The sequence below is a fragment of the Apodemus sylvaticus genome, chromosome 13 (genome assembly GCF_947179515.1).
Source record: "Apodemus sylvaticus chromosome 13, mApoSyl1.1, whole genome shotgun sequence".
NCBI classification, from domain to species: Eukaryota; Metazoa; Chordata; class Mammalia; order Rodentia; family Muridae; genus Apodemus; species Apodemus sylvaticus.
This window is the reverse complement of record NC_067484.1, coordinates 10602083-10674171: the sequence shown is the minus strand read 5'-3', so window position 1 is coordinate 10674171 and position 72089 is coordinate 10602083.

Sequence of the window (72089 nt, the reverse complement as noted above, 5' to 3'; positions counted from 1 at the left end):
ATAGGAGAATGGATGGAGAGAAGAGGACTTATGGGACATATGGGGGGGGGGGAACTGGGAAAGGGGAAAGCTTTTGGATTGTAAACAAAGAATATAGAAAATAAAAATATATATAAAAATAAAAAAAGAAATAATTTATGAGCAGTTTCCTCAGTCTATAATTTATTATTATATGAATGATACATTATAGCTGATTCAGATATGAACATCATTGGAATAAAATGTTGAAGAAAAATTTTCCTTGTTGAGAATTAAAATGGCTCCTAAAAAAGATGAGATTCTATTAATTTTCTGGGACATAAGATAGGTCTGCAAATGATTTGTCCACAAAAAGTACAAATCAGAAGATAAAAATTATTAATAATTTTCAAAAATTGTTGGGAGATATTAGTTGGCTATGGTCCATAATTAGATTGACTAATCAAGACTTAAGTAATTTACTTCAAACTTTACAAGGCGATAAGGACTTAAATAGTCCAAGAAAATATCAGCTGAATGTGAATTCGCTCTAGTAGAAAAAAATATTCAGAATGCAAACATAGACAGGTATGGCTTATGTTTTGATTCTTTTGCCTTCTATACATTCTCCCATGGGAATTCTTATGCAGGTGAAGATAATATCTTAAAATGAATATTTTTAGCACACAGGGTAGAAAAACAATGAAGATCTACATAAGAAAGAATTTTGAATTGATTCAGAAATTAAAAATGAGTCTTTGTTAATTAGCAGGGAAAAAACAAGCAGAAATTATAGTACCTTTTACTAATGGATAGATAGCCTCATTATGGACAGAAAATGAACATTGGCAAGGAGCTCACAGTAATTTTTTCAGGGATAAATTAACAACAAATGCCCCGAAAGCAAATGACATCAGTTTATTAAAATAAATAATTGAATTCTCCCTCATGTACTAAATGGGACACCAATTTCTGAAGCTCCTACATGATATATGCATACATACATATTATATATATATGCAAATAAATCAGGAAAGGCAGGTTATAAGCCAGAAAACAATGAGTTAGGTGCCCCAGAGTCCTTATAATGTAATTCAGAAATCAGAACTTTATGTCATTCTTAGGGTATTATTAGATTTTGCAGAATCTATTTACATAGTAACTGATTCTCAATATGCAGAAGGTATTTTGTTTTTTGCATGTAGAAATTGCTGCACTTATTCAGTATAATTCAGAATTAACTTCATTATTTATTCAGCTAAACTAAGTCATCAGAAATAGAAATTATCCATTGTATATAACATATATCAGATCCCATATAGGTCTACCAGTCCTGCTGGTACAAGGTAACGCTGAAAATGATCAGCTATTAGTAGGAAATGTGCTAGAAGTTTCAGAATTCCTTGCATGTTAACAGCAAAGGTTTGAAGAAAGATTTTTCTATGATTTGGTAACATGGCAAGGAAATTACGAGGAACTATCATATCTGTTCTTTGTATAACTATCACCTAAAGTGAGTGACAAAAAGGTACCAAAGATATGAAATTTGGCAAATTGAACATGTTTCATTTTGAAGTTTGGAAAATTAATTTATATGCACAATACCATAAATACATATTCAAAATTTCAATGGGCAATTGTTTTAAGTTCTGAAAAGGCTGATTCTGTAATTATACATTTATTAGAAGTTACACCTATTATAAGGATACATGTGCATATTAGGACTGAAAATGCTACAGTATAGATCTCTAGCAAAATGAAGCATTTTTTTATATTATAACACAAACAGTATTATAGATATACAACATAATCCTACAGGATAAAGAGTTATAGAAGAATCTAATCATATATTAATAGAGATGCTTAACAAACAAAAAGTATAACAGATAGATTACAGAGTACTTTATTGACTTTAAATTTTTAAATGCTAATGAAGAAAAAACAACTGCTGCTTAAGACATTGGATTATGGAAAGAATTCTCTATTAGAATAGCCTAACTAATATCCACTTATCAGAGATTGCATTGCATGTGTATTCTTTTGTGTTTGGGTTACCTCACTTAGGATGATAATTTCCAGATCCAACCATTTACCTAAAAATTTCGTGAAGTCATTGTTTTTAATTGCTGAGTAGTATTCCATTGTGTAAATATACCACATTTTCTGTATCCATTCCTCCATTGGAAGAAGTAAGGAGAAGGTTCTGATCCTGGAAAGGCTTGATCTAACACTGGAGGGGAGTATCAGGACAGAGAAAAAGGAGAGATGTGATTGGAGAATAGGTGGAGAAAAGAAGGTTTATGGGACATATGGGGAGGGGAGAACTGGAAAAGTGGAGATCATTTGGAATGTAAACAAAGAATATAGAAAATAAAAATATATAATAAAAAAAGAACAACCTAACTATTTTAAGGATGTCCTAACTCTGTAAGTCAGGAAATATGTTACATTTGGGGAAGAGGTTTTGTCTTTGTTTCAACAGGAGAAGAAAATGTGTAGATTGCATAAAAATTAATACAGATTAGATATGACCAGGGGATAGCATCTGAAGATCTAGGTTGCACACATAAAGGAAGAAAAAGAATAGAAAAACAAAACAGGTTAAAGTATATGCTGATTTCTTTATATGGGAACAGCTATGAAACTGGCTGAGATATAAATGTCTCCTCCTGGACTTCTGACAACATAGCTGACAAATATTGTTGGCTACAGAGTCCTGAGGAGTTATCAAGATATCCTTTCATGTAGCATGGATGAAAATTTATATTACAGTTTGGTTAAACTGTCCAAATTAATTATAAATAAAAATGAATATTTTACTGCTCAAATAGAACAGAGTATTATATATTGCTGAATTATTCATAGTACACATTCCATACAAATGTAAATGGCAAATATGTCTTACATCTGAAAACTTATATATTCATAGTGAAAAAGAACCAGATAAGCAGCCCTGGAGGATGCTGGGATGATGACACATGTTTATCACAGCATCCTGCCTGACCCTACTTCTGACTGTCTCAGAGCTGTTTCATCAAATTCTTATTCCAGAACAGCTTCAAAAAAAGCTGCCAGTTCTAACTGTTCCACCCTTTCAGACTGTTAGTCAGGTCTTCAATTAAGCCCTGAACTCTCAACATATAGACTGGACAATAAATGCTACACACCTAGCTTTCTTAAGACTAACCAATATTCCACTTGGCATGGGGAGCAAAAAAGAGAAAGAATGTCCTAAATCAACAGGAATCAATTTTAAGAAAACTATTCCCATTTCCAAGTGGTAGGGTGAATAGATTCTGTCATTTCTTGTGTTATGGATGTTTGCCATCATCTAAATGGGTGGTGCATATGATAAGAGTAATATAGGATGAGTTATTTAATCTGTCCTCTTCACATTGAATTTCTATGCTTGGCCTCCCAACTAACTCTGGCAATTTGTTCTAATCTTTTGGCTGCTCTTTATTCTCTGGCTTTGACTGCCTCTGCAGACCTGCACTGACCTACATGAACTCACAGACAAAATCAATTCCATTGCATTTCACTCATTCAACTGAACTTCACTGAACTGGCTGAACTGAACCTCCCCAACCTTCGTAGACTAAACTCAACTGACAGAACTGCCTGCACTCTTTCTGCATTGCTCTTAAGTAGAAGTGCTCTAAGAGTTGGGCATGTCCTATTTCTTATTCATTCTGTCAAATCTTTCTCTGATTCATCATTTGGTCTACCCCTCAATTAGACATCACTTTTTAGTTTTAAAGGTATGTACTAAAGGCATGTCTATATTCCAACCAGAGAGTTAAAGGTGTGTGTTTTGCCTGCATTCCAACAGATGTTTGAGCCAGAAGAGCTGGGATGATTCAGCCAACCAGAGTTCAGAAAGAACAAGAAAGTGTGAGCTTATTTATTCATCAGTATGGCTCATAGGCTGTAACATTCTAAGACTAAGTTAGCAGACAAAGGCTGGAAGCTAAAGCCTTCAAGGTCAAGGATTACAGAAGAGTAGATCATATAGAGGCTAGAAGCATCCAGTCCTAAGTCTAGGGATAGTGAGAACAAAGAAAGAAACACTCTAGGGTCAGCCCAAGCCATGTATTTGTATAGCTTAGTTAGGTACAATCTTCATCTCATCACTTCATTTGAGGAAATAAAAGCTACATTAATATTTTTTTAAAAAGAAAAAATATAGGAGTAATAGGTGAAAAAGGTATGTAACTTGATCTGCTTTTAGATTATAAAAGATTTGAGAGAATATTAATAAGCCCAAAATCTTAAATTGTTATGTATTTAGTTATATTTGTATACAGTTTTATATACTTATACGGAGTTAGGACTATATTTTGCTACAACAATGCTAAGTTATTGTACCTATGCAATTCCTAAAAATGCAATATTAAGTTCTAGTACTTTTCCTATACTGTGATTACAGTTTGGGATAATTAAGAAATACAAGTTAGTACTTAGCCGAACTCACACAATGCTGTTAGATACTTATCTAGTTAATTACAAAGTTATGTTTCCTAGATTAAACAAAATAAATAGCTAGAAACAAATAATTCAGATAGATTGTCTTCAATAACATCAAAAATCTAGAAAACATGGTAATTAAGGATATTTTATTAATTGAAGGCTTTTCGGACAATGAGACAGGTCTGCTACTGTCAGCATCCCCATTGCTCTTCAAAGGCATGATAACCCTCCATGTGGAGTTTGATTCATATGTGCCAAGCTAGCCACTGGTCAACAAAATGTTCTTGCTTCAACTACAGAAATAATACTATTCAAACTGGACAAACTGGATGAAGGGAAGTTAACTGTAAAACTTTGCGAGGACAAGGTAGACAAAATCTTCATAATTCCTTCTTCATAGAAAAGTCTGTCAAATATTCTTAATTAGAAAACTGAATATGGATGCACTAAGTCTACAAAGAAATTTTAGTGACTGACAGGTGGCAAACTGTCTCTGTCATTTCTATATTTTGGAAGCTGCTTGCTCTATATTTCCTGTATACTAAAGCAGTATTTCTCTTTCACAGGTCTCCAATGGGGTTGAAGACTAGATAGTTATAGTCTCACAATTAAGTTTAAGTTGTTTTAAGAAGATGTTTTTAGTCTAGGAATATATTTTTGGGTTGATAAAATGTAAGTTATAATAGAAAATTATTTAGGTAAAGAACCTCGGGAAAGACAGGATAGATAGCATAATACTTTCTCTATGGTTGCCAACTGCATATGGACTAGACATTGTGAATGTCATTCTTACCTGTTAGTTTTCATAATTGTACTTAGTGGATATAATCAATTGGTGTTAGATAAAGAATGTTTATTGGACTAAGAGGGTGGAGATATAGGGATAAACTCCTGTGTTCTCTGTAGAAGAATCATCTGTTAGAAAAAATCTAATGGCCAAGAAACTGAGGCAGGATTAAAAGGTAGGATTTCTGTGGAGAACTTCAGGCAAAGATAGTGGTAGGTGGGAGAGATTCAACCAAGATGCAAAGGAGATGTACGTGAGAAATGAAGAGAGAAAAATCAGCCACATAGCTAAATGTAGATTAGAGTAAAAGATATTATGTGTTAGGACTTAGTTGGATAACTAGCCTAGCTTATAAAGTATGTTTTTGTAAATAATAATAAGCATCTGGGTTTTTATTGGGTAGTTTTGGCTGCTGGTGGAAGAGCCCTAAGAAATACATTTTAAATCACAATGCTGCTCAGTTATTTATTTAATTAATTACTTTTACAGCACTGGACATTGAAGGTTGACCTTAGGGGCTCTGTTATGTTCTATAACCCTAGCTCATTCTAAAGTTCTTATTTTGAGGTAGCATCTTTCTAGATTGTCTACACTGACCTTAAATTCACAAAGTAGAAAAAGTTTACACTGTAACCTATGCTGACTTTGAATTTGTAGTACTTTCATGTCAGTTTTGTGACTGAGACTACAGGCCTGTATCACTGTGCCTGGCTCTTTAATTTTGTTGTTATAATTTTTACTGTTTTCTTTCTTTAACTTGTATTATATTACTTCACTGACTATTGAATAAGGTAAAGTTGATGTGCAAGAATTCACTTTTAAAATATTAATACTGGTTCATATTTTCATTCTCTTTTTTATGGGTAATCTATACCTCTAGATTCCCATTTTTTATTTCATTTTTGAGATCTGATATTTGTGCAAACTTATATATGATAATTTTATTTATGGATACAGTGTTCAATATTAAATAATTATCATATCAGCACTTCTCTCACACAATCTGTGTTGAGATACTTCATTCACTTTCAGCTGCTTATAGACAATGGTTGCTACCACACTGCAATGAAAGTCTAGAAGATGTTTCTCTGGTAAGTTTTATAATTTGGAATTAGTTAAGACAACTGATACTTTCCCCAAGAACACATATTTCCTGAAACTCTAGAAATTTTCATTGATGCTATTTGTTATTGCTTCCCTTCTTGCCAAACATGTTGAGATCTATGACTCTTCTGTATCATTGTATTATCTTCTGAATTGCCACATGCTGGTATGTACAACCCTAATCATTTCTCTTTGACGTTCCATCTTCTCAGTCCACATGAATCCTATGAGGAGAAATGGTTTTCTGTCTTGGTCAATATTATATTTTCATGTCTTGCAATGTGTGTGCAACATAACAGGCTTTACCAGATGCTTATTTACTGATTATGTCGCTGGGTGCTTAATAGTCGCTATACACAAAAGCAGTATTTACTGACTAATATGCATTTGTATCACTTAATGTTCAGAGCATATACTATCATTTATAATGTGACTTTAATCTTTTCTATGTTTAATAATTTGTTTAAAGTTCTAAGGCTTGTAGCAGACAACCATACCTGAAGGTCTCTTACACAGAAATGAAATCAGCATAAGGGTATGTTAGAAATAGTGTAAAAACATTAGTACTGGGTTCACATTTGCTTTGGACTATTCAGTTTATGAAGTGCTATATTTTCTCCTTGTCTTTTCATACTTTGTCCTACTGGCTCTGGACTAGACATGTTATGAAGCAGCAAACGTTTACGATGATTTCTAAGATAAATTGAAACTAGCACAAATATAACTAAAGATAGAAATTAAAATATTTCCATGAGTTATAATGGCTTTGCATAGCCATAGCTATATATTTTGTTTTATTCATAGCAAATGAAAGTCATTGTTTTTTTAGCTAATCTTTCTCAGTATATAGCTACAAATGTGGTTAAAATTGTTGTATGTCTGTCCCGACCAGCGGGACCTAGTAATTCGGGAAGCCGAGGGGAACCCAAGCCTGAAAGGGAGAAATGGGCGAGAAAGAAGAGGGAGGCCAAGCAATCAGGGTGTCTTTGTCAAGGCCTCTTTAATGAACCGCAAAACATCTGGTTATGAACCCTCAGTGAGAGGAAGTAGGGAGGGGCTGAGGGGGATACTAGAAGCACAGAAAGAGAAAAGGTCATCCAGGGTGGAAGTCGACTCTTCAGCTTTCCTGGAATTCTGGTTTCCGCCCAGACCATTCCAGGTGTTCAGCCAGGATGAGAACCAGTTGGTCAGCCTTGTGTGAAGAAGGGGGGGGGGAGGGTTGCTGTAAACTGCAAGGTCGGTGAACTTTCAAGGTGAGGGCTGTTGAAACTCTGGTTTTCTAGGGTTTGGTCTCTGACATATCCCCCTTTTTTCTTTCTTAAGTTGGGGGGTGGCTATGGAAAGAGGGTCTGTGGACAGCCTGTTTTAGGCTATGTGGTTTTGCCCCCACCTCCAGGACTTCAGTAACTAGGCCTTTTTAGATCTTGGTAGGGCAGGGCCTCTGCCTTAGGCTATGTAAGTTGCACCCACTCCAGGCATCACATCCCACTCCAATGGCTTAATCAGGCTTAATCAGGTTGTGATCGGCATCCAGGTAGCAGACTCACAATAATCCCATCATGGAGTCACCCTGCAGCCAATAGGCGGTGTGCATCTGGCTCGTGGCACCACAATATTTCCCATCATTGGCTATTCCACAGCTTATGGCCCTCAGCCACTATTAGGAGCCAGAGGTCACCCTTCCTGTCATTGAAGTTTCCACAGCCTATGGAACCAAGAAAGGTCTGTGCCTTCAGCAAGGGTGGAGAACTGAAAGCCAATGGTTGTTACCTTTGCTTTGGTGAAAGAGAGGTCTTTGGCTGAGCCTCAGATGTCAGTCAGATGGTAGTGAACTGCAACTGGTCTGTTTAAGGCAGAATTGATCTGTGATTTAAGGAAACTGGTTAATCTGTTAAAAGCCCAGGGGCCAAATAAGAAAAGCAACAAAAGACCCACGAGGGGCCCCAAAAGGCTAGGGAGGAAGGTGGAGAGCCAGGGAGAAGTCTCAGCATCAGCATACTCTGGCAGCTAGCATGTTCCTTTAGCATCCTGTAGAAAGAACACAAACATGCCCTCTTCTCTACACTCAGAGTTTCCTGGCATTAAAATTTTTAAATTTTGGGGCATATAGAGATGTGATTGTCCCTTCTTTTATTATAAAAATATTGTAAAGTTCTATGGTCCTGTTCAATAATATCTTCCCTCTGCAAATTATGAGGAATCTCAGTAATATGACTAATATTAAATTGTTAATAAAACATCTCAAATGACTGACTATAATAATCAGTGATAATATTTGTCTTAATCTGATTTGGAACATTCAATATAAAAAATATATGTAAAAACAGTTATAACTAGAAATCTTGAAAAGCTGTCAATACTCATATGTATATTTTGATTAATTTTTTAAAAATTGCATTTGTATAAATAATTGTAAAAGTTAAGAATTAGTAGCATTAAAAAAGAAACAATTTCAAGCAATTGTAAGCCATGAATTTATATATATATACATATATATGTATATATATGTATATATATATACATATATATATATATATATTATTAATATATAAATCAAAAGTTTGATTTTTAACATTTTAAAAAGAACAGCTACAGCACCCAATTCAATTATCTGTGCCGAAGGAAGGGGACACTCAAAAGAATAAACATGTGATCTAATTATATGAGCTTTACTCCCATAGTAGATGTATTTTTATAGGATGCATGTATAAATCTATAACAATATAAAATATGTATAGAGGCATATTTTTAACAATTTATCTTTTAGATAACAATTATTAATTTCACCTAAAAAGGGCTTGCCATGTAATAGATCAACCATCAATGTTTTGTAATAACCAATTTGATTGCTGTTTGAAACGAGGAACAAATGTTTTTTTACCTTGAAAACAGAGGTTTAAGTCTTCCACTGGCAAGCTTAAGATGAGGTTAATATAAGATAAAGCCAAATAATATATCCTAACAACCTTTAAAAATCATATACGTTAAAATTCTAAAAGTCCATAGTGTTAGGAGCAAAGGCCTGTAACAGCATTCCATGAACATTATACACTGAAAAATTTAAGATCCTAGCTTCTTGTATTGAAACAGAGACAAAACATCTTTTGTCACTTAAGGTAAGGTTATTAGCCATTCCTTGAGGAAAAAAAAAAAAAAAAACCTTCTAATGAAATTGCTTTATTGCTTTTTTAAAGTTAGAAGCAAATGCTTTTTATAATTATCAGAATGTAAAGCAAAAAGTAACCCTCTACATCTATAATAATTTTGTATGGAGTAGACAGGCCAAATTTCATAGCCTTATTGAGCTTTCATAGATTTGAACTGCATTTCAAACCACAACTGGATAAGTATTTCAAGAATGTTCTTTAAGCCAACAACTCCCTAGTTGAGGCCTGCAAGGCAAAAAGACAAGCTTCCTTACTAGCTTCCACTGAGGCAGCCCCAAGCCTTGCATTAATTCAAATGTAAATTTTTGTTGTTGTTGTTGCCCAAGGACCCACCTACAGTCCTTGGCAAGGACATTCATTTTATGTGGTTCCTCAAATGTAACCTTCTTCTAATCTGAGCCTTTTATGTAAGACCAGACCCAAACCAGCCTGTCCAGTCCAGCAAGGACATTTTGAGGATTGACTAAGAAAAAAGAGCCTGTAATTCCAGGGTTCCCAGAAATATCCTACTTGTTTCTTAGTAGTCAAAGGAGCCTGTTTGATATCAAATAAATTTCCACTGAGATCTGCTTTTTAATCTTGGAGGGTTAAATTTTGCTCCTACCATTGTAGCCTATACACTTGTGGAAAAGTGGCAATAGGCCTATAATGGCCACAGCTGTATCACTCTTAGAATTATCTTAATTACAAAATATGTTAAGAATTGTGAGCCTTTAACCAGACTGTAAACTTAAAACTGCAGCCAATAACACTCTGGCAATTTTTATTGTAACTCAATTTTTCCTTGCACAACTGCAATTTTGGAAGCAAATCCCAATTTTAAACAATCTATATTCTTTAAAGTCAATGACAAACACATTATCTTTACAGCACAAGTTTTGTCTGCCTGTTCTTATGTTCAAGTGTAACTTATTAAAGAGACATTATTTTAAATCATATTTCTTAGAAGTCCAATCTCCAGGCCAAGATCCGCACAAAACACCATGCCAATTTAGAAGCATCTTAGAGGCCTGTATTTCCTGGGTTGCATCATGCCACGTGTAGCTAGGTAAGATGGCTCCGACACTGAATCAGTTTTAAACTAACCTTTTCTTAATAACACTATACTTTTAAAATCATAACCAATTAATTAATAACTCTATAGTAAAACCTTATACCATTAAGACCAATTAAAAACAAGAATAAAGCAAATACATGAATTTCATAAGTTAAACCAAAGTTTCCCAAAACTTGAGACTTCCTTCTCTAAAGCGGCTTTTTTTCTCCAGCTGTATTTTGACTCTTTCTTAAGAATGAGAGGCACCTTGAATTAGCTTCCTCTGTGTAAATCACAGAATAGCAGGATTGCCGGCAGATAAACCTTTTTTACCATTTTTTTCTTTTTAACATAAAACATAAAACAACCAATCATTCAGCCAAACAAAACAATGGAAAACACAAATTGACACACATATGAACAAGTTTTGGTACACCAAAGACAAACAACAGACGGAGAGGAAACTTGATGTCCCAAAGAGATCCAAGTATCTTAACCTGAACTAACGAGATCTCCAGTAGCTTTCAGAGAAGAAATAGGACTATCTCCCATTTTCCTGTCCTCACCAGGAGAGTTTTGAAATAGCTTCCAACCATTTTTTTTTCTTTCTTTCTTTTTTTTTTTTTTGATACCACGTCCTACACATGGAAAAACTGCTTTTCTAAAACCTGCTTTTTCTCTTGTTTAAGATTTAACAAGGGTGAAAGGGGGTGCCTAGGTGAACACACACACACTTGTGCAGAGAGGTGGGAGGGGAGGAGAGCCCAGGAATTTCTCTGCAGTCCAGGTCTTACATGCTGCCCATGAGCAGTTTTTCTCCGGCCGCCTCAGCAGCAGTCTCTGACTTTCAAAGAACATTTTCTCCCTCAGAGAGCTCAGCTTGGGCCAGATGTTCCTGCACTAACTCCATGGCTGCGGACAATTTTTTAGCAGGGAGGGATCTTATCTGCTTGGCATTTATGAAAAATGGGTATTGTACCCTAGGCCTGCACGATCCATCTTGGGAGCAGTAGCTACCGGCATGGGTCTCCCATGCCCATTTTTGCCTAGTCCCTGTCCAGGGAGATAGCCCTGGGAAAGCATTTGTTGAGCAATAACCTCATTGGGACTACACATAAGGACTTTCATTTGAGAGAGAATGTCTTTTCCCCAGAGGTTAATAGGCAGACCAGGGACCACGAAGGGCTGAGTAGAGCCAGTATTTCCCTCACTATTCTCCCAAGTCAGCAACTGTGAGCTCTGGAGAGTAATTTTTGATTGTCCAATTCCCTGCAGATGGGTCAGAGAGGCTTGCAAAGGCCAAGCGGTGGCCAAGCACTTTGCAAGATCACAGTAGAATAGGCACCTGAGTCTAAGATGCCCTAAAAGCATTTACCATTTATTTTAAGGATGATCTCTGGTGATTGCCTGAACCCAGTAAAGGTCTGAGAGACCTTGCTGAGAGGGGCTGCGCTGTGTGCCTATCGCCAGGTATAGGTTGGCAGGCCACATGGAGGGGCTGGAGCAAGCGGACTTATGGTAAGGAGCCGCCTCCTCCTCCATGGCAGCTGAATTCTCAAGACCTAAAGGCTCCTTATCATGGGGTCTCTTAAAGACTGGATTAATTAGTGGCATATCAGAGGGGGATGGATCCTTTGGGAGCGGAGGATAAAGAAAAGTCACAGGAGTGGATGGTGGGGACTCAGACCTATCTATAATGACTGAGGAAGGTTTTGAAGAATTCATTTTAGGGGAAAGCAAGGTCACCTAAGCTGCCCAAGACAAAGGGTGGAGGCAATATTCAGAGACCGACAAAAGCTGCTGTCTATCAGGGTCCTCATTCACATTCTCTGTTACATCACGAATGAGCCCCCAGTAAGAAAAAGCGGTGGCAGGAACAGTGTCAGGGCTCTGCCTGGTCAATTTTTCATTTAGTTCTCAATCCACTTTTGCCATTTTTTTATAGTGAATCTATGGTCCATCTATGATGAACCATCTATGATCTATAAAAAATTTTATCAAATCTTTCATTTTAACTCAACTCCCCTTTCGCTGAGAGAAGCTTTCAGGTCTCTAATGAAGACTGCTTCTTTAGAAAATGGTCCATTTCTTATGGAACGGAAATGAAAACTTACCCAAGGAAACTTTCTCCCATGAGCGGTGAGAGTGCCTCCTCCCAATGACTTTTTTACTGCAGCAACCTTCTCCTTTTGGGATTTCTGTCTGAAGAAGATTTGTACCTGGAGCCCCACATTGGGGGCTACTTGTCCAGACTGGTGGGAGATAGTAATTTGGAAAGCCGAGGGGAACCTAAGCCTGAAAGAAAGAAACGGGTGAGAAAGAAGAGGGAGGCCAAGCAATCGGGGTGTCTTTGTCAAGACCTCTTTAATGAACCGCAAAACACCTGGTTATGAACCCTCAGTGAGAGGAAGTAGGGAGGGGCGGAGGGGGGTACTAGAAGCACAGAAAGAGAAAAGGTCATGCAGGGTGGAAGTTGACTATGGCTAGAGGCATCTGCAGCTTTCCTGGAGTGCTGGTTTCGCCCAGACCATCCCAGGTGTTCTGCCAGGATGAGAACCGGTTGATCAGCCTTGTATGAAGAGGGGAGGGGTTGCTGTAAACCGCAATGTCAGTGAACTTTCAAGGTGTGGGCTGTTGAAACTGGTTTTCTAGGATTTGGTCTCCAATATATGTCGAGATTGGCTAACTGAACTTAGCATAAATGCTCAAGAAGAATATTCTATAGTAAGTTATGCCACTTTGTCCATTGTTGATATGGTGTCATAAAAGCATATATAACATAATGTTGTATATATAACATGTATATGTTGTATATATGCGTATATATGTATATATGTATACAATATGTAATGTGTACATAACATCTATATCATAATGTATAACATAATAATATAACAGCATAATAACTTGTCTTAACAGGCATGGTGTCATACTGTCAATTATCAAGTTTCTCTATTTAATGATAAGTAATTATATCTAATATTTAATGTTTACTGTATATGGTTGGTCAGCTGCATAGCAATTCTGAACATTGAGAAAGATCTCCTTCATACAGATTATAGGTGGAGATAAGAATGTATCTTTTTATGTTGTCTGTCAGTCTATTTATCTGTCATATACCTGTCTATTTCTTTTTATTTGTGACCATATTTTATCTAGCTTACATTTGGTTACTTCATATTTGTTCCATGTTTCTTATATACTTTTTATATTTCTTTTAATTAAACATATTTCTACTGCCATACAGTACATTCCCACCACAGTTTCTTCTCCCTCCACTGCTCTCAACTTTCCTGTCCTCCATATCTACTCACTCTCCATTCCCTCTTTAGAAAAGGGCAAGCCTCCAAGGGACAATAGTCAAACAAGGGCAAAACAAAATATAATAAAACAAGTCAAAGCCTTAATGTTGATCCTGGGCAACAAACTGTAATATGAAGAAAAGAGTCCCAAGATCAGGCAAAAGAGTCAGAGATATACCTATTCCCAATCATAGTAATTCCACAAAAATACCACATTTTCTTAATCCATTCTTCAATTGAGGGATAACTACATTGTTTCCAGATTCTGGCTATTACAAATGAAGCTACAGTTAACATGATTGAGCAAGTGTCCTTGTGGTAGGATGGTGTGTCCTTAGGGTAGCTGGGCCTTGTTGTAGATTGATTCCTGTTGCTGCCTGCAACTACTGCAAACTGATTCCTGGAAGAGAAGTTGAGGGATGGATGAGGAAAAGGCAAAAAGAATGAGGGCCAGAGGGACAGACAGTTCCCAGAGATCGAACCTTTGATAAATGTTAATCAATATATATCTTGGGAAAAAACCCTCCCTTCAGAGTCCAGGCTGCGTTCCGGGAAGTCATCTGGGCAGCTGGGTGGGTCACCTGCTTAATTCAGGAATTCACAGACCAGGAGGAACAATGAACTTCATCTTCACTCTGAGCACTCCACTCTAGGTGGAGCAGGATCCTGAATAGCACAGGAATCTCTTCTCAACAAAGGCTGGGGGAAGAAGTTCACCTTGACCAACTAAAGTTTACTCTGAGCATTCCACCCTAGGATAAAAATTCCTGCTGTTACCTACTTCCCTATTATGTCCTAATGTCAGATTCCTACCCAAGCCCTTGTCCTTGGCCAATGTCAAGTTCCTACCATGTGGCATAACATCCCAGTATGGCTTTGTACAGATTCCCAATTCTCTGACTATGATATTTTACTGCAGTATTAATTTCCATAGTGGCTGTACAAATTTGTACTTCTGCCAGCAATGGAGGAGTATTTGCCTTCTCCACATCCTCTCCAGCATGAACTGCCAATTGTGTTAAAATAGCTAAGATCAATAATACAAATGTTACATTCTTTTAAACATAGTGCTAAAAGAATTTGGTTATAGTGATATAAGCAAAGCTTTCTATTAGTTGCAAGTTACAGAAAACTCTGTGGAGCAGAACTGTTTACATGCTCTCTTCAGATGTTTATCTCTTATCTTTTCTGTATCCCACAGTGCACTACAATGACCCCAAAGTCATGGAGATAACACAGGAATTCTACATTCATTCTAATTCCCATTATCTTTACATGATTCCTCTTTATTCTAATCTTTGTGACTATCTTAACCTACTGTATAATTGTACTAAGGGTTTACTTAAAGAGATTCTAGTCTTTGTTAAACAGTCAAGGGTATCTTTTACAGTGACATTAGGTATTGCATTTTGTAGCTGCCTGCTTGGATTTTTCAGCAGCAGGTACTGACAGGAGGGTTTATATTAGAAAGACTTATCCAGGATGTTCTCCTAGGTGAAGTTAATAAAAAACTGTGAGAAGATGAAAAGGAGTTCTGGAGATGTCTGAGAACGTCTAGCCATCTTTTTTTTTTTTTTTTAAGTTGACACAAACTAGAAAAATTTGGGAAGAAAAGCTCAACTGAGAAAATGTCTACATAAGACTGGCTTATCAGCAGACATTTTATTTTAATGATTAATGATTAATGTGGGAGGGCCCAGTCCATGGTGGATGGTATTACACTTGGGTAGGTGGTCCTGGGAAATATAAAAGACCAAACTGAGGAAGTCCTGAGGAGGAATGTAGTAAGTATCCATGGTCTCTGCTTCAGTACTTCCTGCTGTGACTTTCTTTCTTGAAAGATGACAACCAGAAACCAACATAAACAGAGAGGAACCAGAGAAAAGCATCCTTTTCTCTCTTCTTGATCATCATATCTACCTTTGTATCTGCAATGTGGATCCATGTAGAAATTCACTTTCAAAAAGGTTCAGAGAAGTCTGTGTTGGGGGTCTAACACTGGACTGGAACAAATTGAATGATTCTTACTAAAGACATGAATTCCTGCATACACAACACAAATGGAACATAAGATGGCAATCTAAATTAGGCATAATTTTCACACTGAAGTTAACATCACTTGATGGTATACATATAAACTCTAGCTTCTGCTTGATTATAACACTAGAAAAATAAAGAAATATTAGGTGCAATACGTTTGTATGTACATATTATCTTCTGAAATACTAACAAGTTTGAGAAATGTTACATTATTACAAACATTTATGAATATTCTGCTTCGATTTTTTTTAATTGGGTTGGGGGTTATAGTTTAAATGGTAGAATGCTTTCTGGGCATGCAGGAAGCTTGGAGTTGCATGAGACCTTGACTCCAAAAAGTAAAAGAGAAAGTAAACTTGAAAATTCTCTCTTAATTTATTATGTATTGCTTGTTAAGTATCTGCATAAGTCCCAAGTGTGTTGTGCATACTACTTTAACTACATAGACACTGTTGCCATTTTTACTTTGTAGAATAAGCTGAGATGCAACAAATACAAATTTTATTGTTGTATATCTTAGAGTTTGAGTTAAGCACAGGTCTGCCTCTGTGAAAGAATTCTGTTCCCTTGGATGTGACATTACATGAGATGACTGGACCCATGTAATAATTATAAACACATGGGAAGCTCTAAAGTACTGTGTGGCAAGAAGATCAGTTTTCATTGGCTCGGAGCTTCAGACACCTCTGTGCAGCCCTTGCTTAATTTCTATCTTTTCTTCACTAACTGAGATTGTGAAAGCTCATCTTCGATTATGGAAAAGCTTTGTCCTGGGGCTTTTGTAAGAAGCTCCTTTGATAGATATAATTAAAAGGAGAGAATACACATGGGAGACACAGATGATCCACGTTGGCCTACTACCATCACCTGGCAACTTCATTTGTTTGTGAGGAAAAAAAGTTTAGCAATTATAAAACTTGGATATGCAATTACTAGGTGTCACAGTCCTTGTAGTTGTTAACAAGGCCGTTTTCAAATGTAAATATTGCATGCAATATCTATTCACAAAGGACTTTTCATCTGCCTTTGTAAATGAGAACTGTAAAAGTCTCTGCTGTTTACTGGGGAAGGAAGGGCCCTGCTCCTTACAGTGTTGTGACAGGAAATGCCTCTTTAGAAGATGAATGACATGATTCCTTCAAAATGCCTCTCATGTTTGTCTTCACCTCCTGTACTTTCTCAAAGTCCCTTGTTCCTATTATGACCATTAACCTTAGTCTACTGGGGGCTTGCTTAATGAAAGGTTTGATTTTTCTGTGCTTCTTGTAAGGAATAACAAGAATTTAAGATATTTAGTATAAATGTTTCTGGCTATGTATAATTAGTAAAGTTATAATGGTAAAGACATTATTGGTGTGACCTTTGTTGGTTTATTTATTTATTTATTCAATTCATAACAGTAACTTTTCATTCCTTTTCTGTTTATCTTCCATGGTTAGGTACATGCAGTGAATAAAGAAAGAAAATATACAAAAGAATATATTTATCTCCCAGCTAATTGTAGCCACCAACTTACCAGCAAGCATGTTCACCTTTTTGACCATAGACCATATGCACACCAGGACAACTATTAATATAGCACAGTAAAAAAAAAATCATAAAATTCCTCAAAACACTGAGTTTTATCTTATGTTGTTTTGTTTGTGATTATAAATTGTGGCTTTTGAATATTAACTTTGTGGCTAACAGCATGTGTCATGATGATGTCATTGGATAGTGTTGAGAACACCAGGAAGCACATTTCTACTCACCCACTGAGAGGAAGAGTCATTTCCCCAGGCCCAGGTGTCCAGTTTGGCTGGTCAGCCAGCAGAATACAGGAAAAGTGATCCACTAGGGTCAATTTGAGATGTTTAAGGTAAATCATATTTTCTGCTTTCTGTTTCATATACATCTCAGGATTACAGATGACAAGATATGTCATGCTAAGAAGAAGGCCAGCGTCACCACGTTGGTGAACCTTAAAAGGTAACTAGCTGGTGCCCTAATCCTTCAGCTATTTTAGACATGATGTCAACAGATGAGGGGAAAATGTGAAAATTGATACACATTCATGGCTGATATAATGCATAAACTTACATAGTTAGAGAATCCAGGTGTTTACCAAATGTTACACTAAATGACATATGTATATATACACACACTCTTTCTCTCTCACACACACATACACATACAAACAAGCACACTCATACAGTTGGTGAGTTGGTGAGATTAATAATTAAATCACTACATGAAGCCAAATAATTTACCTCCATAATGTAGATGGCCTTATTCAATCTGGTAAAGGCCTTAATGAAAACAACAAGCAGCCAGACACTGACTACTGGGGGAAGCACAATCCTTCCTACTCCTTCACACTGAGCATCCTTCTGACTTCTGGCCTGCCAGGCTATATGGCAGGTTTTGAACTTACTAGCTTTGACACCCCGTGAGTCAAATATTACATATACTCTACGGTTTTCTTTCTCTGAAGGACATTAATGAACAGAGATTAAAAGTCATTTTTAAAAGTCACTGGAAAAAAGGTCATCATTTAAAAGTCTTTGGAAATAATAGATACAATAGAGAAAACTGGAGACATATTCGTTCCAGATCATCCACTGGATATTTAGGGTTTGGACAGATTCCTGTTTGCTCCCTCTATCCCCAATTATAACAGGAAGCTGTCTTCCAAGTGGATGCAGACAAACATACAATGGCACAGCTTACTGCAGCTCTCAGCTTACTGGTATACTGCAACCCCAGGTTTCAGGCAGCATGCACTTATCACACTAAGCTATGCACACCACAAACCCCACAATGGGAGAAGTTGCTAAATGGTATCCTTTTATAATATGCCATGGAAATATAGCAGGTGTAGGAAACTGAGTCCCTCATACATTTCCCAACTTGTTTGTACAAGTGAAGGTGCAGGTTGGAAGAGTCAAGAGAATCAGAAATGATCGTCCCTGTCCTCACGTGGCTGATAGATCAGAATAGTTTTTGGATATTGACCTTGTATCCAACTCTGCAGCAGAGATGAAAGAGAGGAGATGCCATAGCAAAACCTTTGTGTGTCATAAAGACTGATGTCGTCAAGGAACCACTCCACCCAGTCTTTGGACATCTTGTGAGACATAACACCTGAAATGTCTTTTGTATGTTTTTAAAACATAACTTGCTACATTCTATGCATTAGCCTATGCACTTGCATCTGTGAGGAAATTTAATTACTAGATGAAGCAATGTAAGTGATTAATAATAATTGGTAATAAAATAGAAAATTTTTATTAACATATGGCTATGAAAGTTAGATTACTATTACTTTTTTAAAGTAAGAGTAAAGCTCATGACAAGAAACATACTTGTCAAGCCAAACTCCTATAGAATATATATTTGACATGAATAATTTTCATGGACATATTGTAAATGTTTTCCTTTTCCATTAAGCTCATCTTTATATTTTTAAGTGTTTCCATGAGGAAATGGGGACAACCAGAGGTGCTTATTGACATGAGGTTCAATAAAGCCATCTAGGCCAAGGTAAGAAGGATTGTTTCATATCACATCCCAGTACATTTGTCCAGAAAACGTATTCAGGATGAGGATTCACCAAACAAGCTCTGCACATTGGTAACTTACATGCCTGTTACCACATTCAAAAGTCTACAGGCAGTCAATGTGGATGAAAAGTAACCTGCTGAATGTCAAATAAAGTTGCAGAACTGCCTCTAAAAAACAAACAAACAAACAAACAAACAAAAAAACCAAACCAACCAAACAAATAAACTTGTTTCCAAATTTCTTACAAAAATTTTATTAGGCAGAACTTTTAGAGAAAATACAATTTAATATATTCAATAGTTTTCTAATAGTTAATTGAAAGCACATTGCTGATGATATGCCATTAAAACAAAACATAGTAGTTAAATATAAAATTTTAAAAATAATAAAACCTAATGTCTCACAGACATTATTCCTAATGGAGTATATATCTACTTCCTCTGTTCCTTGCAGCACATTTTCCTTAAACATATGTCGGCCATGAAGCTTAAGAATTTGCAACAAAATTCTGCCTCTGAAACCCCCTCAAACATTCCCTCCAGGTCATCTTCATTCCTACTTCAGACCTACTGTCTTCCAGACAACACAGAGTCAACACAACCACTGTCAACATTGCAGCTACTCTGCTTGGTCCATATCTCTTTGGGATACAACTCCATTTTTGATGCTCACCTAGTATTCTCCCAAGTTCTACTTTTACAGCCATCCTTGGAGCTGGATACACAATCCTATTGATAAAGCTTCCAAAGTCAATCCTCTTCTCCTGCTTGCTGGCCTACCCTTCCCCACTTAGAATATCTGGAACTGCTTATCTCCTTGTACAATGCTCAAGTCCAAGTGGATCAAGGACCTTCACATAAAACCAGATACACTGAAACTAATAGAAGAGAAAGTGGGAAAGAGCCTTGAACACATGGACACAGAGGAAAATTTCCTGAACAAAATACCAATGGCTTATGCTGTAAGATCAAGAATTGATAAATTGGACCTCCTAAAATTACAAAGGTTTTGTAAGGCAAAGGACATTGCCAATAAGACAAAATTGCAACCAACAGATTGGGAAAATATCTTTAGCAACCCTACATCTGATAGCGGTCTAATATACAATATATACAAAGAAGTCAAGAAATTAGACTCCAAAGAACCCTACTAAAAATGTGGTACAGAGCTAAACAAAGAATTCTCAAGTGAGGAAACTTGAATGGTCAAGAAGCATCTAATGAAATGTACAATATTCATAGTCATCAGGGAATTGCAAATCAAAACAACCCTGAGATTCTACCTCATATCAGTCAGAATGGCTAAGATCAAAAAACTCAGGTAACAGCAGATGCTGGCAAGGATGTGGAGAAAGAGGAACACTCCTCCACTGTTGGTGGGATTGCAAGCTGGTACAACCACTTTGGAAATCAGTCTGGTGGATCCTCAGAATATTGGACCTGAGGACCCAGATATACCACTCCTGGGCATATACCCAAAAGATGCTACAACATATACCAAGGACACATGGCCTACTATATTCATGGCAGCCTTATTTATAATAGCTAGAAGCTAAAAAGAACCCAGATGTCCTTCAACAGAGGAATGCATACAGAAAATGTGGTACATTTACACAATAGATTACTACTCAGCTGTTGAAAACAATGATTTTATGAAATTCGTAGGCAGGTGAATGGAACTAGAAAATATCATCCTGAGTAAAGTAGCTCAATCACAAAAGAACATACATGGTATGTACTCACTGATAAATGGGTATTAGCCCCCAAACTGGGAATACCCAATATACAATTCACAGACCACATGAAGCTCAAGAAGAAGCAGGACCAAAGTATGGGCGCTTCAGCCCTTCTTAGAAGGGGTAACAAAATACTCACAAGAGCAAATACTGAGACAAAGTGTGGAGTAGAGACTGAAGGAAAGACTGTCAAGAGAGTGCACCACCTGGGGTTCCATCCCATATAAGTCATCCATCGAATGCAGACACTTTTGTGGATGCCAAGTTCATGATGACAGGATCCTGATATAGCTGTCTCCTGAAAGGCTCTGCTAGAGCCTGTATCATACAGAGGTGGATGCTCACAGCCAACCATTGAACTGATGATGGCGTCCCCAATGGAGGAGTTAGAGAAAGGACAGAAAGAGCTGAAAGGGTTTGCAACCCCATAGGATGAACAACAGTATCAACCAGAGTCTAAATCACCAATCAAGGAGTACACACAGAGGGACCATGGCTCCAGCCTTATATGTAGCAGAGGATGGCCTTTTTGGGCATCAGTGGCAGAAGAGGCCCTTGATCTTGTGATGGCTCAATGCCCCAGTGTAGGGGAATGCAAGGGCAGGGAAGTGGGAATGGGTGGGTGGGTGGGGCACACACTCATAGAGTCAGGATGAGTAAGGATGGAATCAGGGGGTCCTGGGGAGCGGTGATCTGAAAAGGTAATAACATTTGAAATGTAAATAAATAAAATATCCAATAAAAAATTAAAAAATAAAATAGATTTTTTAAATTAATCTGAAATTGTGAATTCAACAAGAACTTCAAATATCAGAGTGATCAGAACCTATCTTAATTAGTACTTCTATTGCTGTAATAAAAATTCCATGGAAAATTTATAAAAGTGAGGAAAGAATTTATTTCAGTATGCATGTCCATTATAACAGTCATTCATGGAAAGAAATCAGAAAAGACATAGTGCTGGAACCTGGAAATAGAAAGTAATACACAGACCACAGAGAAATGTTGCTTACTGGAATGCTTTCTTTGGCTTGCTCAGATTATTTTCATCTGTTAGGACCACTACCTTCTGAGAGTTGACAGCACTCATCGTTAGCTAAGCTATTACCCACAGACTTGCCCACAGGTTTGCCCATAGGCTTTCCTACAGAAAGACCTGGCAGAGTCATTTTTTATCAGTTGAGGTTTCCTCTTCTCAAATGACTCTAGCATGTTTCAAATTGACATAAAACTACCAAGTGCAGAGAATACCCAAGCCCAGAGAGGCCTCAAGACCCAAATCAATCAACCAAATATTAAATTGGTCTACAACCTGATAGATTGAAGTAACAGCCATCAAAGGAACAAATAACTCAAAATACCACAAAAATTATAACTCCATATGCATAGATAATGTCACAGAAAGACAAACATAAACAACCAATACATCTCTATAAGAAACCAGCATCCATACTATAATATTCCCTTAGAAAAATAATTTTGTTGAAGCACCAAAAAAGAACTTAAAACAGCAATTATGAGTATGCTCATAAACTTAAAGAAAGTAATTAAATGACTCACTGAATACTGTAAAACAAAGAGTTAAATAAAATAATAAAATCAATTTTAGATATAAAATTGAATTTAATAAGGAAATATGATCATTCAAGAATTCCCAATGGTTTTAGTTTCTGAAGGAAAGACATACACACAGCCTGTATATGCCTTATACAGAAGAATAGCTGGGCCCTTGTGAAGCTCCACATGGTTAATCCGGAGTTATTATTTATTAAATTCTATGTTTTATCTTGCCTGCTCTGAACACAGAGGGCTGCCCAACTGGGCTGCACTTTGAGCCGTGCTCTCCTAGCTCCTTCACAAGGTGGCCATGCCTCTTGGTTCTGCCCTCTTCTCAGGCGTGGCATCTCTCTTCTCCTCCACAGTGTCCCACTTCTGTCTATCCTTTCCAGCTATTGGTTGCTGGTATTTTTATTTACCAATCAGAACCAAATAGGGACAGGTTGCCAGAAGCTAAATGCAGATACTCCAATAAGCAGTTTTGGCAACCCAAAATAACATTAGAATACAGCAGCTTTAGGCCAAATCCCTGAGCAGCTGACTAAAACTCCAGCGGACTGTTAGTGGAACCAGTAGCCATATAGGCTGTGTTATCAGATTCACCTCATCCATTTGTACAGCATAGGCACAAGTCAGTGGTCAGCAGAGAAAAGGCCAAGAACAAACTATTTGACCCTCTGCTATTGCTATTGCTACAATCAGAATGCACAATATCTATACGGACAATCTGTAGATGAGAGATCATGAGTGCATTCCCACATTTTCTGACCTGGTGCTTTCCCACAAAGTGCTTTATGTCACATTTCCTTTGATAAATGACTCAAAAAAGGAGTCCATTAGTAGTCCTGCTGTTGTGTAGAACTCCATGAAGAACACGTTCTTCTTGTTGTTCAAAGATAGGGGAAGTGTCCTTAGGAAAAGATCCACATGAGTTCTAGTACTTTACTAGAAGCTTGACTGGTTTTTGAGCAGCATCTAAAAACAGACAAACAAAAAAACCCCAAAAAACAAAAAAACTAAGAGCTGAGTATTAGTGACCTTAGGTCATACATTTAAAAGCATCTATGTGTGGCTTTGTCTGAACACAAAAATTTCAGACCATTCCTATGCCTCAGGTAGGTAACATCAGAGAACATCTAGAGCAGATGCAGGACACCTCTTTCAGGAATAAACTCTGCTGGTGGAGGTTAGCCAAGTCTTGTTGAACAAAACATGACAGAAGTAACTCATAGAGAAAGGGAAGGAGTGAATGTATCCACTTGTGAGCCTGATTCCCAGCCAGGACAGACAGACTAAACTGCAAATACAGAGCTACCCATAAGCACAGATGGACACTTTTCTTTGGATGTGTCAACAGAAGGATTTGTCAACAATTTAGTGTTGAAGTGATATACTTTTGAAGGGATGTTTTATTATCTTTGTTAAAATTAATTCATTCTGCAGAGGTTTATCCTTCCTACCTATAGCTTCAGCTCTTAAAAGTCAGAGAATGTTGGGTCTCCTTGAATAACATTGGCCATTGTTCCTTCACAAATCTATTTCACAGCACAGCAGGGAGGAAGAGCAGGATAACTCTGGCAATTGTAAGAAATTACTTTTATATTTTTTAAGATTATAATGTCATTATATCAATTGTACCTTCATTTTCTCCCTGCTCCAAACCTCCTATATTCCCTACTGTTCTCTTATGGATTCATGTTTTGTTATTTTGTTTTGTTTTTGTTTTTCAAAGAGATATGTTCCAAACTACTTTGTCAATAGTTTTGCTGATATGTACTGATAACAACTAAAAAGCTATGATCTTGAATCTTTGAAATAGTAAACACATGTAAAATAAATTAATGAGCTCTAGAAATTCAAAGCTTTATAGCAACAGTTGAAACCTCAATAGAGAATTGGAGGGAAAATTGTAGAATTAAAACAGGTGGAGGAGAGCGATTTTATTTGTTGTGATTTGAGGTTTCCCTGTTTTGTTGTTTACTAGATCAGTAAAAGTTTGAAGATACAATTATATAAAGTGTGATATTTCTGATATGAAATAGCTTTATTTATTTATTTATTTATTTATTTATTTACTTATTTATTTATTTATTTAAAACTTCATATTTTATTTCCCTCCTGGTTCACCCTCCAGACTGTTCCACATCCCATACCTCCTCCCCTCTCCCCTGTTTCTACGAGGATGATATCCCCACCCCCATATTCCAATCCCACCTGACCTCTAAATTCCCTGGAGAGTCCAGTCTCTTGAGGGTTAGGTGCATCTTCTTTGATTAAACCCAGACCTGGCAATCCTCCACTGTTTATGTGTTGGGGGCTTCATATCAACTTTGTTTGCTGCTTAGTTGGTGTTCCAGTACCGGAAAGATATCTGGGGTCCAGGTTAATTGAGATTTCTGGTGCTCCTATAGGGTTGCCCTCCTCCTCAGCTTCTTCTAGCTTTTCTTAATTCAACCACAGGGATCGGCAGCTTCTGTCCATTAGTTGAGTGAAAATATCTGCATCTGACTCTTTCAGCTGCTTGTTGGATCTTTCAGAGAGTAGTCATGATAGGCCCCTTTTTGTGAGCACTCCATAGCCTCCATAATAGTGTCAGGTCTTGGTGCCTCCCCTTGAGCTGAATGCCACTTTGGGCCTCCCATTGGACCTTCTTTTCCTCAGGCTCCTCTCTATTTCTATCCCTGCAGTTCTTTCAGACAGGAACCATTTTGGGTCAGAGTTTTGACTGTGGGATGGCAACCCCATCCTTCACTTGATGTCTTTCTGCTGGAGGTGGGCTCTACAACTTTCCTCTTCCCACTGTAGAGCATTTCATCTAAGGTCCTCCCTTTGAGTCCAGTCCTCAGGTCTCTTGTACATTCTGGAGGATCCCCCCACCTCCGACATCCTGATGGTACTTGTTTCCTTTCTTTCTGCTGGCCCTCAGGGATTTCAGTCATTTTTCTCGACCCAATACCCGACATGTGCCTCTCTCTTCCTCCATCCCCTTTCCCTCCTAACTCCCTCCCCCCCCTCGTGATTTCTTTCTTCTCCCTCACAAGTGGGACTAAGGCATCATCACTTGGGACTTTTAGCTTGTTAACCTTTTTGAGTTCTGTGGGTTGTGTCTTGGCTATTTGCCACTTTTTTTGTTTGTTTGTTTGTTTTGTGCTAATATAATACAGCTACTGTCTAGCTGAAGTCATTTTCTTGGGAATGTCATGATCACAGCCACACAAAAATGCCCAGTGAAACAGCTAGATTACTTCCATTTCACAATGTTTGTACACAATGCACCAGTGAACATGGATGTGCAAATATATCTCTACTGTTAATTTACTTTCCTCCAGCTATATCCAGGTTGATATAGCTGCATTTTACTGTAGTCATGTAGGCAATTTCATAGGGTCTCCATATTTTACCCATTTCATGAGCCCTCCTTCCCTTTTCAGTAGTACTATAGCACCCCCATTTTCTATTCTCTTGTATTCAGCTTTCCTCTTTCTGCTTCTTTCCTACTACCCACTTGTTATCCACCCCTTTTTACTCTTTCCTTAAATTTTGGAAAATGTCACTACATCAAGAATTCAATATACTTGTATGTTGATCCATACTGTGAAAGTTTCATGTCACACAAGAAATATGTGAAATCAGTAATCAAATTCGCATAAAGAATGCTGTAAGGAATTCTAGAGAAGACTGGCATACATAAGAGGCTTAGTAAACATGCCTTGAGGTTGATAGGCTTTCTGTCTGGCTGCTTTTGTAAACAGCAGAGCCCTGTTCTCACTCTTTTGTTACCAAGCAATTGTGTGGCTTTGTATCAGGCCTCACCTGCCACTCTGCTTCTCCACTCCATTTTGTAAGGACTATTATACCCACTGATTAAAATGACAGGCAGAAGGGATTTTATACACCTCAGCTTGAATTATGTTTCAGCTAAATGATTTATGTGATATTTTTCTATTTGATTAAAGCATTTCAATGTAATCTGAAATACATGTTCTAATATCATGGAGTAAATAAAATATTTTAAGATTCTATATAAAATGTACTTATCAAGTATCAGGGAGAAGTAAAGCTGTCACTTTGAACATAATGACCCACTGATAATAATAAAGTACAGTAAAGACATGGATGCCAAAAGAAATGGTCCACCTGACTACAGCCAAAAGAAATTTGAAAAGTAAAACTGTCAGGAAACTGATAATTATTACTGCTACCAAGTGAGCACATATTTAATAACTGGTGACACTTTTTACAATGACTCAACACAGAACCTTGCTCCTTGTATGTTTCCTGTTAAAAATACAGTATTTGACATATGATATTGATTTATTATCATGGTCCTCCTGGGCAAAAGTTCTTTGTATAATTTGGGTCAGATGAAGGTTGTCTAACATATCCTGAGGCACCCAGGAGCTTTCCAATGCTTTAGAACAGGAACAGCAGACAGGGCTTATTAAAAGTGCCTGGGTATTGTTTTGACTATGAAATTACTTAAACATGGTACATACAGGTAAAATTCCTCAAGACAGGCAATTACTATCCTTCATATGGAAGGAGAACTGAAAGAAGAGAAGACATAGACACTGATCATTTTTGGCCAAATTAATATATCAGACCATAGGCATCTGGAAAGTGGCTTAAGAATCTCACAGGGTTACAATTAAATTTTGTGGAGTGTGAAATTCATAGGTATTGAATCCAGAAATAATGAAGAACAACTGTATTGTTGATTGAGATAAAAATTCAACGTTATTCTCTTAAGTATGAGATTTTGAAACATATCTGTGATATAAGATACTTTCTAATTGATGGATTACTATACTGTGTGGGTGCCCAATGAACCTCACAGTAAACATGCTAAATATTAATAGAAGTGCCACAGTAGATTCAACAATTGCAGGAAATTCTAAAACATTGTGTTGTTGTTGTTGATCCATGTATTGGAACCATTACTAGCCATAGATTTCACAGTGTTTAGTCCTATTTCCAGACTAGGACATAAGACTTTAATTAAATTCTCCCCACATATTTTTCAGTCACAGAAGAAACCTACTTTGTTTTTCCATCTTCTATGCCTTTACCTTTTATATTAATCTGTTACCATTGAATTATACCCATAGTCTTCCCCTGAGAGAAATAAGCAAGCACACTTGTCTAACCTAAGTGATTAAAATACAACCATTTAACAGGGTAGGCATCAGAAAATCTACAGGTCAGTTTTCAAATCTATGATTGGGAAGTAAACTTGAGCCAAATATAAACAGAATGAAGAAATCCAAGAATTTCTACCCAACATGTGAGGTTTATTCTTTATGACACTGTTGCTTTTTCAATTTGAAGTTGCATAATCTTTCAAAAAAAAACCCCTATCATCTAGCAACATAAAAATTTGTGTTTAAGTACAGGAGTCATTTCTACATTTTCATTGGTATAAATGGTAGGTTTAATTTAAATCATGAAGAAACTTTAATCTTGCATTATATTTATTATAATATACAGATCAAGGATCAAGGGTAAAAAAAAAAAACAGTTTCACCATTTAACCTCTTCGCAGAAAGATTTCTTTATTTTTACTATTGATTTATGATTCAACAGTAATAAACTTAGTCTCAACTGCATGAGCTGTAACATCATTAAATCATGACCCTGCTGACATGAAGTTTGTTTTCTGTTTTGTAAAAAATGACTTGCTGACAAAGAGATGCTGAACAGGCATTACTGTGTCTTTGTTTCATTTTTTGTACTCACGTGTCAACTCACAAATCCACAAGGCAAAAACCACAGTGCTGACAGCGAGGATCCTGATTTCTTTCATTTCATCTTGGATACAGATGTGAAAATGTGCTTACTAGTTCTCGAGTGTTTGAATAAGCTATGAATGCTGATTTCACATAAGCACAGCAAAATAATGGTTGTGTGTCACTTCAGTGAGAAAGTACTTATAAATCTATTTGCTCACTGTTGAACTAGCAGAGAGTATTGCATAGACAGTGGTGGCCCTGTTGTAAGACCAGCCGCTTTGCCATAGCAAAGAAAACCAAGATATTGTAACCCTTGTACTAAATGGTAGGTGAGTCTCGGAGAGCAAAAAAATTTTTGTTTGTACAAGAAAATTACTTGGCAGTGACAGAAATTCATTTCAAACCTTTCAGGAAGTGTTGTATGACTTCCCCAGAGATCTCTCCAGGGGTCACAAGAGAAAAGGGAAACAAACCTGGCCCTTCTATTTTTGCTGGAAGGAAAGAAAATTAATATAGGGGAATTGGAGCTGTATTCATTTCACTCAGGAAAACAAGCACTTGCTGATAGAAGTGCCTGTTCTGAGACCCTTTCATCTCGTTCTACTTCTTTTGACCAGGTCTGCTCCAAATGATAGCAAATATTAACCCTGCCTTGTCATATCAAAAGGATTTCTGCATTTTCTTCTTCTAACATAACCTTCTGTTTGATTAATCAAGGACATCAATATTGTTTTCTTTACCTTCTAAAGTAGTTGGAAACTTATTATTTAGTCAAATAGTTTCTGATTTAATTATGTAACCACTCAATATGAGCTTACAGACAGATGTATACAAATTTAATGGTTACAAAAAGAAACTGTAATATTTAAAATCTGCTACTAAGGGTATTTACAGTTAACATATGATAGTGGCTATCAACAAGGATTTCAAGGAAAAAAATAAACTCAAAAATAAAGGTATTAATACTTTAATCTAGAAATGATATTATTAACCTTTAAATCTTACAGTGGTTTTTATAATACTGTTTTGAGTGTTTGTGTGTGTCATGTGCCTGTGTGTGTGAGCATTTGTATGTGTCCAGGCGCACCTATGTATGTATGTGCACTTGGCTGTAGAGGTCAGAGGCTGATGTTTAGCATCCTCACTCTCCACTTTATATATGAGGCCAGATTCTTTGAGTTGAACACAGAGCTCATTGATTTGGCGGGTACAGCTACCCAGAATTCTTTAGTTATCTCAGTCTCAACATCTTGCCTTCATATCCATGGAATGCAGGCAGTTTTATCATTTTGCATTTCCATAGATAATGGGAATCCACAGGTCAGTGTTTGTGCTTGCATGGCAAGCACTTACTACTTTGAGACATCTCTCTAGTGTAACAGAAAATTTTAAGTTACTAAAAGATTAGTAACTGTGAAAGTCAGTTCTTAGGGGAGGGTTTTAGGTCAATTCAAGCCCAGTGAGTGCTCAGTCCCTTGTCTGAAATACAAAGGATTTTCAGTAGGGATTTAGTTTCTACCTCTAGGGGGCAACCAAGGACAATAGGGTGTAGTGTTTTGGGAACCTCTTGGACAAGTTTGACTAAACACTAGAGAAGAAAGCTTCTCAGACCTGGTGCTGGCGAATTTTCAGATGTTCTTTTGCACTTGAAAGTATTATTTTCAGCTTAGATGAGAAAGTTCAATCTGAACTGTATGTGTATACTTACACAGAGAGTTATCTGCATTATAATTTTTTTGTTTGTTTGCTTTTGGGTTTTGTTTTGTTGGAATAGTTAATGGTACAAATCCTTTTGACATCAAAGTCTGACCCTTCTTTCTCTGTCTGTATCTGTATCCCACTTCTTTCCTAATGAGATTCCTCTTCCCTATTTTCTTCCAAGTTCTCCAAAGAAGTGATTTATACACTGCTATTCCATTCTCAATTACTCTCCCACCTTACCCCACAGCTCATACCAAAAATGATTGCTTTTGGTTTTTCTGGGGCCTTCAGTTACTCTAGGATATGCATGTATTCATAGTTGAAGATTTGGAGACAGGAGACTCCCATGAATCAGAACATGTGACATTGGTCTTTAGAAGTCTGCATTATCTTAGTCAGTATGTTCTTTATAGTCGCACAATTTTACCTGAGGACTAGATTTGGTGGTACCATAAGGTGCTATAAATGTTTCTGAAATAAGGAGGCAACCAATAGACCTACACAGCTATGATTCCCATGAACTACAACAATGACCAACATGCCATAATAAACCTATGGGTACAATGATAGCATGCACACCATGGTAGTAACACAAACTCTCTGAATGGATATAAGACCTGCTCAATAAGAGGACATCTACCTGTGTCTAGTGGTCATGATTTTGGAGAAAAATCTACAATCACCCACTTTATTGATGCAGTATAATGCATAACTACATTTTCCCCTTATGAAGGAAACATCTCTGTAGTACAATGGAATATTTTAAGTTATTAAATGATTAGTTATTAAAGTATTAAAGACTGAGCAGGTTTTATTTACATACACACACACAATTAATGAAAAAAGTGATACATTTTCAAGAAAACAAGATGTATATCAGAGGGTGTAGAAGAAGGAATGAAGGGAAGTGATATTATATTATAATCTGAAAAAGAGGAAAAATTAAAAATTAAATGATCTAGTTTTCTAAAGAGACTATTAAAATATTAATACCTTCAAAAAGTAAAATAAAAAGGTGGTACTAGGCCTGGTATTGCATGCCTATAAAACTAATTATTGGGGTAACTGAAGACAGAAAAAAATCTATACTTCAAGGATTATCTTGGTTATAAATGAAATTGATGGTCAGCCTGAGAAAATTTATAAGACACCCTAATAAATACACAAAGAGAAAGCAAAAGAAAATTCTAGGACCGTAGCTCCATAAGTGTGTAGTACTTGTCTAGGATTTATGAGATTCCAGGTTCAATGCTCTGTACCACAAAATAAATAAATTAATAAATATAAAATATATATTAAAATATTTAAAATCATATAAATACTTGAATTCTTAATAAAATATAGCCAGCACAATAGTTTTAAATAAGAAACACTAGAGGGGTGAGGTGGGAGTGGGTGGTGGGTGGGCAGTACCCCAGATGTGTGGGCAGTACCCCTTTAAAAGCAAAGCAGAGTGGGAATGGGAGGTTTGCAAAGGGGAGACTGAGAAGTGGGAGAAGATCTGACATGTAAATAAATAAAGTAATCAAACCAAAACCAAAACCAAACCAAACCAAAACAACAACACAAAAAAAAAAAAAAAAAAAAAAAAAAAAAAAAAAAAAACCTGTGGAGTAATTTAGCTTCTCAGATCTTCCACTTCCTGTGGCCCACAGATAAGAGCCCAATAGGATTCATCCATGCACCCCACACTCCCTCTGTCCACATATCTCTTGCTGCTAATCAGTAAGAACTTTATACCTAGAATTCTCTGCTCCCATTTAATTGTTGTCCTATTTCTACAAGGAAGTAGCCAAACACCATAAGCTCAGGACCACAGCACCACACAACTACCTAACCTGCAAATGTAGAAATTTCAGAGTAAAGCACACAAACAGCACCCAAACTCAAAACAATTCAATTCCTTCAGAAACTATCAATTCCACGATAATAATTATCAATGAGAGCAATTCTACTTCCAACCCAAAACTTTCAGAGAATCATAATAAATATGTTTAAACAACTTCAACACAAAAATATGAATAAAATAACGATGTCAATGCAAGGTATAAAAATAGAATTCAATAAATTGATAAGATAATTGATGAAATGCCAATTGTGTTATTGGTTTCAGTTTCCAAGTATTTTATTGATATTTTTGCACCTATGTTCATAAAGGATATTGGCCTACCTGTCTTTATTGAGTCTTTGTGTGATTAAGATATCAGGGTAAGAGTAGCCTCATAAAATAATTGTAAAACATTTCTTCAGTTTCTATTATGCAGAATAATTTGAACAGTATTGAATTAAGTATTCTTTGAAGGTCTAGCAGAATTCTGTACAGAATCCATATAGATCTTGGCTCATTTTGTTTGGGAGATTTGTAACTACTGTTTCTCATTCACTGAGGCTAATTGGTCAACCATTTAAAATGTTTAGTTGACTCTGAGTTAACTTTGATGATATATATATATATATATATATATTTCATCATTGTCTTCAGATTGTCTGGTTTGGTGGTATTCAGTGTCTTGACTGTCTTTATGAGTCTATGAGTTTCCTTGGTAGTATTTGTAAAGTCCTCCTTTTCATGTTTAATTGTTTAAATTTGCATCTTCCCTTTCAGTTAAATTGACTAATGGTTTGTCAATATTTTAAAGGTGATTGAAGGGCAAGCACTTCATTGCATTGATTCTTTTTATTGTATTTTGCCTCTAATTGATTTCATCCCTGAGTTTGATTATTTATGATATATACTTTTTTGAGCCATTATTTCTTTTTGTTTTAGAATATTTAAGGTCTACCAATTATTTACCAATATTAGTTTTCTCCAGCTTTTTTAAAAAGCACATAGTGCTGTAGACTTGCCTCTTAGAATCTCTTTTATTGTGACTCAGAATAAACAAACAGAAGACAAAACCATATGACCATCTCATTAGACACAGAAGGAGGATTTAACAAACTTCAGCATTTTTTTTCATGGTGAAAGTCCTGGAAAGAATGGGGTTAAAAAGAACCAGCTCAATGCAGCAAATGAAATTTACAGGAAGCTCACAGATAGCATAAACCAAAATAAATAGAAATTCAAATTATTTCCACTAAAATCAGGAACACGATAAGGAAGCCCACTCTCTTCATCTAGTACTTAAAGAGTTCAAGTACTTCAAGTTAGAACAATAAGACAATGGATGAAGATCAAGGGGATCCAATAGGAAAAGAAGAAATTAAAGTATCCTTATTTGAAAACAATAAACATTATTCATAAAGGATTCTAAAGACACTGTCAGGAAATTTCTTCACCTTCAAATGGCCCTTAGATATCCCTCCACATACTCTCTGCATTACTTCTCACATTCATCTTCCTCCTCATCTAATTCCTCCAGTCCACTATTCCCATATAATACATGGAACGATATCCTTAAGATATTCTTTTCTCTTCATCATTTCTTATACTCTAGCTAAGTCCTGTGAATAAATAGATTGCAACATGTATATAAAATCTTGAAAGCTAACATGTCCATATTAAAAACCATACAATATTATTCTTCTTGGGTTTGTATTACTTCACCCAGTATTATTATCTTCTAACTCTATCCATTTACCTGTACATTTTATAATTTCTGATTTAAAATTTTCTTTGTGTAAATATATATTTTAATTATCCATTTAATTGATTAGCACATACATACATACATACATACATACATACATACATACATTTTTATTCCCAATTTTTGGCAATTATGCTATCAGCAGTGGACATGGGTGAACAAATATTTCTATTATAGGATTTGGGGTCCCTGAGTTATATGTACAAGTGTAGTAAGATTGATTCAGTTGGTAAATTAAATAAAGGTGGTGACAGCTTTGCAACTAGATCATTTATGCTTCTTAGTAAAATCTTCAGCAAAGAATTGGTTACATTTTGTTGTGTCTTTCCCAAGGGGTTACATGGAAACTCCCAACATCTCAGGCTACTGCTGTGGCTATTGATTGCTCTCTGGAAACAAATAGCAAGGCACTATTGTTTGTATTTCATCAAAATTAGAGAATTTGATCTGTTGCCTACCTAGGGGCTTTCCTTTTACTGACTATTGTTCATGGTACTGAAAAGTACTCTACATGATACTAGAGGAGAAAGGTAATCAATCCAGCTATGAATCTACTATTTATGTTGCTGGTGCAATGGAGGTAATATACTGGTGCAATATTGTGGCACAAAAGTGTGGAGTAAAGTGCCATTCCCTGATTGGGTATAAAGTCAATCTATGAGATGGAACATATGTCCAACAAAAATGGGATATATGACATGGAAAGGAGCTGAAATGGAAAGACCACGTGACTGGGGAAAATGAAATACATTTGTATGATAAAGGAACATAGCAGTAAAATAATTCATAATGACATTTTGCTCTAGCAATGGATACGTGTCTTGCTCATCAATTTTCAGAGAAGCTTCTTTTTGCCATTGTAGTGTTACTATACAGAGACCCAAATAAGGAAAATATGAAAAGTGTTAGAAACTCTTAAAGCACTCAGTCCTAAGTGAATACATTCTTCAAACTCATACTATCAAGACTCTAGGATCTATGATGAAATGGAGGTTAAACGATTGTACGAAGGTGAGGTAATGGATGACTCCAAGTAAACAGTGTTTTCAGATACAAAAATACTGATGCACATATTAATTTACTGAGACTGTGACAGTATGTGCAAATTAAGCTAGGAAAGGCCCCCGTCAGAGATGTGAAAGTGAAAACAGCACCCATGCTTAAAAAACAACAACAACAACAAAAGCATTTGTAATATTTAAGTGCTGGCAAAAAAATAGTTTTCTCCAAAGGATTCTAACAGAGTATATTAGCCATACTTCGGGTCAGTCACAGGCAAAGGAGTATTTGGCCAGCAAAAACCAAACCCCGTGTTATTATTGTAGACTGTTTGGATCACATTCCCTTTTTTGGCATGCTATTGTTTTATTGATATTTTGCTTATATAATTTTCCATTTTGTATTTTTCTCATTTTTGTGTGTTTCATATTTTTTTTGTTTAATTTTAAAGAGAAAGTGAATGAAAAGTCTTGGAGATGCACAGTTTGGAGGATATGGAAGGAGATGGAGGAAGGGGATAGTATGATCGGAATATATGAATGAAAAAGTTTTTCAATTAATAAAAAGACACAAAAGTGTTGAAAAGAATGTTCTAGAAGCAGTGGAAGAGCTAGAAGAAAGAGAAACATTGGACAGTGAATATAATCAATGTAAATTATATATGTATGTATAAAGTTGACAATAAAATAAGAAAAAAACAAACTGAAAATTGCTAGAAATGAAACATTTAGTAAGTCAAAGAAAACCCCCAGGAAAAGTTTTAATAATACAGTAAGTATTTAGGTGGAAACTGTAATATCAGCGCTGGAACAAAAAGGATAGAATTGTATTTCTCAGCAAAACACAATAGTGAATTTATAAAAACCCATGCATCAGACATGAGAGAGTTCTGAAATACAACAAAACACATAAAATTCAAATTATAGCTTTAGGGGAACAAGAATAACATAATGAACACTTATAATATGTTCTAAGTAAAGTCAGGAGAAAAATTTCACATCAGCAGAAAGGTGCTTTCCTTCTATGTACAAAAGGACTAGCCAAATATTATAGTCTATCTTCATTGTTCTTATTTTCCCTCTGTAACTAAGTAAGAGTCTGTTCCCAAAGACAACACATATTTGTATCCTGTGACATGGTCAAATCAATCTGTTTATTTTTTTAAACTGGAAACTTCATCCCTACTGGCTAGTTCTCATAGTTATGGAAGGCTCTATGCACAGTACTAGGGTGTAACATAATTAGCAGTCTTACACTGTTGCTAAACCTATGATGTGCAAATGACAACTCTAATGCTCACCAGTGCAATGGTCGCATTAATGTTACAGGAATTACTAACTACTTTATGAAATCTAAACCTGTTAATATTAGCTGAGCCAAAACCCCTGAATTATTTTAAAGATGGACCTATCACTATTATTCTGTTATGTAGGCGTTAATAAACCTGCTTGTTGTTTGATTGAGATAGGTACTGCCTATGAAGTCCCAGTTAGTCTTGAACTCATTTTTATAGGCAAGGTTATCCTAAAAATCTCCTAGATCTTCCTGCCTCTGCATCGGGAGTGCTGGTATTAAAGGTAACCACAATCATTTTGAGCCCCCTAATAAGTTTGTATCTATAAATATTTTACTTTTCTTTACCTGTGTGTATTTGACATTTCTATTGATTTTTGTTTCATGTGTGTATGTGTGTGTGTGCACATGTGCGCACGTGTGCGTGTGTGTGTGTGTGTGTGTGTTTGTGTTTATGTGTGTGTGTGTGTATGTGTGTGTGTGTACATGTTATGCCTACATGTATCTATGTGTATCATATATATGCCTGGTCACCATGAAGGCTAGAAGAGGGCATTGTATACACTGACACTGGAGTTGCAGATGGTTGAAAGTTACTACATATTGAACCATGGTCTTCTGGAAGAGTACCTGGTACACTTTCTTGCTGAGCCATGTATTCAGTCCTTATCTTTATAGGTTTAGATTAGTGTGTCTTTCAATTCTCATAAGAGAATATTGTTTTTATGGCTGATTATAAAAGAACCGCAATTGGCAAATATGCAGAGAATAAGAGAATGTACACATAGATTCTTAGTAATCCATGCCTGGATGCATACATGTTGAAGGCAACCAAAATCCCAGCATGTAGAAATGATAGTAATGGAGTATCACCTTTAGTTAAGGAGTCACTGGCAATGGATGACTAACTGTTGATGGACAATCAGTTTTCGTCAGATCTGTGACCCCCAAAGAGGCTACTCATGTTTCATTACATGGCCCTATACCTATGTACAGACTAGCAGCAATAAGTAGGTTCTGTAGGATGAAGATAAGAAGAACATAAAATTCAGCAGTAAAGTGGGGAAACTGGACAGGAATTTAGGGGAATGTAAGAAGATAGATTTGAACAAAACATAATCTATGTACCAATGAAATTCTCAAATAATTTTGAAAAACATTGTGACGCTATATACATATACTTTCTTTTTTTTTCAGGGTCACCAGGAATTTAACTGAAAGTTAACTCTTTTCTTTTTTTATTTATACGATTTATTTTTTATCTACATTTCAAATGATTTCCCCTTTTCTGGCTCCCCACTCCCTGAAAGTCCCATAAGCCCTCTTCCCTTCCCCTATTCCCCCATCCACCTCTTCCCACTACCCTGTTCTGGTATTCTCCTATACTGCTGCACTGAGTTCTTTCATAGAACACAAAGCTGTACTATCAGGCAAAGTAGAGAGACTAAAATTTATAATATTTGTTATAAATTATGGAATTAGGAAATATATGCATGAGTCTATGTATATCACATATATAATCATAGTAACTAGCCAATAACATATTTAAGTTCATGTACATATAGAATTATCAGATATGGTTCTATTGATCAAATAACAGAGTTCATAAAACCAGACAAGAGGAAGTATGTGAAAAATTCTCACTTAGATTTTTTTATTATTGAAACATATTATATTATCAAAACTAAATATGAATTTAAAAATTGTTACATGTATGAAAATATTAATTATTGTCTATAGTAACCAATTTTTATTTTGATGTTTAGTTTCTGTGTTTTATTTCCCATTTGATATTATATAAGCATTAGGAAATTTAAATTTTGAAAACTGAAGTTCAGAAAGGTTATTGTTGAAATAATTGAAATAATTCAGTGGGTTAGAAATGTTCTGATAAACATATTTAAACAGAATAAAGCACAAAATTAACATTTTAAAATGTTTAAGTAATATTTGGTCCTATTCTCAGATCATGATTCACACTATTTAAGAAGATCCAGTCCTCTAGGTTTAAAATTTTCCTTAAATTGCTATGTAAAACCATTAATTTGTCATCTTTTAATTTTTTTCTTGAGTCACACTGCCCAGTTCCATATGGTTACTTCAGAGAGATCACTTCAAATAAACTCATATAAGTATTAGACAAACTTGCTAATGAACAATAAAATGCATGTTTAAATATAACATAATTTTAATGAGAACAGAGAAAGTATAAAAGCAAGAAATTTTTACATTACAAAGACTTTTCTTAAATATAGTATGATGATCTAGATAACATGTACTCTAACAGTAGTAATGAGTAACTGATGTGAAAGGTTTACTCACAGATACAAAAGGGCAAAAGATGCTTTCATATGTTTTTTTATTTGGGGCATGAACTCAGTCTCTCAGATGCCTTCTTAATAGCATTTCTAAGCTGTACATTTGGGCAAGATGCTAACAATAGACAGCCATGAAACAGGTCAGGTTTATGAATCTGCTCAAGGTCATACAACAAGAAACAAACCAATACATAGCACTGTGTGCTTATCTGGAAACTAATTGGGTTAAACATTAGACAAGCACAGAATATTGGATTAAAATCGACAAGAATGTGGTTTTGAACTTAAAACAAGTTATCTCGTGAAAAAATAGAGTGGCTTTTAGATTAGAATAGCAAATAAAACATTAGAAAAACATTTTGTTATTTGATTATGCCATATCAGTCTTACATTTATTTTGGATTTAAAGCAAACAGTTGTACAATAGGTAAAGTTTTTACAGAAATTTATGTCAGATGAATTTTTACATTGTTAATGACCTTACATTTGGTCATGATATTGTAGATACATAGAAGCAATGTGCTTAGGGGATATGACTTATAGATTAGATAAAATTAAATCTGTGTTGTTACATACATATGCACATGCATTACTATATTGATTTTATGTATTAATGAATCTATATATGAAATGTAATAAGTTTAATCAAATCAACCTTTATCAGCTATGTTTCTTTGCTGTAGTAATGCATAAATAATTTAATCAATAATTTATATATATATATATATATATAGTCTTTCACATACATACAACCAACCACACACACCTCAAAAAACTTTAACCTAACTGTATCTCTATATACACAAACTCAATGAGTGATGTCTTCATGAAGAAAAATATTCCTTTCAGATCTTGTAAGCTAAAGTGCATAGAAAACAGCAAACATTGTGTCAGTGTCTTAGCCTGGAAAACATTCTGTGCAGTAATCTATATCCCTATATCCAGGATATTGACTTCCACATGCAGTATCATTAAAATTCTTTTAAACTACTATTTAAAAAGGCAGTAAGGACCAGAGTGTAAAATCGCTTAGGACATGGCCCACCAGGGCACTTCCTGCACCCAGAAACTTGGCAGAGCCACAGTCATCTGTGTACCTATCCTGCCAGGGGACATCTGCCCTGCAGGGAGTTCCACATGGTTAGAAGGAGTCCTGCATTTAGAGGTAAGCCATTCATCTTTGCTCCTGTAACTGAGGTGGAAATCAGGAAAGTGGAAATCATTTGAAATGTAAATAAAGAATATATCTAATAAAAATTGGAAAAAAGCCAATAAATAGTATTAATATGCAACATAATATCTTATTTTTCTCTGAACAGAAGCATCTTGATGGCAACTAAAATTATGTTAGCATTTTTTCTTTCTTCTGTGTGCTAATTGCTTGGTTAAGTGTTGTAAATATACTTGACAGAACATGACTCACTATAGCTGGTATTTATATTTCACAAAGTGGCTAGAGCTAAAGCTCTGCACTGAATGAAATCAATAAACTAGCTTTTAAGAATGACCAGATCTCACGAGGAAGCACAGAAGCTTATGTAATTTGCTTTACATTAGTTCTGACAGATTTACATGTATATTTTAGAAGATATACATCAGAAACAAAGTACTATTTATCTATTTGCCAAGATCTAGTTAATACCTATAGAGGTAGCTACTCTCTTACTCTAACCCAGATCTTTCTCTCTGCCCTGTGCATTCTGTAGACTCACATTCTGTAATGCAATTCAATGTATCTTTGAATTGAGTATATTCTTGAATGGAAGAATGTAAAACTGTCCTGAAATCAAGGATCCCAATAAATGGCATTATGAATTAAGTTCTAGAGTCCTGCTCCCTTTAAAACACTCTTTATGATGTCCACAGTCTCCTGTCATAGCTGAAGAACAGCTGCTTATAGGGCTGTTCTTTCCCCCGAACTAACCTGCATCAGTAATTAGGACATTTAAAGTAATCTGGCATTGTTCTGAGCAATGTGCCATGGACTGTGAGTGCTCCTATCACCTGATTGATGTGGTCAAATTATTCTCATAATGCATGCTATAAGTTATTCAGGAATAAAGCAGAAATATACTGATTTCAGAGGCCTACTGTGACTGCTGAATAAATAAATGAATGTAAAGAGGAAGAACAGTAACTTAGTGATGGTCCTCACCTGAGAAATGTCATCTCTATTAATAGGAGCATCACTGGTGCCATCATCATTACTCAGGTTCAATCTTGTTGGAGATTAAAAATTAAAATTGAGACAAACATATGAATGTAATAATATGGACATTTTATGAAAAATTCATGTTTATACTTGACTATTTAGGATAATTCCTTCCATAAACATCCCATGAAACAGTCACATTAGGATTTCTATGACACTCCACAGAGGATATTAGTCTGTGACAAGGTAAATTCCTTTTTAGCAAATAAGAAATTATTCAAGCATGTGTCCTCAGGATATTTAGACTCCTTTACAAAACTAATTAAAAATATCTTATTGTCATTGGGAATTTTTTAGGAGAAAAATATTTTTAAGAAGCATATCTTTAGATACATTGATTTCAAATAACTTAATTGACTAACAGTTATAGTCAAGGATGCTGTGAAAAATCCATCTTCTTGCTTTATAATTTATCGATTATTTAGAACACTCTTTTCTTGTACAAATAGCATATATATGAGATCTTTTGCTACATGAAATTAACCTATTTGTGTTATTAGTTAAAGAAAATGTCAACACAAAATGAAGATATCGAGTTCACCAGTGAAGATATTTCTCAACCTATCTGGTAATGTCAACATCCAGGGGAATTCAGAACCTTTTCCTAAATATTTCTTTTTAATCCAAGAAAAATTTTACTAATTTCTAGAATGTGGTAAAAAATTATGTCCAAATAGTGAATGACTAATTTCTAATAGCTAAAATTTGTAAGACAATCTATACTCAGAAAAAATAAGAACATTTGGCAATTAGAATGCACTAATTTAACACTGCCAAAAATCAAACCCAGCCTGCTGACATCCACAGATGATTAGTAATATTGTCTGCTCTAAGGATTACAGGCTTGGCCAATAATCATAAAAACCATAATGGATTTCAAGAAAGCTACAAGCTTTGCTTGAATTCTCTTCTTTTCTTCTTTTTCTACTAATTACTTTTTAATTGAAGTCTGTTAGATCTATATATTTTCATGTTGATATGGGTACTTGAAAGTATTTGCCGAAAATTAAATACTAGGTTATCATTACATAAAAATACTGAAAAATACACATTTCCTCAAAATTCTTGGAACATAAAAACTATGTAAAGTATCATCAGGATAATTAATCTGGGATTTAATACACATAAACTACAGCCATCAAAATGTTTCTTTATCACATACCCTGACTTTTGATTTCCTAGCATAGTGACTAAAGGTACAAAGAATTTTTCCTCTAATTTACCTACCCATTGGATTCTCCAAGACACATTAATTATACCTTCACTGGAAGCCCCCAGGACCCAGGAAAACAAACAGAGATGAATGGTTCATTTCTTTTGCTCAAGGAGATCTTCATCTCCAGAGAGCCTTCAGGGTCAAAGGTCAAGGGTTATTACCTCAGAGTAACAGAGTATGGGTTGAAGAGGGTAGGCTTCCAAATTACAGCATGGACCACAAGCATGTTAATACCCAGGACTTGAGGATTTGTCAATGTAGCAGTATGAAGCTCTTCATGAATGTCCCGACATAAAATCCTTGTATAGCCATGAGTCTTCAGTGAACAAGCTCTTATCCTCACAGAGCATCTATTTTTCACAGGGTTAAATGCTTTTTTGGACAAGTGGATATACAAAAATTTGCCAAAGTAAACACAAAATTAGTCATTAAGAATAGAAGATTGCATATGGGATAGATCCACAGGTGGAGTAAACCTTCAGTCTCTGCACCACACTTTGTCTTCGTATTTCCACACCTGAGTATTTTGTTACCACTTCTAAGAAGGACTGAAGAGTCCACACTTTGGTCCTCCTTCTTTTTGAGCTTCCTGTGGTCTGTGAATTGTATCTTGTGTATTCCGAACTTTTGGGCTAATATCCACTTATCAGTGAGTGCATACAATGTGTGCTCTTTTGTGATTGGATTACCTCGCTACATTTATTTCTCAGATTATGCAATTAATCTTTACTAACAGAAATAAGAGGGCAAGAAGGAGCACAATTCTCTCTCTTATACACATGCTTAATAGTGAACCAACTTGGAATGGCATCCAATATATTGGCACCTCGTGTATTATTAACTAGTTGCTTGGTTTTAGTAAATTTCTTCCTTTTTTCCTGGTGTGTGTATGTGGGGTGATGTTTCTCTTCTCTACTCCTGACGAAAAGAGTGCTTTAATGTACATATTTGGACAGTTCAAGGTTTAATCTTGTTGTCATGGTCATATATGAGGTCCATTGTTTTCTTTACCATTCATCCATTCACACACTCTCATGTATCTTAACCTTCATCCACAATCTATTTGCCCACCTATACATCCAATCACCCATCCATTTGTACATCTATTAAGTTACTTAATATCTATCTACCCTGTTGCATTTATCCATGTACCCCTCCATGCTGCCTCCCATCCACTGTATATCTACAGCATCCATTCATACATTCACCAAGCATTCATGTCTCCATTCACTATCTATCCATCCATCCACCCTCCAACACATTACTTGCTGCAAACATTTATCCATTCACCCCATCTGTTCTTCTACTCCATCCTATCTCATCTTGTGTTTGTCTTTGTAAAACCTGTTTAAATATCATTAAGACTAGTAAATAGATGCTTTCCAATATGTGAAATAGAAATAGAAATATTATTTAGCCTCAATTAAATTTAATATATATGCATATTCATATATAAATATATATATATATTATTTTTCACTATAGCAAGCAAATATAGCTTTCTTCCTCTTTTACCTTTTTTCCACACAAGAAATGAAATGATGGTCCAGTTTTTGTAGGCTTATGATGACTGAGAGAATCTATGGTTTCAAATCAATCTTAGCGTTTCCCATATTTCTCCCAGTCTGTATTTCTCCCAGATTATGCATACTATATTAATCATCAATATTCATCATGTCATACTTCCCAAGTATTAAAATGAGTCTTAAATTAGCACTTAGACATCCACCTACAACTTCAGTATTCAGTATCCTTTCAGTATAGCACCAACTTTTGTGTAGGCAAAGGTTATAAAACTGAAATCTTTGCAATATGGATATTATTATAGACATTATGCAACAGCTCCAAAATATTTTTGCGATTTAATCAGTATGAGAATATATGTTAGAAATTTTTCATAGATGCTAATGCAGGCAACAGATTTATTATACAGCTTTAAAACAGTGAAAAATTATCAAGTGTTTCTGTAAATTATTTTGAAATTTCCCACTTATAGCATATATGAATACATTTTAGAAATGCTCATAGTCTGGAACATAGCCTATGATTTTCATGTGAATGTTAAAATGATAAACATTTTTCAATATGTGCCCAAATTAGTTTTGAAATTTCAAATTTTTTTGAAAAACTTACTTTTGTTAATTCCCTATGTTACTCTTTTCAGCTTATTTATTATTTATAAGATCCTTAAACCTGAACTCTATAAAATATCAATTTTAAATTATATCAGTTAATCTTTCATAGTTCATAGAGTTTTTGATAATTATTGAAAGTTTTCATATGAAATTCTCTTATATAAAAATATTTTTCTATGTATAAATTGCATATCTTTAATATTCCAGAAACTATAATTCAGATTAGCCAAGCTACTACTCTCATTTTGAGGGTATCTCTTTACTTAAATTTAAGTATATTTAAAAGACATGAAAATATTGTGTTCTAAGATATGGTCTTATTTTAAATGATTTCAATTTATCATATAACAAAAAGTCAGTTTTTAATATTTACCTTTCTGATTTCTCCCTACCATTTCTATTTTATATTCTTTTAAAACTTTGTCTTAGATAATAACTATATTTTCATGGGATACATATACATATATTTGAATATATGCATATGTATCTATATAATTTTGATATTCACTGAAAGTTTTTATATGAAATTTCCTTATATGAAAATATTTTTCTATGTATAAATTGCATATCTTTAATATTCTGGAAATCAAAATTCAGATTAGCCAAGCTACTACTTTCATTTTAAGTGTTTCTGTTTAGTTAGATTTAAGTATATTTAAAACACATGAATGTATTGTGTTCTAAGATATAGTCTTATATATAAATAATATCAATTTATTATATAACAAAAAATCAGTTTTAATATTCACCTTCCTGATTTCTCCCTACCATTTCTACATTTCTATTTTTATTTTCATATATATATATATATACATATTTATATATATGTGTGTGTGTATTTATGTATGTATATGTATATATATCCTGCTGACACATTTTTGTATTGATTCTGTTTATATGATTTAAGGAATGACAACTTAATTTTAGATAATCAGCTAGGGGCATAATTCTCCTTTTCTTCAGTCATTAGTTGCTTATAGCTCTTTGTTTAGGAGTTGGCTTTTGTAAAATTTCTCCCTTATATGGTAAACATGCTACACATGTAAATTGGTGTCACCATTATTCAGATTTTCTTTAGGCAGTCAGATTGTTATGCTATCATGGAATAGCTTCCCTAGGAGACATGATCTCATAGAAGACTCCCTTATCTTCTGGCCCTTACAATATTTCTACTCCCTCTTCTCTCATGTTCCCTGGGTCTAGGTATGTGAGTTATTTTGTAGATGAGTCTACTGGAATGGGCACACTACCCTTTTTTATTTGTGATTTGACCATTTGTGTTTTTTTCTAGTAGTCTCCATTTGTATAAAAGATGTGTCCCTGGGTGACAGTGATAATCAGCTATTATAGAATAAAGTTAAGAATTATGCTTAAGTGGTGTTAGTGTTAATTTTTCCTATGAGACAATGGCCATTTATCCCTGGGTCGTACCAGTAGGTTTCTGGGACTAATCATAAGTTCTTTTCTACTGAGTAAGACTTATGTCTTATTAGCAGCTCTTGTATACCATGAAGAAATGAGGGCCATAATTCCGCCTTTATGGATATCTTGCCATATTGGTCGCTGTTGTGCTTCATAGGTATCACAAGTACCCAGCACTGTTGATTGCACCACTCCCTTGGGAGGTTGCACAGACTCTTGAAAGCATGGAGGACAGACTGCATAAAGAAAGCTGAAGGGGTTTTCAGCCTCCCAGGAGGAACAAAATACAAGCCAACCAGTTCCCCCAGAGCTAAATCACCAACTAAAGAGTACACAGGGAAGGACCCATGACTCCAGTTGCATATGTAGCAGAGAATGGCCTTCTCAGACATCAATGAAAGGAGAGGTCCTTGATCCTGTGAATGCTTGATGCCCCAGTGTAGGGGAAATGCCAGGATAGGGAAGTGGGAGTGGGTGGGATGGTGAGCAGGGAGAGGCAGGGGAGATAGGGGGTTTTCAGAGCAGAAACAAGGACAGGGGATAACATTTGAAATGCAAATAAGCAAAATATCTAATAAAAAAGTTCAGCATTTGAACTTTCTTTATGTGCTTCTCAGCCATTCGAGTTTCCTCAGTTCCGTATCCCAGTTTTAATAGGGTGATTTGATTCTCTGGAGTCTAACTTCTTAAGTTCTTTGTATATATTGGATATTAGCCCTCTATCAGATGTAGGATTGGTATAGAAAATTTCCCAATCTGTTGATTGCTGTTTTGTCCTATTGACAGTGCCCATCACAGTTTTATGAGGTTGCATTTGTCTATTGTTGATTTTAGAGCATAAGCTGCTGATGTTCTTCCGTTCAGGAAAATTTCCCCTGTGCCCATGTGTTCAAAGCTCTTCCCCATTATCTCTTCTATTTGTTTCAATGTATCTGGTTTCATGTAGAGAACCTTAATCCATGTGGACCTGAGTTTTTTTTTTTTCTTTTTTTTGTTTTTTTATTAGATATATTTTTATTTACATTTCAAGTGATTTCCCCTTTCCTGCTTCCTCCCTCCCTGAAAGTCCCATAAGCCCTCTTCCCTCCCCCTGTTCCCCAATCAAACCCCTCCTGATTCCCTGTCTGGGTATTCTCTGCTTCTCTACACTGCTGCATCAAGCCTTTCCAGGACCAGGATCCTCTCCTTCCTTGTTCTTGGACATCATTTGATATGTGAATTATGTCTTGGGTATTCCAAGTTTCTGGGCTAATACCCGATTATCAGTGAATGCATACCATGTGTGTTCTTTTGTGATTGTGGTACCTCACTTATGGTACTATTTTCCATATCCACCCTTTGCCTAAGAATTTCCTGAATTCATTGTTTTTAATAGCTGAGCAGTATTCCATTGTGTAAATATACCACCTTTTCTGTATTCCTCCATTGATGGACATCTGGGTTCTTTACAGCTTCTGGATATTATAAATATGGCTGCTATAAACATAGTGGAGCATGTGTCCATATTACATGCTGGGGAATCCTCTGGGTATATGCCCAGGAGTGGTATAATGGGGACCTCCGGCAACCCTACATCTGACAGAGGGCTAATACGCAATATATACAAAGTATATGATCTTTGTACAAGAAGATAAAATAGATAAATTTACATTCTTCTACATACTAACTTCCAGTTGAATGAGCACCATTTGTGGAAAATGCTGTCTTTTTTCCAAGGGATGTTTTAAGCTCTTTGTCAAAGTTCAAGTAACCATAGGTGTGTGGGTTCATTTCTGAATCTTCAATTCTATTCCATTGCTCTAAATGCCTGCTTCTGTACCCATAACATACAATTTTTTTTTATCACTATTGCTGTATAATATAGCTTGAGGTCAAGGATGGTGATTCCCTCTGAAGTTCTTTCATGGTTGAGATTAGTTTTTCCTGTCCTGAGTTTTTTTTTTTCCAAATGAATTTGCAATTGTTCATTATAACTTTCTGCAGAATTGAGTTGAAACTTTGATGGAGATTGTATTGATCCTGTAGATTGCTTTCAGAAAGATGGTCATTTTTTCTCTATTAATCCTGCTAATCACTCTGCCATCTTAGCGCCCAGACACCAAAGAGAACTAACAGACAGTGCAAGCTATGCAGACATAGCCTGCAGATAACATCACTTGGGTCTCAGCCTGCCAAGCTTTTACTGCACCCAGGGCCTGGGCAGCTCTGTGGGCCATCTGTGTGCCAATCCTGTCGGGGGTCTTTTGCCTTGCAGACCACCCGGCACTTAGAGGAGCACTCCACCATCTTGGGTCCCAGTTGCCAGAGAGATCTAACAGACAGCACCATCAATTGGGTCTCAGCATGTCGGGGTTTTGCTGGCACCTAGGAACAGGGCAGCTCTGCGGATCATCAGTGTACCAACCCTGTTGGGGGGGGGGGGGGTCATTTGCCCTGCAGAGTGATCGGAACTTGGAAAAGGTCCCTGCAGAATCCTCCATTTTGTCTCCCTGTTGGAACAGACAGTCAATAACAGGTTCACAGAGACAACCCGAGTATAGCATTGCTTGGGGTAAGACACACCAGGGCACTCGAAGGGCACCCAAGAGGAGGGCAGCACATCAGCAATCTCTGCCAGGGAAAACCCAGTCATCCAGCAGTGCAGAAATAGCTTTACAGGCTCACAGGAGGTTCAAAAACCAGACAGTGACAACAAGACCAATTAAGGTAAGAGATAACCAGATGGCAAAGGACAAACATGGGGACATTGCTAATAGAAACCAAGGCAATAAGGCAGCATCTGAACCCAATTCTCCAACAACAGCAAGTCCTGGATACCCCAACACACCAGAAAAAATGATTTGGATTTAAAATCACTGGTAATGATGCTGTTAGAGGAACACAAAAAGGACATAAATAAATCTCTTAAAGAAATACAAGGGACTATGACTAAGTTAGAAGCCCTTACAATGGAAACACAAAAATCACATAAGATATTTAGGAGAATATGGGTCAACAGATAGAAGTCAATAAAGAGGAAACACAAAAATCACTTAAAGAAATGCAGAAGAAATTTAGTCAAGAGGCAGAAGTCATGAAAGACGAAACACAAAAATCTCTTAAAGAATTACAGGAAAACACAAACAAGCAAGTGAAGGAACTGAGCAAAAACATCCAGGTTCTAAAAACAGTAGTAGAAAGAACTAAGAAATTGCAAAGGGAGACAGCTTTGGAGATAGAAAACCTTGGGAAGAAATCAGGGACATAAATGCAAATATCAACAACAGAATACAAGAGATAGAAGAAAGAATATCAGATGCAGAAGATACCAGAGAAACCATGGACTCAACACTCAAAGAAAATGCAAAATGCAAAAAGCTTGTAACCCAAAACATCCAAGAAATCTAGGACACAATAAGAACAAACCTAAGGAATATAGATATAGATGAGAGTGAAGATTTACAACTTAAAGGGCCAGCAAGTATCCTCAACAAAATTATGGAAGAAAACTTCCCTAACCTAAAGAGAGAGATGACCATGAATATACAAGAAGCCTACACAACTCCAAACAGACTGGACCAGAACAGAAATACTTCCCGTCACATAATAATCAAAACACCAAATGTTCTAAACAAAGAAAGAATATTAAAGGCAGTAAGAGAAAAAGGCCAAGTAACATATAAAGGAAGACCTATCAGAATCACAGCAGACTTTTCACCTGAGACTATGAAGGCTAGAAGGTCCTGGGCAGATCTCATGCAGACTCTAAGAGAACACAAATGCCAACCAAAACTACTATATCCAGAAAAACTCTCAATCACCATAGATGGAGAAACTAAGACATTTCATGACAAAACCAAGTTTACCCAATATCTATCCACAAACCCAGCCCTAAAACGGATAATAGGAGGACAACACCAATACAAGGAGGGAAACTTCACCCTGGAAAAAGCTACTCCAGCTCGTTTCCTGAGACCATTTGCTTTTAGAATTATCTTTCAGCCTTACTCTAAGGTAGTTTTTGTATTTGACACTGAGGTGTGTTTCCTGTATGCAGCAAAATGTAAGGTCCTGTTTCCTTATCCAGTCTGTTAGTCTATGTCTTTTTATGGGGAATTGAGTCCATTGATGTTAAGAGATATTAAGGAATAGTGATTATTGCTTCCTGTCAATTTTTATGTTATTATATTTGATTGGTTATCTTCTTTGGGTTTGATGAAAGAAGGTTACTATCTTTCTTTTTTAATAAAAATGAAGGCACAACATACCCAAATTTATGGGACACAATGAAAGCAGTACTAAGAGGAAAACTCATAGCCCTGAGTGCCTTCAAAAAGAAAATGGAGAGAGCATACACTAGCAGCTTAATGGCACATCTGCAAGCTCTGGAACAAAAAGAAGCTAATTCACCTAGGAGGAGTAGAAGACAGGAAATCATCAAACTCACGGCTGAAATCAATCAAGTGGAAACAAAGAAAATATAAAAAGAATCAACGAAACTAGGAGCTGGTTCTTTGATAAAATCAACAAGATAGATAAATCCTTAGCCAGACTAACGAAAGGGCACAGAGACAGCATCCAAATTAATAAAATTAGAAATGAAAAGGGGATATAACTACAGAAACTGAGGAAATTAAAAAAAACAATCATGAGATCCTACTACAAAAGCCTATACTCAACAAAACTGGAGAATATGGAGGAAATGGACAATTTCCTAGACCAAATACCAAAATTATATCAGGATCAAATAGATCATCTAAACAGTCCCATAGCCCCTAAAAAAAATAAAAGGGGTCATAGCAAGTCTCCCAACCAAGAAAGTTTGGGACCAGATGGTTTTAGTCCAGAATTCTATCAGACCTTCAAAGAAGACCTAAGACCAATACTCTTCAAGCTATTCCACAAAATAGAAACAGAAAGAACACTATCCAACACATTCTATGAAGTCACAATTACACTGACACCAAAACCATACAAAGATCCAACAAAGAGAAATTCAGACCAATTTCACTTATGAATATCGATGCAAAAACTCAAAAAAAAATTCTTGCTAATCTATTCAAAGAACACATCAAAACGATCATGCACCGTGATCAAGTAGGCTTCATCCTAGGGATGCAGGGATGGTCCATATATGGAAATCCATCAATGCAATCCACTACATAAACAAACTCAAAGGAAAAAAACACATGATCATTTCATTAGATAGTGAAAAAGCATTTGATAAAATTCAGCATTCTTTCATGATATAAGTCTTGGAAAGAACAGGAATTCCAGGCCCATACATAACATATGAAAAGCATATACAGCAAACCGGTAGCCAACATCAAACTAAATGGAGAGAAACTTGAAGCAATCCCACTAAAATCAGGGACTAGACAAGGCTGCCCCCTCTCTCCCTATCTTTTCAATATAGTACTTGAATTTCTAACTAGAGCAATTAGACAACATAAGGAGGTCAAAGGTATACAAATTGGAAAGGAAGAAGTCAAACTATCCCTATTTGCAGATGATATGATAGTATACTTAAGTGACCCAAAAAACTCTACTAGAGACCTTCTACAGCTGATAAACAACTTCAACAAAGTGCCTGGTTACAAAATCAGCTCAAGCAAATCAGTAGCCTTACTATACTCACAGGATAAGCAGACTGAGAAAAAAATTAGGGAAATGACACCCTTCACAATAGCCACAAACAATATAAAGTATCTTGGGATGATTCTAACCAAACAAGTGAAAGAGCTGTATGATAAGATCTTCAGGTCTCTGGAGAAGGAAATTGAAGAAGACCTCAGAAAATGGAAAAATCTTCCATGCTCCTGGATTGGTAGGATTAATATAGTTAAAATGGCCATCTTTCCAAAAGCAGTACACAAATTCAACGCAATTCCTATCAAAATCCCAACTCAGTTCTTCATAGAGTTAGACAGAACAATTCTCAAATTCATCTGGAATAATAAAAACAACCTGGATGCTAAAACTATTTTCAACAGCAAAATAATTTCTGGTGGAATCAGTATCAAGGACCTCAAGCAATACTACAGAGCAGCAGTGTTAAAAAATGGATGGTATTGGTATAGTGACAGGCAGGTGGATTAATGGAATAGGATTGAAGACCCAGAAATGAACCCACACACCAATGGTCACTTGTTCTTCAATAAAGGAGCTAAAACATCCAGTGGGAAAAAGATAGCCCTTTCAACAAATGGTGCTTGTTCAATTGGAGGTCAACATGCAGAAAAATGTGACTTGATCCATTCTTATCTCCTGTACTAAGCTCAACTCCAAGTGGATCAAGGACTCCAAATAAAGCCAGACACCCTGAAACTAATAGAAAATTAACTGGGGAAGACCCTTAAGGACATGGGCACAGGGAGAAAGTTCCTGAACAGAACACCAATAGCTTTTGCTCTAACATCAAGAATTGACAAATGGGACCTCATAAAATTACCAAGTTTCTGTAAGGCAAAGAACAAATTGACAATCAACAAATTGGGAATGTATCTTCACCAACCCTACATCTGACAGAGGGCTAATACCCAATATATACTAAGAACTCAAGAAGTTAGACCAGAAAACCAAATGACCCTATTAAAAATGGGGTACAGAGCTAAACAAAGAATTTTCACCTGAAGAATTTCAAATGGCTTTGAAGCACTTTAAGAAATGTTCAACATTATTAGTCATTAGGGAAATGAAAATCAAAACAACCCCTGAGATTTTACCTCACATCAGTCAGAATGGCTAAGATTAAAAACTCAGGAGACAGCAGGTGTTGTTGAGGATGTGGAGAAAGATGAACACTCCTCCACTGCTGGTGGGATTGCAAGCTGGTACAACCACTCTGGAAATCAGTCTGGCTGTTCCTTAGAAACCTAGGCAAGACACTTCTGGAGGATCCTTCTATACCACTCCTGGGTATATACCCAGAGGTTTCCCCAGCATGTAATAAGGACACATGCTCCACTATGTTCATAGCAGCCCTATTTATAATAGCCAGAAACTGGAAAGAACCCAGATGTCCCTCAACGGAGGAATAGATAAAAAAAAAAAATGTGTTATATATGCACAATGGAGTACTATTCAGCCATTAGAAGCAATGAATTCATGAAATTCTTAGAAAACATGGTTGGAACGGGAGAGCATCATCCTAAGTGAGGTAACCCCATCTCAAAAGAACACTCATGCACTCACTGATAAGAGGCTATTAGCCTAGACGCTTCTAATACTCAAGACACTATCCACATATCAAATAATATCCAAAAAGGAAGGAGTGGCCCCTGGTTCTGGAAACACTCAGTGCAGCAGTGTAGGGAAATACCAGAACAAGGAAGTGGTAAGGGATAGATGGGGGAAAAGGGGGAGGTAAGAGGTCTTATGGGACTTGAGGGAGGGGGGATCAAGAAAAGGGGAAATCATTTGAAATATAAATAAAGAATATATAGAATAAAAAAAGAACATCCCGCTAACTCGTGGTCATGGGAGATCTTTCCATCTTCTGAAATCTTTTTTGATTAATTTATTCTGAGACTTGTAGTTCTTGTCATAGAGATCTTTTACTTGCTTTGTTAGAGTCACACCAAGGTATTATATATTATTTGTGACTATTGTGAATGGTGTCATTTCCCTAAATTCTTTCTCAGCCAGTTTATCTTTTGAGGATAGGAAAACTACTGATTGGTTTGAGTTAATTTTATATCCAGCCACTTTGCTGAAGTTGTTTTAATCAGGGTTAGGGGTTCTCTGGTGGAACTTTGGGGGTCACTTAAGTATAGTATCTTATCATCTGCAAATAGTGATAGTTTGATTTCTTCCTTTCCATTTTGCATCCCTTTGACCTCCTTTTGTTGTCTAATTGCTCTGCCTAGGATTTCAATTACTATATTGAACAGGTAGGGAGAAAGTTGGCAGCCTTGTCTGTCTCTAATTTTAGTGGGATTGCTTGAAGTTTCTCTACATTTGGATTTAGGTTGCCTACTGGTTTGCTGAATATGTTTTTGCTCAATTAATCCTGTAGATTTAGGTATGTGCCTTGAATTCATCATCTTTCCAAAACTTTTACCATGAGGGGGTATTGAATTTTGTCAAATGCTTTTTTGTCATCTAATGAGATGATCATGTGTTTTTTTTCCCCCTTTGGGTTTGTTTATATCATGAGTTATGTTGAGGGATTTCCATATATTGAACCATCCCTACATCCCTGGGATGAAGCTACTTGATCATGATGGATGACCTTTTTGCTGTGTTCTTGGATTTGGTTTGTGAAACTATTATTGAGTATTTTTGCATCAATATTCTTAAGGGAAATTGGTCTGAAGTTGTCTTCATTGGGTCTATGTGTGGCTTAGGTATAATTATGGCTTCATAGAACAGATTGGGAAGTGTTCCTTCTGTTTCTCTTTTGTGGAATATTTTGTACAGTATTGGTATTAGGTCTTCCTTGAAAGTTTGATAGAATTCTTCATTAAACCCAACTGGTCCTGGGCTTTTTTTGGTTGGGAGACTTTTAATGACTGATTCAATTTCTTTAGGGGTTTTGGGGCAGTTTAGATGAATTTTCTGATCCTGATTTAACTTTAGTACTTGATATCTGTCTAGAAAAATTGTCCATTTCACCCAGATTTTCCAGTTTTGTTTTAGTTTAGGCTTTTGTAATAGAATCTGATGATTTTTTGAATTTCCAGTTTCTGTTTTTATGTCTCCCTTTTCATTTCTGATTTTGTTAACATTTTTTTTTATTTTCTAAATTCTTTATTTACATTCCAAATGCTTTCCCCTTTCCCTGCTCCCCCCTCCCCTTATGTCCCATAAGCCCTCTTCTCTCCACCCATTCTTGAATCACCTCCCTCATTTTTCTCTGTCCTGATACTCCCATACAATGCTGGATCAAGCCTTTTAAGGATCAGGGTACTCTCCTTTCTTCTTCATGGGAGTCATTTTATATGCTAATTGTGTCCTGGGTATTCAAAGTTCTGGGCTAATTAATATCCACTTATCAGTGATTACATTCCATCTGTATTCTTTTGTGATTAGGTTGCCTCACTTAGGATGATATTGTCCAGTTCCAACCATTTGCCTAAAAGTTTCATGAATTCATTGTTTTTAAATGTTGAGCAATATTCCATTGTGTAAGCATACTACATTTTCTGTATCCATTCCTCCATTGGGGGACATCTGGGTTCTTTCCAGCTTCTGGCTATTATAAATAAGGCTGCTATGAACATAGTAACGCATGTGTCCTTATTGCACGCTGGGGAATCCTCTGGGTATATGCCCAGGAGAGGTATAGCAGGGTCCTCTGGAAGTGTCATGTCCAGTTTTCTGAGGAAATGCCAGACTGATTTCCATAATGGTTGTATCATCTGACAACCCCACCAGCAGTGGAGAAGTGTTCCTCTTTCTCCACATCCTCGCCAAGAACTGCTGTCTCCTGAGTTTTTAACCTTAGCCATTTTGACTGGTGTCAGGTGAAATCTCGGGGTTGTTTTGATTTGCATTTCCCTAATGACTAATGATGTTGAACATTTCTTAAGGTGCTTCTTGGCCATATGAATTTCTTCAGGTGAAAATTCTTTGTTTAGATCTGTACCCCAGTTTTAATAGGGTTATTTGTTTTTTTGGGGTCTAACTTCTTGAGTTCTTTGTATATATTGGATATTAGCTCTCTATTGGATATAGGGTTGGTGAAGATCTTTTCCCAATTTGTTGGTTGCCGTTTTGTCCTTTTGACAGTGTCCTTTGCCTTGCAGAAACTGCAATTTTATGAGGTCCCATTTGTCAATTTTTGATCTTAGATCATAATCTACTGGGGTTCTGTTCAGGAACTTTTCCCCTGTGCCCATGTCCTCAAGGGTTTTCCCGAGTTTGATTCTATTAGTTTCATTGTGTCTGGTTGTATGTGGAGGTCTTTTATCGACTTGGAGTTGAGCTTAGTACAAGGAGATAAGAATGGATCAATTTGCATTCTTCTGCATTCTGACCTCCAGTTGAACCAGCACCATTTGTTGAAAAGGCTATCTTTTTTCCACTGGATATTTACCACTCCTTTGTTGTAGATCAAGTAACCATAGGTGAGTGGATTCATTTCTGGGTCTTCAATTCTATTCCATTGGTACACTTGCCTGTCACTGTGTGAATACCATGCAGTTTTTAACACTATTGCTCTGTAGTATTGCTTGAGGTCTGGGATACTGTTTCCCCCAGAAGTTCTTTTACTTTTGAGAATAGTTTTAGCTGTCCTGGGTTTTTTCTTATTCCAGGTGAATTTGAAAATTGCTTTTTCTAACTCTAATAAGAACTGAGTTGGGATTTTGATGGGGATTGTGTTGAATCTGTAGATTTCTTTTGGCAAGATGGCCATTTTAACTATATTAATCCTGACAATCCACGAACATGGAAGATTTTTCCATTTTCTGAGGTCTTCGATTTCCTTCTTCAGAGACTTGAAATTCTTCTCATACAGATCTTTCACATGGTTGGTTAGAGTCACACCAAGATACTTTATATTGTGGCTATTTTGAAGAGTGTCATTTCCCTAACTTCTTTTTCAACCTGCTAATCCTTTGAGTATGGGAAGGCAACTGATTTGCTTGAGTTGATTTTATAACCAGCCACTTTGATGAAGTTGTTTATCAGCTGTAGGAGTTCTCTAGTGGAGTTTTTTGCATCAGTTAAGTATACTATCCTATCATCTGCAAATAGGGATATTTTGACTTCTTCCTTTCCAATTTGTATACCTTTGACCTCCTTATGTTGTCTAATTGCTCTAGCTAGAAATTCAAGTACTATATTGAAAAGATACGGAGAGAGGGGGCAGCCTTGTCTAGTCCCTGATTTTAGTGGGATTGCTTCAAGTTTCTCTCCATTTAGTTTGATGTTGGCTACCAGTTTGCTGTATATTGCTTTTACTATGTTTAGGTATGGGCCTGGAATTCCCGTTCTATCCAAGACTTTTAGCATGAAAGAATGCTGAATTTTGTCAAAAGATTTTTCTGCATCTAATGTAATGATAATCTGTTTTTTTTTCTTTGAGTTTGTTTATGTAGTGGATAGCATTGATGGATTTCCTTATATTGAACCATTCTTGCATCCCTGGGATGAAGCCTACTTGATCTTGGTGGGTGATCATTTTGATGTGTTCTTGGATTCGGTTGGCAAGAATTTTATTTAGTATTTTTGCATCGATATTCATAAGGTAAAATGGCCTGAAGTTCTCTTTCTTTGTTGTATCTTTCTGTGGTTTTGGTTATCCGATTAATTGTGGCTTGGTAGAATGAGTTGGGTAGTGTTCCTTCTATTTCTATTTTGTGGAATAGTTTGAAGAGTATTGGTGTTAGTTTTGTGGAATAGTTTGAAGAGTATTGGTTTCTTTGAAAGTCTGATAGAATTCTGCACTGAAGCCATCTGGCCCCTTGTACTTTTTGGTTGGGAGACTTTCTATGACCCTTTTTATTTCTTCTGGGGTTATGGGACTGTTTAGATGATCTACCTGATCCTGATTTCGTTTTGATGTCAGATATCTGTCTAGGAAACTGTCCATTTCCTCCCGATTCTCCTGTTGTGTTGAATATAGGCTTTTGTAGTAGGATCTTATGGTTTTTGGAATCTCCTCAGTTTCTGTTGTTATATGTCCCTTTTCATTTCTAATTCTGTTAATCTGGATACTGTCTCTGTGCCCTTTGGTTAGTATGGCTAAGGGTTTATCTAGCTTGTTGATATTCTCAAAGAACCAGCTCCTGGTTTTGTTGATTATTTGTATGGTTCTCTTTATTTCTTCTTGATTGATTTCAGCTCTGAGTTTGATGATTTTCTGTCTTCTACTCCTCCTGGGTGAATTAGCTTCTCTATGTTCTAAGGTTCTCATGTGTGTCATTAATGTGCAAGTGTATGTTCTCTCCATTTTCTTTTTAGAGGAACTCAAGGCTATGAGTTTTCCTCTTAGCAGTGTTTTCATTGTGAACCATAGATTTGAGTATGTTGTGTCTTCATTTCATTAAATTCTAAAATGTCTTTGATTTCTTCCTTTATTTCTTCCTTGACCAAGGTATCATAGAGTAGAGTATTTTTCAGTTTCCATTTGTAAGGCTGCTATGAACATATGGAGCATGTGTCTTTATTGAATGCTGGCAGTTCCTCAGAAAACTGGACATGACACTTCTGGAGGACCCTGCTATACCTCTCCTGGGCATATACCCAAAGGATTCCCCAGCATTCAATAAAGATACATGCTCCATATGTTCATAGCAGCCTTATTTATAATAGCCAGAAGCTGGAAAGAACCCAGATGTCCCTCAAAGGAGGAATGGATACAGAAAATGTGGTATATTTACACAATGGAATACTACTCAGCAATTAGAAACAATGAATTCACAAAATTTTTAGGCCAATGGTTTGATCTGGAAAATATCATCTTAAGTGAGGTAACCCAATCACAAAAGAATACACATGGAATGCAATCTCTGATAAGTGGATATTAATTAGCCCAGAAGCCCTGAATACCCAAGGCACAAATTGCATAACAAATGACTACCATGAAGAAGTATGGAGAGGGTCCTGATCCTGGAAAGGATTGATCTAGTGTTGGAGGGAAATATAAGTGCAGAGAAAAAGGAGGGAGGTGATTAGAGAATGTGTGGAGAGAAGAAGACTTTTGGGACATATGGGGAGGGGGGATCTGGGAAAGGGGAAATCATTTGTAATGTAAACAAAAAATATAGAAAATAAAAATATTAAAAAATTACTATATTACAATTAATAAAATATTTTCATGTTGTAAGACAATTCAGAGTATATATACATATATTCTGAGTACATATATTATACTCCCAATTCTGAGTTTAATATATTCAGTAATTGTTTTCAGTGTTAAATCTTACTGTCTATTTTGATAGCATCTGTTTTTACTAGCCATAGTGCATCTTGTAAGCCTTAGGTGCCCTGGTGAATGTCTTGTAAACAATCTAAAGGACTGCATGAATGAAGATATTCCTTGATATAGCAGCACTGATTTTGGAGACAAACATTAAAACACAGGTGCTGAGCTGTCAGCATTATACATTTTTGATTGATGACCACATTAGAATGTTACTGTATGAAAAATATTTCTAGATGAGCAGTTGACATGCGAGTTGGGTTTAGATTCACAGGTGAATATTATCTGTTTAAAGGCTGTGCTGGGCTCCACAGTATATGGACCACTGTGTCTTTCTAGTGTTTTTTCAAAGAAAACTGGTTATTGGTTAAGTCTGTAGCATGGACCACGAAAAGAATATTGGTATCTACTTATGATTTTCTTCCTTATTAATGTAGAGTAGCCCAGCCTTGAAAATCACCCGCTGAGTCTGTGACTTTTCTACATTTATAAAGAATTCTTTCCTTAGGTTTCAATAGTAATGCAGACTTCATAGCCCAATTTTCAGAAATTAATTGATTGATGCAGAGGTGGAGTGCAGTACCTAGTACTCATGTTTAGCTCTTGATCCATCTGCACAGGGCTTTTCCCTGTCAGCCCTCTAATGTTCTTGCCATAAAAGTCAGAGCTTTGAAAACATATTCCTCATCTCCCCCCATAGATTCCTGGGACCATTTCTGAGGTAAATACCTCTTTCAATTTTATACTTCCCTGCTTCAGCTCTCTAATGACTGTACTTTTGCAGGTACAGAGGAAGGCTGCCATCAGAGTCAAATGCCTTACCACTTTTCTCAAATGCTGGTTTGATGACATGATCACCCAAATGTCTTTCTTACAGATGTCATAAGATTTCAAGTTCACAGAGCTCTGCCTTAGATTGTTACTCCATCATAATTCTGGCAGGGAACATTTCCAGTTTCCCAACAGTTCAGTCCAAGTGCTTAGCTCATCACTAAAATGTTCAGCCTCAGTGTTTTACTGTTACTCTGTAGAGTTTGCAATCTCAGTGTTCTTTGTTGTCACTCTTTAAAGTGTGAGGTCTCAATACTTCCTGTTCCTACTCAGCTAAGTGACCTCATTATCCCCTTTACTGTAATTCTTCCTTGACCATTCTTTGATCCTTCAGAATATTGAAATATTTTCTCCATATATTTTACATTTTATTTAATTCCATAAGTTCCAAATTTGCCAGTCATTATGATACAGAAACAAGAGGTTGTGTTCCATAGTATGTAAAATTTAGTTATTTCCAAATCTCTATTCATGAAACCCTTATTTCTTACTCAACTCAAAGGAATACTATAGTAAATAGTGTTAAAGTATATAATTTTCTCTAAGAGTCCAATTCTGCTTCATTTGATCTTTCATTATATGTGTATGTCTATGTACATGTGCATATATATTATATAATTATATGTACATGTATATATGTACATCTACATGTATACAAACAAACAAATGCATATGTTTCATGATTGGAATCTGAAATGTTCTCACAAAGCCCCAGTATTGAGACCTGGATTCCCCCACCTGACAGTTATATACCATTATGCCAGTATATTATTAACTTCATTTATTATTTATTACATTGGCAATCTTATGCCTGATGGGTAATTAAAGTATAGGATCAATGGAGGAACTAAATTACTGAGGACAGACCTTTATAAGACACATTATCTCTCTGCTTCCTGGACATTATGGAAAATGGCCCTTCTACTAGGCCATTGCTCCACTTCCACATACTGACAAATAAATGAAGCCAGCAGACCACCAATCAACACTACAATCTGAAGTCAAACTTTCTTCATCGAAATTCATTTTCTTCAGCTATTTTGTCACAGCAACAAAATTGTAGCTAAAAGAGGGTGCTTTGAATTAGAATAGCTTTGGCTATATGAGCTCACAAAATGCTGGCAGTAGTTGCCAGCAGTGTTCTAAGCATATGTTTGTCCTTGATATTTTTACTGTGCTCCAGCTATTTGTATTTTGACAGTTTTATGCCATGGAAAGTTTGTTTCTCTCTTTCACTAACAAAATTGGTTATATTATTTGTATATTTACCCATTGATTCTTGGCTTTCCTTGACTTTGTGATTATGGAAAATGTTCTTTCCTAAATATAGCCAAGGCATCTCATTTATATATGGGATCATTTTTCCTTGTTTTCTTTCTCCTTTAAGGGCAAAATGCATATAAACAATTTGGTGCCACTCTATCTTCAGAAGCTTCCAGACGGCATTAGTTCTTTAAAAATCTTTGTGTTTGTACATGTGCCCTATATAAGTACATCTGTATGATGTGTATATATGTCTGCTTGTATGTAAATGTAAATGTAGTAGTATACATGCAACAATGTGTGTGAATGTGTGTGTGTGTGTGTATGTGTGTGTGTGTGTACATGCAAAGTGCAAAAAAATTGTATGACTTTGTTTTAGGGTCACAATATCTTTTTCTGACTACTGGTGTATATTCCAAGCTTGTCAGACTATTAATTTCTGGGGATTCTTCTACCTCTGATTCCTAGTCAGACTATTAATTTCTGGGGATTCTCCTACCTCTGATTCCTATCTCACTTCAGAATCATTAGACTTAAGGGTGTTAGTACAGAGACCTGGGAGACCTGTGATGTCATATATGTGACAATTAGCACAGTTGGAATATAGGCCTGTTGCCAAGGCAACAGCCGCCATAGACCCAGAATTCAATGGCCCACCTTTGCCTGTAAATTACGTCATCACCCGTATATAATTGGATAGTGTTTCTCCTCTCTCTCTTTCTTTTCCTTCCTTCTTCCTGCCTAGTACACCTTTCCACATCTTAAATAAAGCCCCATGTGGAACTGTTTGGCCTGGTGTGATCTCATTGAGGCCCGCATCTCTGCCACACCCCCGTGACCTACTTGACGGGTAAACAGGTGACCTGTGTGGTGTAGGAAGATGAACTGCATGGAAAAACCAACATTTTGGCGAGCTCAGTCAGGAGCTTCTGCCTACAGCCACTATGGACAGGACAGTGCAGACACCCGCCACCACTACCACCGCCACACTAGTGGAGTCCTCCTCACCACTGCATAGACTGCTGCGGCCTGAGACTCACAGGCTTCATCATGTGAGCTGTGTGCTATGGCTTGCCACATGGGTTGTCTCTGGGCCACCCAACCAAACAGTTCCACACTCCCAGCACATCTTTAACAAACACACTTCAGCTTATTGGTAAGGTGCCTCTGTTAGATGGAAGGAATCAGCCACAGAAGAGATCTGGCCAACCTTTTCTAGAGCTAAGATTTACCTCTCAGGCTCAACCCACATGCTGGCTTTCCAGCTAACATTCATAATAGGACATTTAAGCCTTTGTGTGTACCCCCACTCATAAGTGACCATAAAATCCCCCCTTAGCTTTTACAGCTGCTGACAAAGTCCTGGCCCAGGCGGGGCACTGCCTCTGACATTCTGAGAACGTTTCAGCTCCTAAACACCTTTGTGACGGCCCAGGTCCTTTAGTCTAGCTGCAATGTGTTGCTAATTTCTTTCAGGATGCTGAAATTATATATAGCAATTTTCCCCACCCACCTGATGGGCAATAACTTGTCTTTGGCCGTACCTCCAGGCACCTCTCTGGGATGCCTTCTGGAAAATCTCAAGTCTCTAAAACCAATGCCCAATTTGAGGCAGTCAAAACTAATAAACCTCTGTAGTAAGGTCTGGACTCAATATAAGTTAGACAATAATTCCAAATGGCCACCTAATGGTACCCTAGATCTGATTGCTTTAAGGGATCTTAATACATACTGCCAGCAATCCAGTAAATGGGCTCGTGTTCTATATGTTCAAGCCTTCATTTATCTTAGCTCTCAACCCTCTCTCTGCTCTGCCTGTCTCCCATCCCAGCTTCTCTTATCCATGAAATTTACCCACCCTCCACTAGATGGTGCTACTTTTGATCCCACTGATGAGCCACCACCCATCTGTGGCAGGTCTGTTGGGCCTGTGAAATCCCAAACTACAGCCTCGGTTTCTCTCTCTCACCAGGTCCTGTAGTCTACCAATCTGACCTCCCCAGATCCCTCCTCTCCCTCTGTGTCAGCTACAGGTCACTCCAAATGCCCTGAACTGGCACCAACCGTTATCCCTTCTATTACACGTTCTAAGGCTATAGCCAGACCACCAAGTTCTCCTTCTCCTCCGCGGACACTTGACCCAGCACCAGTCCTTCCTCTGAGGGAAGTGGCTGGAATTGATGGTCTGGTTAGAGTACATGTTCCTTTCTTGTTGAACGAAATTTCTCAAATAGAAAGTAGACTGAATTCTTATACTTCTAACTCCTTTTACTTTATTATAGAGTTTCAGTACATCACTCAATCTTACAGCTTGACTTTCCATAATGTTCATATAATTCTTATTAACAATTTACTTCTTGATGAATGCAGGTGAGTTTTGGAAGAGGCAAGAATGCATGCAGACGAAATTCACCAGACAGACAGAACCTATCCAATTGGATTGAGACAGTTCCTGACCAGGAGCCTCAGTGGAATTACAATTCCACAGGTGGTATTTTAGTCAGAGACAGGTTTGTTACATGCCTTCTTGCTGGTCTCAGAAAGGCAGCCTTAAAGTCAGTAAATTTTGAAAAACTCCAACAGGTTGTCCAGGACAAACAGGATAATCCATCTCAGATTTAGAATGCCTCATAAAGGCTTTGTTACAATACACAAATCTAGATCCCGAGAATCCGGAAGGTAAGCAACTTTTAATGACTTATTTCTTTTCCCAGAGCTACCCTGACATAAGAGCTAAACTTAAGCGCCTGGAGAGGGGTGGTCCCTAACTCCACAGGCAGAAGTCTTAGCACTGGCCTTTAAGGTATACTATGGGAGAGAAGAAAAAGCCCAAAAGCAAAAGTACCACATGCTGGCAAAAGCTGTCCGACCAGCTCCAGCTACCACCCCGGACCCTGGCCTTCCAAAGCTCAGGTACTACCAGCTCCCTGATATAGATGTGGTGAACAAGGTCACTGGGCAAGGGCCCGTCCCAACCCCCACAAGCCAAGAGGACCATGTCCTAAATGTCATTGTGAGGGACATTGGGCTGTCGATTGCCCTCGTGTCACTCAGAACAGAGGATCATCCTGTCCAGATACTTCTCCAGTTGACCTCCTAGGCTTGGCTATGGATGACTGAAGGGGCCAGAGCTCCCTCTACTTGACCACGCCCATCACCAGCAGGGAGCCCTGGGTAATTATCATGGTATATGGACAGCCCATCTCCTTCCTTTTGGATACCAGGGCCATTTACTCAGCGGAATTCTGGGGTCCCACCTCACCCTCGTGTCTTCCCATAGTTGGGATAGGACGACAGCCTTACCTACCATATCAACCCCCACCTCCCCTGTGGGAAGGCATTAGAGATCCTCACTTCGTCCCGGAGAGCTGACAGGGCAAAGGTCCTGAGGAGAGTAAAAGAAAGTTTAGAGAAATGCAAAAGAGAACGAGAACAACAGGAGTCTTGGTATAAAAATTGGTTCTCCACGTCCCTGTGGCTTTCCACCCTGCTACCTTCTATCCTAGGACCCTTCATGGGGTTATTGCTGTTAATCTCCTCTGGTCCCTGGGCTTTTCAACGATTAACCCACTTCATTAAATCACAAATAGATTCTACCCTACCCAAGAATTCTGTCTTGGTACAGTATCATCAGCTGGACACAGGAGAAATGATAGACCTCAGGAGAAGAGATGGCTCGGCAAAAACAAACATAGCACCTGCCACAATAAGCTCCTTTGATGAGGCTCTGCCTGGCTCCCACCTATTCATACCTGGGCTTATCTAAAGAGAGGAGCTGACCCAAGGTAGCCGTCTTAAAGACGAGCAACTTCCTCCATCCCCTGACCAACCTAAGACAGGGGGGGGAGGGGGAGCTTGAGGATGACAAGGTAACCCTACGATGGGTAAGGTGTAGGGAAAGAGAAGATGATCCTAAGACAAGAGATGGCTACACATTTTCGATCTGGCCCCCTTGCCCAGTATTTCCACCCAGACCTTTCCACTTTTAATATAAGGAAAGGGAAGAAATGTGGGAAGCCATTAGAGATCCTCACTTCACCTGGAGAGCTGACAGGGCAAAGGTCCTGGGTAAAACAAAGGAAAGCCTCTCTGGTAATTGCGGTGGAAGGAAGTCCTGAGATAACTGCACTGCGGCAGGCTCCAGCCTGTGCAAACACCTGTTGTCTCCACCGGAGGACCCTTATCTCTTTCCACTGAAACTGTTAGATTGCCCTTTCTTCCTTTGTCCTTGCCTTGAGGCATGTCCCTCCTGAAAGCTTTAAAACCTGTGTACCCCGAACATTAAATGAGACCTCGACAATTGAACCCCCACTGCCTGGTCTCCGTTCTTCTCCCCCCCCCTTTTGACCCTCAGGTAGTGCCCCTTTAGAACCCTGGAATAACTGGACCTGCTGGACGGGTCATCCCCCCCCCCCCACCATGGCAAACTGTTTTAAGACCCCTGGGACACGTTCTGTAGGAACACTAAGCTCCCTAGACTGTAATAAAACCATAAGCCTTGATATATCATCTCTGCCACAATGCCCTGCAATCCAGAACACATCGATTTTTTGTGGTACTCAGGTATATCATCACCTACCTGCCAGCTGGTCAGGAGTTTGCAAGTTGGTACTCCTTTTCCCTGAGCTGGGAGTAATCCAGGGAAATGAGCCCCTGCCAATCCCAGTTGTAGATATGATAGCTGCTTGACACGAGAGGGCAGTTCAGATCGTGCCACTCTTGGTCACTACAGTAATAGCCATAGTTGTTGTTACTGGCTTGGTAGGAATAACTACCTACTTCCAGTACTGACTTCTCTGGCCCAATAAAATACATTCACTTCCCCGTTTAAAAGTGATCTCCAGGGAATGACTGAAACTGTGCTTACTATCCAGAAGCAGATCAATTCTTTGGCAGCTGTGGTGCTTCAGAACTAACGGGGCCTAGATGTCCTGACAGCCGAAGAAGGTGGTCTTTGCCTGTTCCTCCAAGAAGAATGCTGTTTCTATGTCAACCAATCTGGGATAGTGAGAAACAAAATCCAGGAACTTCAGTCAGACATAAAGAACTTCAGAGATCATGAGACCTCCAGTTCTGGCATTTTCAAAAACCCTACATAGAAGTGGATACTCCCTTTTGCAACGCCTTTTCTAGTCATCTTCCTGGTGTTATTGTTTGCTCCCTGCCTCATTTATCTTGTTTTCACATTCCTCCAATGGCAAATACAAAAAATTTCTAACCAAACTATTAATCAGCTTCTGTTACAGAATTACCAGTCACTGCCCACAGAAGAGCCACTGTCCACAGAGGTACCTGATGCCAACATGTGCCAAGTGGACCCTAAAAGTGAAGGTCAGCTATACCCTGAAATTGACAATGCCCCTAGACAGCAGGAAGTAGTTTAAGGGACACAGCACCCTCACTCCTTTTCACCATCACTCCCCCTTCTTTTCCTTTTCTTTTTAATGAAAGAAATGTAGGAATATTAGTACCAAGACCTGTGAGACCTGTGATGTTATATATGTGAAAATTAGCACAGTGCAACTATAGGCCTGTTACCAAGGCAGCAGCCGCCATATACCCAGAATTCCATGGCCCACCTTTACCTGTAATTTACATCATCACTTGTATATAATTGGGTAGCATTTCTCCTCTCTCTCTCTTTCTTTTCCTTCCTTCTTCTTGCCTACTACACCTTTTCCCATCTTAAATAAAGTCCCACATGGAACTGTTTGGCCTGGTGTGATCTCATTGAGGCCTGCATCTCTGCCACATCCCCGTGGCCTACTCGACGGGCAAACAGGTGACCTGTGTGGCAGTGTAGGCAGACAAACTGTGTGGAAAAACCAACAAAGGACATACATTACATGATTTGACTTTATGTGGTATTTTAGAAACCCAATTCAGTTTGTGTACTAATTAAGAAATCTCTCTGGCTCTGCAGAAAATTATGATGGACAGGCTTTTAAAAATACTCAGTCTTTTTTACAGTGATGTGTATGGTGACCGAACCTGTAATGAGCAGCTGTTATGTTCTTACTCTACACATGTCAGACTGTCCTACCAATAACCTGAGAATGAAAATGGCTTACTACTTAAAGTATCACAATTTACATTAGCAAAGAACAAACATGCATTTATAAGTTGGCACAAAAACAATTGCAAATGATGGATAATATAGCTCAGTAATTTTGCAGAAATATTAGTAATAATTAAATTAAGAATAAGAGGAGTGTGCTGTTACACAAGCTCCATTGTCCAACCAGCTTTTTGCCTACCTGTCAGGAACCATAATGGGAAAAGCTAATATACTAGCGTGTGACATTCCTGAAATGGCCCACTTCAGATTATTATATAATCTGTCACAGGTGAGCCCTCATTAAGCAAGACCCTCATTAATATGCTTTCCTGTCATTATTAAACATATATAATAATCAATAAGTAATAGCACACACTTTTGGAGCAGATCTCTGCAATCCACGAAGATCTACTGTCTTGTAGTGATGCTATATAGACATGTAGATGACTTAAGTTCTTATGATGATCCTATAAAATTCTGAAAAATTATATCTGTGATTATTAAGTTCTTTTATAATGGGACTGCTACTAGGTCCTTTTCTGATAGTCAAAACTGGAAGGAGAACTCTGTCAGTCTCCCAAGTGTCACCAGTTAATTGCTCTTAGATGGAAACCAGACTTTCTCCTACTCAGAGCACATTCCAAGAGGTTGTAAAACAAATTTTGTTTATATTTTTAATAGATATATTCTTTATTTACATTTAAAATGAGTTCCCCTTTCCTAGATCCACCCTCCCTAAAAGTCCCATAAGCCCACTTCCCTCCCCCTGTTCCCCAATCAACCCCCTTCCCAATTCCTTGTCCTGGTATTCCCTTACACTGCTGTACTGAGCCTTTCCAGAACCAGGGCCCTCTCCTTCCTTCTTCTTAGGCATCATTTGCTATATGAATTGTTTCTTGGCTATTCTGAGCTTCTGGGCTAATATCTGATTATCAGTAAGTACATACCATATGTGTTCTTTTGTGATTAGGTCACCTCATTCAGGATGACATTTCCCAGTTCTGCCCACTTGCCTAAGAATTTCATTAATTCATTGTTTTTAACAGCTGAGTAGTATTCCATAGTGTAAATGTACCACATTTTCTGTATCCTTTCCTCTGTTGAAGGACATCTGGGCTCTATCCAGCTTCTGGCTATTTTAAATAGGGCTACTATGAACAAAGTGGAGCATGGGTCCTTATTACATGCTGGGGAATCCTCTGGGTATATGCCCAGGAGTGGTATAATGGGGACCTCTGGTAGAATCATGCCTAGATTTCTGAGGAACTGCCAGAATTATTTCCCGAGTGGTTGTACCAGCTTGCCACCCCGCCAGCAGTGGAGGAGTGTTCCTCTTTCTCCCCATTCTCACCAGCACCTGTTTTCTCCTGAGTTTTGATCTTAGCCATTCTGACAGGTATGAGGTAAAATCTCAGGGTTGTTTTGATTTGCATTTCCCTGATGATTAAGGATGTTGAACATCTCATTAGGTGCTTCTCAGTCATTCTATATTCCTTAGGTGAAAATTGTTTGTTTAGCTCTGTACCCCATTTTTAATAGGGTTATTTGATTCCCTGAGAGTCTACCTTCTTGATTTCATTGTAATATCTTGGATATTAGCCCTCTGTCAGATGTAGGATTGATAAAGATCTTTTTCAAATTTGTTGGTTGCTGTTTTGTCCTTTCGACAGTGTTCCTTCCCTTATAGAAACTGTGTAATTTTATGAGGTACCATTTGTCAATTCTTGATCTTAAAGCATAAGCTATTGTTGTTCTGTTCAGGAACTTTTCTCCTGTGCCCATGTGCTCAGGACTCTTCCCCAGTTTCTTTTGTATTAGTTTTAGTGTGTTTGGTTTCATGTGGAGGTCCTCAATCCATTTGGACTTGAGCTTAGTACAAGGAGTTAAAAATGGATCTAGTTGCATTCTTCTGCATGCTGACCTCCAGTTGAACCAGCAACATTTGTTGAACTAAAATGTATCTTTTATCCACTGGATGGTTTTAGCTCCTTTGTCAATTATCAAGTGACCATAAGTGTGTGGGTTCATTTCTTGTTCTTCAATTCAATTCCATTGATCTACCTGCCTGTCACTGTACCAATACCATGCAGTTTTTAACACTATTGCTCTGTAGTACAGCTTGAGGTCTGGGACACTGATTCCTCCAGAATTTTTTTTACTGTTGAGAAGAGTTGTAGCTATCCTGTTTTTTTTTTTTTTTTTTTTTTTTTTTTTTTTTTTTTTAATTCCAGATGAATTTGAGAATTGCTCTAACTCTGTGAAGAATTAAGTTGGGATTTTGATGGGGATTGCATTGAATCTGTAGATTGCTTTTGGAAACATGGCCAGTTTTACTATATTAATCCTGTCAATCCGAGAGCTTGGGAGATTTTTCCATGTTTCAAAGTCTTCTTTGGTTTCTTTCTTCAGAGACTTGAAGTTCCTGTCATACAGATCTTTCACTTATTTGGTTAGACTCACCCCACGATATTTTATATTGTTTGTGGCTATTGTGAAGGGTATCAGTTCCCTAATTTCTTTCTCAGCCTGTTTATCCTTTAAGTATAGGAAGGCTACTGATTTGCTTGAGTTATTTTTAAATGCAGCCACTTTGCTGAAGTTGTTTATCAGCTGTAGGAGTTCTTTAGTGGAGCTTTTTAGGTCACTTAAATATATTATCATATCATCTGCAAATAGCGATAATTTGACTTCTTCATTTCCAATTTGTATCACTTTGACCTTCTTTTACTGTCTAATTGCTCGGGCTAGAACTTCAAGTACTATATTGAATAAATGTGGTGAGAGAGGGCAGCCTTGTCTAGTCCCTGATTTTAGTGGGATTGCTTCAAGTTTCTCTCCATTTAGTTTGATGTTGGCCACTGGTTTGCTGTATATTGCTTTTATTATGTTTAGTCATGGTACTTGAATTACTGTTCTTTCCAAGACCTTTAACATGAAAGGATGCTAAATGTTGTAAAATGTTTTTTTTTTTTTTTAGCTTCTAATGTAATAACCATATGGTTTTATTATTTGAGTTCTTTAATATAGTGGATTACATTAATGGATTTCCATATATTGAACCATTCCTGCATCCTTGGGATGAAGTCTACTTGATCATGGTGAATGATCATTTTGATGTATTCTTGGATTCCGTTGATAAGAATTTTATTGAGTATTTTTGCATCGACATTTATAAGGGAAATTGTTTTAAATTTTCTTTCTTTGTTGTATCTTTTTGTGGTTTTGGTATCAGTGAAATTGTGGCTTCATAGAATAAGTTGTGTAGTGTTCCTTATGTTTCTATTTTGTGGAATAGTTTGAAGAGTATTGGTATTAGATCTTCTTTGAAGGTCTGATAGAATTCTGCACTAAAACCATCTGGTCCTGTGATTTTTCTGGTTGGGAGACTGTCAATAACAACTTCTATTTCTTTAGGGGTTATGGGACCATTTAGATGCTCTATCTGATCCTGATTAAAGTTTGGTAGTTGGTATCTGTCTAGGAAATTGTCCATTTCATCCAGATTTTCCAGTTGTGTTGAGTATAGGCTTTTGTAGTAGGTGTCTTAATTAGGGTTTCTATTCCTGCACAAAAATCATGACCTAGAAACAAGTTGGGGAGGAAAGGGTTTATTCAGCTTACACTTCCACATTGCAGTTCATCACTAAAGGAAGTCAGGACTGGAACTCACACAGGTCAGGAATCAGGAGCAGAGGCCATGGAGAGATGTTTCTTACTGGCTTGTTTCCACAGGCTTCCTCAGCCTGCTCTTTTATAGAACCCAAGACTACCAGCCCAGAGATGGTACCACCCACAAGCAGTCTTCCCCCCTAATTGAGAAAATGCCTCACAGTTGGATCTCATGGAGGCACTTCCCCAGCTGAAACTCCTTTCTCTGTGATAACTTCAGCCTGTGTCAAGTTGACACACAAAACCAGCCAGTACAGTAGGATATGATTATTTTTTTGAATTTTTTTAGTTTCTGTTGTTATTTCTCCCCTTTCATTCCTGATTTTGCTAATTTGGATACTGTCTCTGTGCCCTCTGGTTAGTCTGGCTAAAGATTTATCTATCTTTTTGATTTTTTCACAGAACTAGCTCCTGGTTTTGTTGATTCTTTGTATAGATCTTTTTGTTTCAACTTGGTTGATTTCAGCCCCGAGTTTGATGATTTCCTCCCTTCTACTCCTCTTGGGTGTATTAGCTTCTTTCTGTTCTAGAGCTTTCAGGTGTGCTGTTAAGCTGCTAGTATGTTCTAGTGTATACTCTATCCTGCTTTTTTGGAGGCACTCAGAACTATGAGTTTTCATTGTGTCCTATAAATTTGGTTATGTTGTGCCTTCATTAAATTCTAAAAAGGTATTCTTTCCTTATTTCTTCCTTGTCCAAGGTATCACTGAGTAGAGCAGTTTTCAACTTTCATATGTATGTGGGTTTTCTGTTGTTTTTGTTACCATTGAAGACCACCGTTACTCCATAGTGATCTGATAGAAGGCATGGAATTAGTTCAATCTTCTTATATCTGTTGAGGTCTGCTTTGTGACCAATTATAAGGTTAATTTTGGAGATGGTACTATGAGGTGCCGGGAAGAAGGTATATTCTTTTGATTTAGGATGAAATGTTCTATAGATATCTAATAAATCCATTTGGTTCAAAACTTCTGTTAATTTCACTGTGTGTCTGTTTAGCTTGTGTTTTGCTGATCTGTCCACTGATGAGAGTGGGGTGTTGAAATCACCCAAAATTATTATGTGGGGTACAATGTGTGCTTTAAGCTTTGGTAAAGTTTCCTTTACAAATAAGGGTGTCCTTTTATATGGAGCATAGATGTTCAGAATTGTCAGTTCCTCCTGGTAGATTTTTCATTTGATGAGTATAAAGTGTCCTTCTTTGTTGTTTTTGATGACTTTTGGTTTAAAGTCAATTTTATCAGATATAAGAATGGCTACTCCAGCTTGTTTTCTGGGACCATTTGCTTGGAAAACTGTTTTCCAGCCTTTTACTCTGAGTTAGTGTTTGTCTGTTACACTAACATGTGTTTCCTGTATGCAGCAAAATGTTGGGTCTTATTTATGTATTGAGTGTCTTATTGTATGTCTTTTTATTGGGGAATTGAGTCCATTATTGTTAAGAGATATTAAGGAATAGTGATTGTTTCTTCCTGCTATTTTTGATGTAATTTTTATGTTTGTGTGGTTATGTTCTCTTGGATTTGTTGAAATAAGATTAATTTATTGCTTTTCCTAGTGTGTAGTTTTCCTCCTTTTGTTGGTGTTTCCCATTCATTATCCATTAAAGGACTAGATTTGTGGAAAGATATTATGTAAATTTGTTTTTCTCATGGAATACCTTGGTTTCTCCATCTGTAGTAATTGAGAGATTTGCTTAATATAGCAGTCTGGTTTGGCATTTGTGTTCCCTTAGGGTCTGTATGACATCTGCCCATGCTCTTCTGGCTTTCATAGTCTCTGGTGAGAAGTCTGGTATAATTCTGATACACTTTTATATGTTACTTGACCTTTTTCCCTTACTGCTTTTAATATTCTTTCTTTGTTTAGTACACTTGGTGTTTTAATTATTATATGACAGGAGGAATTTCTTTTCTGGTCAAATCTATTTGGAGTTCTGTAGGCTTCTTGTATGTTCATGGGCATCTCTTTCTTTAGGTTACAGAAGTTTTCTGCTATAATTTTGTTGAAGCCATTTACCAGCCCTTTAAGTTGGAAATCCTTACTCTCTTCTATAGCTAAAATTGTTAGGTTTGTTCTCTCATTTTGTCTTGTTTTTCCTGGA